A 70744-nucleotide genomic window follows, 5' to 3' on the forward strand; every position below is an offset into this window, starting at 1 on the left:
GAGTTTAGGTGAAGCCTACAGCTGATGGACCCAGATAAAACGTTTCACGTATCGGCAGTGAACCTGGTGTCCTGACGGCTGGAACCGTGTTCTGCTGTTGCAGCTACCACCTCCACTCACTAGATGTCGCTGTGGTGTTCACGTTCCACCTTTAAACCAGGGTTAACCAGTGAGGTTAGTTATGCTGTTAAACACAGATTACGAGTCCACTCGTGTCAACGTCAGACCCGTGCTGCGTGTGGCAGACGGCTCCAGACCATCCAGTCGGCCTGAGGAATCCAGTCGCCATGGCAACAAACATAAACACAAACAAACAGGACTAACAGTGGGAAAGAGCTGCTAGGCCCAGCAGAGAGGCTGCATCGTTACATTCCTGCAGAGGGAGAGTCAGCAGCAGCAGCAGAAACTCACCTTTAGCTTCTTGTTCAGCTTGCAGCAGTATCGGTACAACATGGCCAGGTTCAGAGGGCCAAAGTCAGTGTAGAAGCTGTGAAGACACAGAGGACAAGACAGTTTAAGAGTCTCCGAGCTCCTCGGGCCAACAACAGCTGGAGGGGAACAGGGAACGAGATGAAGAGCTGCTGAGAGGGAACGTTTCTGCTCAAACTCCACAATAGTTCCTCATGACCAATGCTTTCACACCATTCACAACACAATTAATCAGAGTCAAAACGAGACTCGTTAGCCACATGCGAGTCGGGTCTCTGGAGCCCTGCCTTACTACTCGTCTGGAAAAAAGGGGAAGAGGAGTTAAACTAAACTTTTCCCAGTTTGTTTTTCCAGGATGAGGAAGGTGAATTTACTGATGTTTTGCTGCATTTAGAGATTCAACATAAAATGATGATCCTAAGAGGATTACGTCTGAAATGTCCACCTGAGCAAGATCCATGAAACAGCTTAAATAGCAAAGAGAAACTGGTTCTAACTGGATCCATCCGGCTCAGACGGGACGCATGCTGTGGTTAGGGCTGGGTGATATGGCCTAAAATTAATATCCTAAATGAACGATAACTACAGGTATGAGCAGAAACAAAGGTTGTCCACTAGATGGGGCTGTCACGTGTATTACGCTGAGTCACATTTTTACGAGACTCGAGATGGTGCAGCTTCCTAAAGGGACATGAATGTTGCTAACCTACACACATTTTTTAATTTTATCATCAAATTTACCGACGTGGGAAAAATTATCCCGATAAGTGTCCAAAATTGGATAACGATATACTTTCGCTTTATTTCCCAGCCCTAGCTGGGGTGGATGTTGTCTGGAACATTGGTTGCCATATAACTTGAAATGCTCTACACATATCTATAGCAACCAATAATTAAAGGTTTTGTACAAAAAAAATAAAAATCTACACCCCTCCGACACGTATATTTGGTGGTGCGCACACGGGGGGGGGGGGCTCAGGGAGCCAAGTGGCGATTAACAATCAGCCGCCGGCTGACTATAAAGGACGACGCCACAAGGAGTTGGGTGAGCTCCGCCTCTGTGCCGGAGCGTCGCAGCTACGCTGTTCTGTGTGTGAACCCCGACTGGAAGCTGGTGTACTGCTACAGTATAATCCTGGAAAAATCTCATCCAATCACCGCGAGCGTCCCTTGGATCCTGATCCACCCATCATACTGCCCTCTGACTGCCCCTTCCCCTCTGCACATAACCCTCTATCTGCACGGAGTTCCCAGTGAAGCCGGAGCTGGTAGTGATGAGCTACAGTGTAGCCACAGCTGCTCTGGAGCGCACTGAGAGTCTGTCGGAACCACGGAGGCTCTCCGGCTGTTACGTAGGAGCGTTAAGCCTAATTTACACTTGTCAGTCAGCTTGAGTCGTGCACACGCACTGACAGATGTTTTCCCTGCATACCTTTCCTTTACCTGGGGAGTGCTGCAAGGCAATTCCCCACCAGGACAAGAGTATATCCACTACTACGGTCATGTATCCAGTCCAAAACAGTGTATTTACTACTGTTTTTTATATTGTTTTAAAGGGGAACTCTGCAGTTTTGGCTTGCGTTTAGCACCCCCTAGTGTCCACTTGTAGAACCAAAAAGAGGCCTGGAATTGAGTAGCCCTGGTCTACAATATGCAGGAGTCGTGCTGGAACCAGACTGCAGTGCCACGTATGTCAGCAGAGCAGCCCACCAGTCTGAAGTTGCAAGTGGAATATGCTGGCCACAGGGCACGATAGGGGCTGAGTGGCCTTTCATTAACCTGTAAAAGGTCATTTTAGCACATTCTGGCTCGAGAAAATTATTTAAAATATGAAAAAGTTGCAAAGTGTGGCTTCCATGTATTTCAGAAACTTTAAAACATGGATGAATTTGTCCCTCGTTCTTATCCACCTCTTCACATGATCGGCACCTCTAAACCCATATTTCTCGTCTTTCCTGTACACAAATAAAAAGCACTTGCTCCATAGCTTTTTTTCAGTCACTGGTGGATAAACATTCATATTTTCCAGTCCAGCACTGGCGCCACATCCTCCATTAACTGCCAATTTTAATCTCTCAATTCCAGTGGGTTACTCTGCGATCAGACACTTCAGCAGACACGGCCCATCCCTGTGCCGTTAGTCTGTTAAGAATCTTACTGACTGAATTTCACCTGGTTTTACAGGATTGCTTGAGTTTACAAATTACAAATGGCTGTGACAGATATGAAGGCACAAAGTTGTAGCGGGATGGATGGCAGACGGGCACGTCTCCCAGATCGGGAAGCACACATATACCAGCATTTTCCATGTTCATGCAACTGTGGTGGAGATGGTTGCAGATCTGCTACTAGAGTGCACTGGCCAGAGTTTTGTGGGAGAGGACGTTCTCCCCAAGGTAGACGACCTGATGGACGCGACGACGAAGAAGAATGGCTTACTCATTCACGGGGGTGCTGTGGAGCATCACCGGATGACTGTACACCGTCAGAAAAGCAGGAACCCCCCAGGGACCGCGCCACAGTGAGGGACCACAGTGGAGGAGGGGTGGGAGAGTTTTATCTCCCTCTCAGCGATCACCTTCCCTATCCCAAGCTGGACGGAACCAGGGAAACTACCGATAACTGGTGTTGGGACCCAGACACCAGTTTCGTCCTCTGAGGGTCACAGTGGACGCTCATCAGTTGTGGCTGATGTCGCTTCTATGGACTGCAGATGGATGGGTGAGTCCAAACGTACATCCTATGTAAAAGGACTGATTGAGGGTGTAGATGTTGCTGTACTACTTGACTCTGGTTAAAATGTTTCATCGATTTCGGAGAACTTTAACATATCAATCCCTGCCCTACGCAAACATGTACTTGGTACCGACCACACGTTTGCTCATGCTGTGAATGGACAACTCTTGGACACACTTGGAACAATGACCATTTCAATTGGTCTCGGTGAGGTCTACGGAGAACACACTTTACATATTGTCAGAGGGGCTGCACAAAAAGTTCTTTTGAGTTTGGATTTCATGCTTGAATATCAGGCTGTTCCAGATGTAGCCCAGGGGTTTGTTTGCCTCAGAGGAACAGACATTCCCTTGTTACATGCTACTGGATTCATCCCAAAATGCTGTAATATCACCATGCCTGCAGATGTTATTGTTCCACCATACCGTGAAATGGTTTTTCTCGTGCAGGTAGAGTTCCCCCGGACCACGGGTCCACACCTTGACCCGTACATTGGGTACCTTGAGCCAGAGGCTTGTGACAGTATGGAGATTGTGATTGCACGTACAGTGGCACCAGTAAAAGATAGGCTCACTGTTGCACAGCTGCCTAATCCTACTGATCATGAGGTATGCATGCACACTGGTTCACATTTTGGGTTCTTTACCAGGTTGACAAATGTGATGTTTGTGAGCCTACTCATCATGGTGTGGACTCTGGTCACCAGCAAATAACCTTACCGAACCTGTCTGACTGCCCCTTGTCTGACACACAAAGAGAACAGCGTCATGATGTGTTGTGTAAACATCAGGAGGTCTTCCGTCCTTGACGGGGTTTTTCCAATGGGGTGGAATGATCAAACACTAGATTAATACCATAAATACCATATCGAACACAACATGCCACCCAGCTCCTGGTGCAATCTACTGTCACCTCCCGCCTCGATTACTGCAATGCCCTTCTAACTGGTCTTCCAGGCTGTACTGTGAGACCTCTTCAAATGGTCCAGAACACAGCGGTGCGTCTGGTCTTCAATCAGCCTAAAAGAGCACACGTCACCCCTCTGTTCATTGGGCTCTACTGGCTACCGCTAGCAGCACGCATCAAATTCAAATAGCTAACACTAGCATACAAAGTCCGAGATGGTACGGCTCCCATCTACCTGAATCCTCTTGCAAAGGCTTACGTCTCGGCCCGGCCGCTCCGGTCATCACAGGATGGTCGGCTAGCAGTGCCTACACCACGCTCAGGACAATCCAGACTCTTCTCATGCATCGTTCCACAAATGTGGAATGACCTTCCAAGCACTACAAGAACAGGGGCTTCCTTTTCAATTTTTAGGAAACTCCTGAAGACCCTGCTCTTCAGAGAGCATCTTCTAAACTAGCACCCTCCCTGCACCCGCCCCCCCTCTCTACTGTCCACTCCTTGTTCCCTCCTCTCCATGACTGATGTCAGGTTGTTGTTGTTGTTGTTGTTGTTAGCCTCAAGGGCAACATGCCGATTATCACTTGTAAGTCGCTTTGGACAAAAGCGTCTGCTAAATACATAAACATAAACAAACATAATACTGGCGATCAGCCCCCAGGTAAGCAATGAGCATACCGTACCTCCCCAGACAAGCATAAGGACATCGATAGACAGGTGCAGCAGTTTTTGGGTGATGGCGTAATTGAGGAAAGTTGTAGTCTATGGCACTCTCCTGTAGTTCTGGTTAGGAAAAAGGATAACACCTGGAATTTCTGTGTCGACTACAGGGGTCTAAATACTGTTAAGGATTCCCATCCCCTCCCACGGGTGGACGGCACTTTGGATGCACTTGCTGGGGCCACATGGTTTAGCACCTGAGATTTTTCAGATGGCTACTGGCAAGTGGAGGTAGTTGAGGAAGACCATGAGAAGACAGCCTTCACTGACGGATATAGGCTATACCAGTTTGGGTCAATGCCATTGAGCCTTACCAACGCTCCAGCGACCTTCCAAAGAGTTACGGAGCTGGCGCTTAAAGGTCTCCCCTGGCAGATTAGCATGGTGTACCTTGACGACATTTTGATTTACAGTAAGTCCTGTGGGGAGCATGTGAAAGCGCTGGAGGGGGCGCTTTCGAGGATCAGAGCTGCAGGTTTGCTACAACTGAAACTGCGCTGATCCTGCTGCTGTGTATTTCACTCGACAACTTTCTTCTACAATCTGCTCTTTAACTGTATTATTTCCTGTTATTTCAGCTGTTAACGTTATTTTCTCTCTAAGTGTTTTTCTCCCCAGAAGAAGCTACAACGATGTTCTGCTGAGCTGTGGTGGCCTCATGGAGGGGGCCATCGACTAGCACACTGCTGCTAACCACTTAAACATTCTCCCTCTCCTGATAATAACTTTTTACTCTTTGACATTGAACGTGCTACTACTAGTTTACGCGTGTAGTTATAGATCCACTAGGATAAATACAATAAAGTTTGTCTCTCACCAAATAGAATATTTACTAAGAAATCACAATGTAACCATAGCAACACTACTTGGTATATATGTTGTGTGTGTGGATGTGTGTTTGTGTGTGGGTGGGCTGGTGTTTGTGTGTGTGTGTGTGTGTGTGTGTTCTGTCGTCTCCATCCCCAGTGAGTCGTGGAGGATGGCTGCTTATACTGAGCCAGGATTCTCTGGAGGTTTCTTCCTGTTAAAAGGGAGTTTTCCTCTCCACTGTCGCAAAATGCTTGCTTATTATGAAGATTGATGTAAAGTCACTGACACTAGTCAGTGAATTGATGCAATTTGCTGGGTTCCTTATATAGGAAACATTATTTCTGATTGGCTTAATGAACTGACCTGAATTGGAATATTTTATTATGTGTAGTGCCTTGAGATGACTCTTGTCGTGATTTGGTGCTTTATAAATAAACTTGAATTGAATATAAGCCTGGGGATCTAGTGTGATTAAATGACCTGACAAAGAGCTGGCTCCTCACTGGAAAGACCCATACATTGTGCCGCAGGGGCTGGACAGGGACGACTAGGTTGGGGTTACCGATGTGATTAGCAGCCCATTTGGAGAGGAGGCCCCCATTCAGACCGTACACTATGACAGACTACGGCGCTAGTCTTCCAGTAACTCCCACTGATTGGGCCAGCTCGGACTCCACCTGTGTGTTTACCTCCAGATCTTGTTCGGTCACCAGCTGTCTCCGACTCAGTGACCCCGTCCCCTCACCAGCGCTTGATGTTAGCACTAGTCCTCGCTCGGGTTTTTAAAAATTATTTTAACACCCCCCCCCGTCTCTCTTCCCCCCCCCCCCCCTATCTCTCACACACACACACACACACACACACTTACTTTTCGTAGACAAACTCGTCGTCGGTGCAGAAGTAGTGTGTGTTGGCTGTGCTTTTGGGTTTGCTGCGTAGCGTGGCGAAGTACAGACGGTCTGCAGGAGAAAAACACACCCAATACTGAAAACTGAGCCCAGATCAGTTGTAACTTTAAATCCTAACCCATCAGTACTGGTTACTGGTTTTAGTGGCATTGTACAATCCAACAGGTATTGTGGTTTCTCTGCTCCATCACACGTGATTCAGTGGTTGAGTCACCTGTGCAGCAGGTCATTAGGCTCTGCAGAAGCCTGTTAGTCACCTGCTGATTGGAATGAGGCGTGTTGAAGCAGGGCTAAGACTAAAACCTGCTGGATACCGGCCCTCCAGGCCCGGAATAAGGCACCCCTGTTTAAGAAGCTGATTAAATCAACTCCACTGCGATAAAACCAGATGTGTGTGTTGGTGGGGGTGCTGTCAGGTGTGACGAATGTCCAGCACCATGCTGAACAACATCCTCAACAGTTTGTTTCTACCAACAATCAACCAACAAGTAAAGAGCATAAATAAAACCGCAGAAGACCAGGTTCTGGGTCCTACCATGGTGGTGCAGATGCTGTGTAGGTTGGCTCAGAACCAGCTGACACAGTTCTACACTGTCCGCCCTGTGAATTATTTCCTTCAGCCATTTTAATTTTACTATATTTATTAAATATGATCCAATGTTTAAAAGTTCTTGTAAATAGGTAGCCTAAGTCTCCCTTTCTGGTGGGCCCATAGGTCCATTCCATCCATCCATTTTCCTCCGCTTATCCGGGGTCGAGTTGTTGGGGCATCAGCCTGAGCGGGGAGAGCCAGACTTCCCTCTCCCCACCCACTCGGGCCAGCTTCCCGGGAGAATTCCAAGGCATTCCCTGATCAGCTGTGAGACATAGTCCCTCCAGCATGCCAGGGTCTTCCTTTAGGCCTTCCCCCAGTTAGACGTGCCCGGAAAACCTCACCAGGGAGACGTCCAGGAGACATCCTGACCAGATACCCGAGCCACCTCAACTGGCTCATCTTGATGTGGAGGAGCAGCGGGTCTACTCCGAGCCCCTCCCGGATGACCGAGCTTCTCACCCTATCTTTAAGGGAGAGCGCAGCCACTCTTCGGAGAAAACTCCTTTCAGCCGCTTGTATCCGAGATCTCATTCTGTCGCTACCCAAAGCTCGTGACCATAGGTGAGGTTAGGAACGTATATCGACCGGTAAATCGAGAGCTTTGCCTTCTGACCACGACAGACCGGTACAACGCCCGCATCACTGCAGATGCAGCACCAATCCGCCTATCGATCTCACGCTCCATCTTTCCCTCACTCATGAACAAGACCCCGAGATACTTAAACTCCTCCGCTTGGGGCAGGACCTCATCCCTGACCTGGAGAAGGCGTTGTGCCCTTTTCAGACTCAAGACCACAGTCTAGGATTTAGAGGAGCTGATTCTCATCCCAGCTGCTTCACACTCGGCTGTGAACGGCTCCAGTGAGAGCCAAAGATCATGTTCTGATGAAGCCAACAGGACCACATCATCTGCAAAAATTAGAGACTCAATCCTTAGGCCATCAAAACAGATCTCCTCAATACCTTGGCTGTGCCTACAAATCCTGTCCATACAAGTTATGAACAGAATCTGTGACAAAGGGCAGCCTTGACTTACTGCCGGCAATGTGGACCAAAGGGACCTAACAGGCCGTATCTAAAGCCTCTTTCCCACCAGCAATGGCTCCACACCGCCCGGATAGCCTCAGTCAGCCCCAGCCTGGCTGATTCCAAACATCATTGCTTGGGGATGCAAGGAATGCAGTCAGAGACGTTCTCAGCTCCTAGGTAATCAGCATGATAATGAATTATGCTCTAAGCCCAGGTGGGATGATTCAACCCACCAATATGAGGCTTCCCTAATGGAAGGCGTGATTTTAAGCCAGCCCACCTGTCAGCAGTGGTCGTGTTGGCCCTGGTCAGCCTGAAGCAGACCAGCTTAGGAAGAGGGCTGCAAAACAGTCCGGTTGTACCCTGAAAAAGGCAGGTTATGCTAATGTGAACACTCTCTGTGCTATTCAGACCATGCAGAGCTCCATACTCCCGAAGTACCCCGCAAAGAGACCTCAGAGGGAAGCGAACTCCTTCTCCAAATCCACTAAAGGCACAGAGTGGTTGGACACACTCCCACACACCCTCCAGAACCCCCTAAGGGTATAGAGCTGGTCAAGTGTTCTACGGCCAGGACAAAAACCACGTTATTCCTCCTGGTTGTGAGGTTCGACAATCCGCCGGACCCTCCGCTCCAGAACCCCGCAATAGACTTTACCAGGGAGGCTCAGGAATGTCATCCCGCTGTAGTTAAAACACATTCTGCTGTCTCCCTTTTTAAATAGGGGGACCACCACCCCAGGCTGTCAATGCAGTGGTTGGTGTCCACCAGCGGGGTTGAGGGTTGCTGCCACGACAGGCACCAATGACCCTGCAGGCGCAGTGCCTTGAAACTGGAAGTGTGGCCCACTTGGACTCGATGACCCCCACCTCTGTCGCAGGTGGTTATTGAAACGTCTTCTGGCAGGAGAAAAGAGCTATTTTCTAATTCACTTTGCCTTAGACCCTGGATCACACGTCTTATTTCAATTTAAATAAAAAGTAATGATGGGTGATTCGACCACGCCTGTCACGTACTTTGAGATTTATCAGCTTGTAAAAGTTCGTAATTAGCACGACTACAAACCAGGCGTTGATAACGTCACATATGATGTCACCACAGAATCTCCTCCCCCTAGCGTAGCTGCTACTTACCATATGACCAGATTTATGGTGGTTATTTCCTCCTGAAAAAGTTCATTGAACTTACAGCCATTTTTCCTCGGCATTTCTCCGTGTCTGGTTCAATGACGTCAATCAGGTGAAGCGCATTTGTAGTCCTGGACATGTTTTCACACAAAAGCTAAAATAACGTTTGTCCCTGTTTGAAAATAAACACTCACTTGGCATCATAATGTGTCTTTAAATTCACAGACATCACATGTGAAATCCATGACACATAACAAATGGGATTAGAAAATTAGGTTTTATAACCCCACTGACTGGAGTTCATTTTTTAGTTCTTCCGGGGACCCGTGGTTTGGAAGTAGATGTGTAACAGACAGAACCGGGACCCAAACAGAACCAGGGTAACAGCAATGGGTTTGGGTGGCGCGGTTCCTCCATCCAAGTTGTCTAAGGTCTGTTTATCACCATTCCTCAGTGGTTTCTCCTCCTGTTCCCTCCATAAGTGGGTTATAAACACCGTGGATCTACTCCTGCTAACTTACGTCCACTAACTCCAGCTGTTTCTGTAGTTTCTGATTCCTCCACCTCACCAAGCATGGCTCTATTAAACACCCACTCTGTTAACAATAAGTTCTTCCTGCTCAATGATCTAATTCTCTCTAAAACCTGGACTTTGTTTCTGACTGAAGTTTAGCAACAAAAAAATTTCTGATTACCACTCATTACTAACATCTCTCATTGCAACCACCGCTCCATCTGCAGAACAATTATTTGACAAAAAAATAATTAAGTACACTTGATTAACAGACTAATAGGTTTTTATGAATTGTATTTCTACTAGTAGCAAATAGCTGTGGATATCTTTATAACTAGTAAGAACATCATCTGAACTAGGATTATGATATTGTCTCTATGTTTAATAGGAATAACAAGCAAGTGTGGTTGTTGATTAAAATGTTAAAATGGCTTGCCACAGCGGGTCAGGTCTGCTTTCACAGCCAAACAGGCTCCGTGCTTCTGCTCTCAACCGAACTACATCAGTTCCTGTAGTGAACCCTGCTCCCTAGTTTAACACCAACGTGGAAAAGTTGAGCGCTTGTGGAAAAACCCGTCTCCACATCCATCTGCTGCATCCAAAGGACCTTCTGACCTTCTGTAACTCTGCAGAGACGTGAGGGTTGTCTATTTCTCCAACCTGGTGTCCCAGTCTGGGAGGCTGCCAGAGATTTTGGGCCCCATGAAAACATATCAGGTTGAGCCCCCTGGGGGCTCGTCCATAGCTGGAGCTGGGGTTCCACCCTCCCAGATTCGAAGGGAGAAAAAAATATAATATATATACTTCATATTAGTGTTTCAGTTTTGCTTACTTATGTAGGTCTACATGCATTCTTACTTATTTGCATATCATTTTCACCAGCTGTCTCTCAGTAAACAGTGATTTTCCTTCAACAGAATTAGCAATATCACTGCTGGAAAACGCAGGAAATGCGCATGCTGAAAGGTGTTAATCTCCTTTTCCTTATTACTCCCTTAAAATGTGTTTATTCATTCTAAAATTTTATTTGATTATGAAATTCAAATTTGGATATCTAATGAATTTTCCATGTTGTGTCAAAGCTTTACATAACTTCATTTTCAGCTGTCTTTCCTCTTGAAATCAAGTATTTCTGTATGACGGACAAAAATTAAGGATTCACTGCTCACAAGGCGACTTCTTTATCAAGTCTCCACGGCTTCATCACAGACACAAAATGAATAAGCACACAGTTCAAACCGGAGTCAGTTAGGGTTACATCCAATCTTAAAGTTGGACAACTTTGCATGAATGCGTTAAAACGCACCTTGGCTTTGCTCTGGGACTCCCAGAGGTGCTGTTTAACACCATCAGCAGTGTTGTTTCTCCTGCCTCTCCTACAGCCTACATCCACCCTGATGCGGACCGAAAACTTTCTGTCTGTCATATATATATATATATATATATATATATATATATATATATATATATATATATATATAATGTTTTAGCTCGAGAGGCGCTATAGAAAACTTTGCTTCTTCTTCTAAGTGTCTTTCATTAAAACAACTCAAATGCATAGAAACTGGACTTTTCCAGACCAGCCAAACCTGTCCATACAGCTGGGATTGGTGAAGACCGACTAAAAACCAGTCCTCCCATCACCACGACCAGCTGAAGCATGAACGACTGCTTAAATCTGAGGTTTCACCTCAAGTTTCCGTCAGAAAACTAAACAAACCCCGTAATTCTACAAACGTTTGGAAGAAATAAAACAACACTGCATTCTCTCCAAAACGTCTGTTAACTCGCTTCTTTATTTTAAGAGGATTATTTATTACTGGCTAAGACCATCATTATTCTTGGTTGTCACGCTCATTTCTAAAAACTTAAGAGAGCCATCTCCATTTTGGATGTGTTGAGTGGATTTCCGGTTACCTTTGATGAACTCTGCGCTTCCCTTCATGTCCGTGTCCTCTGCCATCCTAAACAGGGCAGACAGGACCGGGGAATGCTTCACACCCTCCACCGCGCCGGGGACGTCTAATTCCTGCGTCGCCAAGCCTCCTACGCGAAGCTCCAAACTTTTTTAAACTGCTAGCAGCTCGCTAGCCGTAGGCAGCCGCCCGGCCAGAGACGGTCTCTGAAAATGTTTTAAAACTTTCTCCTCAGCTTCCTATCGGTCTCTGCCGTTTCCCGTCACTCATAACGTACTGGGTCCCACCGTTCCCGGTGTTTGCGTTCCCCTAAACACTCCCGGCCGGACATATTAGTTTGTTAACACAGCGAAAGCTTTTCGACGCTCAGAGTGTCTGAAACTCCGACTGACCACCAAATCCCTCCTTAAGACACGTTGCTGTAGCAACGGGAGCCGCTCTCATGGCAACCGCAGCCAATCACCAGAGACCAGTCCGTGCTGCCTTCAGGGTCTACTGGGAAACAGGAAAACAACTATCCCTAACTACGCAACATTGCTAGTTTGAAACTTTATGACGGTTTTGTTTATACAACATTTACTAATTAATTATCTAAACAATGACGATATTTACTGATTAGGATTATTTTCATCTGCTTTATGGAAAGTTAGGAATCCCGGCCTCCTGCAGTGATCAAAAATAACTATTAAATAGTTATGTTTCTGTTTATTCATTTAAAAAGACAACTTTCAGCCTGTTATTGGAGCAGTTAAAATATATTTTGTTCTAATTTTGCCATCTTTATTTAAAACCGTTTCTCTAATATTTTCTTTTACTTTTAGAAAAGCTTCAGGTTTAGGCTCAAACATCTTAAGGTTTTCATTTGGCGATTTTCTCAAAAAAAATCTAATATTTCTCACATCAAACATTTGCTCTTTCATCACTTCTATACACTTCTTATGTGAGCTACGTTTACAAATCAAAAACTCCGCTTTATTGTAAAGTCATGTAAATGTTAAAATACTGGCAGTTGTTTATGTGAAACATTAAAATACTTCTGATTTTTTCATTATTGTGACTTTTTGAGCAAATTCTGACTTTTGCATCAAAACACTGAAACCTTTGTTTAGTTTTTTTTACTGGAGAAGGTGGACTAACTTTAAATAGGGAGAATCTGAGATCCTGGTGCGTATAAACCAACAGTTGTTTGTTTGTAGCATTGATCTTTGTATTTCTGAAACCTTTTTTGTTAACATGACAAAATAAAGAGAAGAAAACCCCTACTGGAGGGTTGAATTAGATCTGATCCGTCATCTTTATCCGGCTCAACTCATACATGAGGTACCAGATCGTTTTCAGACAGAAACCCGGGGAGCACAACTTCACACTGAACCAGACATTCAGAAGCTGGCTGAAGAATCTCCAGTCAGACCAGGTTGGTTCTCATGTTGGGACGTACAAAGATGCTGATGCTGATAGCAGCTTTAATAATCTGTCCTGATTGGACGGTTTTAGGACCCAGACTCAGGATCAGGCTGATGTTGGAAACTCCGCCTGATGATGTCAAACTCACCTGCGATCAGTGAAATCCACACCCTGTTTGGAGCTGGTCCTGAACCAGGTGCCGATCCAGGTCCTGGTCCTGGCTGGGGGATCCGAGGGTCGTCCTGGAGCGTCCTCCAGGCCCCGGTGTCCGTCATGCTGCAGGACGAAAAACAAACTGCGAGGACTCTGAGCTGCGGAGGTGTCGGGTGACCCGGATCAGGTTCCTGCCGGTCCCAGAGGGGACAGAAGTGCGAGTTTCCAGTGTCTTCAGGTTTCAACACACATTCAGGTCTGAGCTGGACGTCCAGCTGTACACACTGCACATCAGCTCACCTGTGGCAGGTGAGTGAAAGAGGTTAGGACAGTGAACATGACACCATGGCCGTGACGCCACGGAAACAGCGTTGGGGTCACAGGGAGTCCTGGTTCGGATCCATCAGGTGGCGTCTCGAACAGAAAAACAGCTGATCGCAACCCGCTGGAGCCCGATGGCGTTTTGAATTTTCACCCAGAACCCGACACCAAAACAAAAACCCTCCTTCAGAGAAACAGCCATCGCTACCCGAGAGGACAAAATCAGAGATGGTGCCGCTCACGCCAGTTCAGACTAAACACAAACTTAGTTCGGACAAAAACAGAAGGATCTTGGTGTGGAGGCGCTTTCATCCCTTCAGTTCTGCCCTCGCTCCATCCGAGCCTCTTCAGCAGCTCACACCTTCACATCCAGATGAAAACACAAGTAAAATACCTAAATCTAAACATCTGGAGCTGAACTGAATGAACACAGCCGCAAGTCCACATGGAAAATCTCTGAGATGTTCCTTTAAACCCATAAAAACAGAAACATGGGAATGTTGAGAAGCGTTTTATTTACTCATTACAGTAATTTAAGGAAAAAACCCTGAGAGACAGCAGCTAAGAGGGGCGACCGGGTTGGGAGCAGCTACAAGTCCAGCAGCGCGCGCGTGTGTGTGTGTGTGTGTGTGTGTGTGTGTGTGTGTGTGTGTGTGTGTGTGTGTGTGTGTGTGTGTGTGTGTGTGTGTGTGTGTGGGGCTACAGGTTGGGGTTAACTGCTCCTGATCCTTGACATTCAATGATGAAGGTGACATTGCTGCTCAGCTCATCTTCACACTTGGTTATGGTGAACTTGGCCTGCAAACACAAGATACGAGTCAACAGGACTGGCCGGCCTGGAGAGGGTCCAGGATGAATCAGCAGTGAGGGAGACGGTGGCCGATGGGTTGCCGGTTCGAACCCAGGCTCCGTCAGTCGTTTCCTTGAGAAAGACACTTGACTTGTGCCATTTAACACCCTGTTATGATTAACCCTCTGGGGTCCAGGGTGTAATCTGCCATTTTTGACTAATTTAGAGTTTTCCTTTGTATTTCCAAAATAAAAGCCATAACCACTGCCTTATGTGGCATCAATCTTTTCAGCACAACCTGGACTTTATGAATCTATACTTATTTTTTATATTTGGACATAAAGGGGTTGCATATTAGACCTTAAATCACTCAAAAACATTAAATCCGAACTGGAAAAAAGTTGTTTATTTTACTGTGAAACCAACAAACATTTATGACGAATGTTTTTTATAATTCAGAATGGTAATTTAGACTGTACATTTATAAAAAATATGATTAAATATAGCAAATAACAATAATAACAAATAATAATAACAAATTTAAAAAATAAATTATTAGCCCTCTGGGGTCCGTTTTTGACTCATTTTGGTTTTTCTTTTGTATTTTCTAATAAAAACAATAAATTTTGCCTTATGGGGTATCATTAATTTCAGGACAACCTGGACTATCTGAATTTATACTTATTTTATTAATTTGGCAATAATGTACATGCATTTTGGAGTGGGGAGTGGCTCTGACAGCTGCGCGGCGCCGCCCACTCCTCTTGTTGGATCTCCGAGGAGCTGCATCTCTGCCTTCATCCTCCACCTCATCATGACCCAACTCTTCTATGAGGAAGGATGGATCCGCCACATCGTCATCAACATCCTCGCTATTTGCCTCAGACTCCGGCTGCGAGTCTCCGTCCACTTCCTCTGCTTCCAGTTCAAAAAACAGCCGTACTATCTGAACTGCAGAGACAACATATCTGTCCGGATCGCTCCAAAATATGACGTTTACCGTCAACACCTGTCTAATTGCTTGTTGTTACTCCGTTCGCGCCACTCCTTTCCCCGCCAAGCGGCTCCTTTTAGCGCACATCTCGTTACTCATGCGGCCTTCCCCTCTCTCTCAGCTACATAATGATGCTTTTTATCAGCTGAATACGTGAGACTTCCACCAACAGCAAAAGGATCTCATGGTTTTATGTTCACAAGCACATTCCCGCTCACGGATGACTAAACTGCTGTTTTGACAAGTTGTCAGATTGTCTAAAAACAGGTCGTTTTTTAGTTTGGTATAACTCCGCTTTTACGTTGCCTTTAACACAATTTAAAAACTGGGGTGTAGTTTATAATCTCCTTTTTAAAGCCAAATTGGAACCGAAACTCAGGGAGGCGGAGTCTTGCTGCTACAGCGTCCCAAATCAGACCTGTTCATGCAGGCTTAACATGAAAATAGTCTCCTACACCCATCTCCTGCATTAGCTGCTGATAGGAAACAGACGGTGAAACTCTATGATCAGAAAATCCTGACTGATCTACATCACCCTGTCACTAACATTCATGGACTCACCCATCTTTACTCAGGGAAAGGCTGTTGTTGGTTTAGCGTCCAGGAAACAGGAGAGAACGTCTCTGCTAGTAGAAGCTAACGTTAGCATTAGCTACTCCACCACACCAGCAGAACTCCTCCAGGATTGTGTTATTGGTGGAGGTAAAACATCAACGATGCAGAGCAAACAGTCAGTGGTAGTTGTGTTGCTGTTAGCCAATCAGAGGAGAGATGTCCACATATCAGGAAGTAAGACTCCCGATCCTGCCGTCTGCTACTCTCCTCTGCTCTGGCTCACTTCTGGTTCCTGAAACAGGAGCGCCAGAGCCTTTCCCCCCACAGAAATTGACCGATTCATTTGAACGAGACACCACTGCAGATGGTAAACTTGCTCTTTAAAAAGTTTTCCCTCCATTTATCCAAGGTTGGTGTTGAGGAACCACATCCAGGAGGGAGAACCCAGACCTCCTTCACATCAGACACTCTCCAACTCCTTCTGGGAATCTCAAAGTGATTCCATGGCAGAGGATCTGTAATCCCTCTAAGAAGGTCTGGGTCTCCTCCCACTTCTTGGAAAACTAGAGAGAGGAAACCAGGAGGCATCTCGACTGACTCCTTCAGAGGAGCAGCAGCAGCTCTGCTCTGAGCTCCTCCCCATCTGTATGAAACATTTAATATTTCCTCCTGCTTTAAAGTGCAAACATAAAAATAAATCTGTTATTGCTTGAGGTTTACGACCTCTGGGCCTGACTCTTTTGCTCATCAGAATCTAAAATTCGTGTATGGTTGTTGATGCTGTTGTCATGGCCGTGACCTCTGACCTGTGTCAGCTGCTCTGCGATGTGAATGGCCGTCCGCGTGTGTAGTGTCACGGTGCCGGTCCGAATCCGAGACGTTCCCTTCGCCAGCGCCATGAAGATAATGAGCTGAGGAGGAAGGGTTTGGAGAGGTCACAGCGAGGTCATCAGGCGGGTCACTGACAGCCAGGTGTGTCGGAGTCTCACCTGATCCTGCAGGAACTCGTCCACGCAGCCGTTGTGTCGGATGTTTCTCAGCAACATCTCAGCAGCTTCAATGCCGATTTTATCAGCATACACACCTGAAACAGGCAGGTGAGTGTTTACGGGGGCGTGGCCTAAAGCAGGACTACCTGGTGATTTTGTGTTGTTGAGTCTCAGAATTTGTCGTAGCGCTGCCACCTGCTGGTCGGCGGACCTCCTCACCTTTCTTCCCCAGAGCCGAACCAGCAAACAGACAACCTGTCGATGACTCAGCGATGACTCTGAAACACAGACAAGAGAACCAATCAACAAGCTTCTCCTGAAACAGCTGCTGAATTTAGTGATGTTAGCGAATGGGCGGGGCATACATGATGCCGTTCCCGTTCCCGTAGGCCTTCTCCTTCTCCTGTAGTGGCTGGATGTTGATGTAAAGCTCTTTGATTTCCTTCCTGATGGTTCGAACAGCAGCAGCAGACATGTCTTTTGCCAACTAAAAACAACACCAAGACCCAGTTAAGTAAAAAAAACAGGTGCCAACAGAACATCTACGGGGAAACGATCAGCAGCAGGAGACACAAGACCTACAGAACAATCCTCCAAAGAGGAAAACGTCTAAACGTTCACCAAGTTTCTTTATTTCAGGTCCATCAACGATTTATTTTGGACATTAAACGTTTTCGGTGTCTGAGCCGAACAACAACTATTCATGTTTTAACTGGTTCCTCCTCTCATCTCACATGACCACATCTTGGGAGACACAAGGAGAGGAAATGCGGATTTAATTATGGGATAGGCGCAGGAACAGTCCGACTTCCTGTCAACTTTAGAAAGAGTTTGAACTTTACTTTGAAGGGCAGGACGCCGGCCACGAACGCGCGGCCGTAAATCTTTGCGATGGTTCCTCTCTCTGTCATGGTGACAGGCTGCAGCTCTTTTACCGGATTCACCGTCACCGCCACCTCCCCGCCTCCTTTAGGGTAGTAGCCCCTACGTAACACACACACACACACACACACACACACACACACACTAATAACAATGGATAGGATTTATATAGCACCTTCATGGTACTCAAAGCACTTTCTATTATTCACGCACTCACATTGCCATTGCTGGTAAGCTACTATGTAGCCACAGCCACCCTGAGGTGGTCTGACAGACGCGAAGCTGCCATTTGCACCCTCAACCCCTCTGACCACCACTAACACTGGAAAGTTGGGTGAAGTGTCTTGCCCAAGGACACAACAGCAGAATACCCCTGGCAGGAGCTGAGATCAGTCCCACAATCCTCCAGTTGCCAGGTAACCTGCTTCACCTCCTGAGCATGCACACACTAACAGGTGTTCCTGAACACACCTCATTCTGATGTTGCAGTCAAAGTGGACTCCAAACTTCTCCACGATGGGTTTGAAGACCTGCCGAAGAAAACCTTTGGGTTTATTTGATGTTTGAAACTGAGAACATAAGATTAAAGGTGCATGATGTAGGAATGACATTCTGTGGTCAAATGTAGGTACTGCACACAATTTTCGAAACAGCGTTCTTACACTTTCCCCACTGACAAATTCAAACATGTTTCAAGGTACATTTTCAAACTTTTCAACTTGTCTTTGGCAAAGACAAAACTGTACATAAGGACTCAAGAGGTAGGCTTCATCACGGGATCAGAAATTCGACCTGACCACGTCATTTTTAAATACTGAAATCAAGTGAAAAAGATCAAATATAAACCTTATGAAGCAACTAGCATAACATTTTAAGAGTTTCAAAGGAAATGAGAAAGGCTTTGTTTTAATTCTAACCTGTCTGCTTTAAGTTCTAGTCTGTCACCTTAAACCAAACACCCTGCTCTATCAGTTCCCGCAGCAACTCGGACAAGAACACACAACCAGCCGACACTAAAACACAAAGAGAAAATGCCTACGGACAGTAAAAACATAGCCAAGATAGCAGTTGTAGTGATGAAGATTGACTACATTTTTATTAAAATGACCAATAAGATGTGATGATTCCATACAAATTTGAAATATCAATCTGATCCTTGAATGTTTAATCAGAAGATTCTAGTTACTTCACTTATTCAGGGACCATAAACACACTTCGTATTAATTCAGACAGAGTCAAGTATATAGTTTTTTACCGTAAATCCTCTAATACAGGCCTGTATTTGACTCAAGCTCATCAAGCTCCAGGCCTTTATTGGAAGGAGGGCCAGAATTAGAGGCAGGCCTCTATTTCTATTTGAGTTCGGTTGGTTCGCTGGAGTTTTTGACAATTAAAATTGCGCCCACATTTTCAAAGTTAAACACATTTCTTTTAACAACGGTAGTTTCTGCTTCAGCCCTCTCCCCCCTCCCCCTGCTTCAGCCCTCTCCCCCCTCCCCCTGCGCAGCGGCCGCAAACTCACTGGTGCGCCTGCAGCCTCTCGGAGTTCCTGCTGCTCTAAACATTAAAATAATTATTTCATTTTCTGTTCCTCACTTCTGATTACCTTCAGTGGTGTCTGTTTGTTGTAACCAGCAGGTACAAAACTAACTTGTTTTTATTTGACTATTTTTCTGTCCTGTCTGTTTATTATCTTCCTGCATCTCCTCTCAATCCTAAAGAGAAACTGCTACCTGGGTTCATATATATTCACCTCATGAGTTACCTTTGAACTGCAGCTCTAAAAGATCTACCGACCGCAGAAACAGCGGAGTGCTCGCCGGCCGCATCAGTGATCGGTGCGTCACCGAGGACAAAACAGGTGATGCGCCCCGCTCCACAGCAGCGAAAAGCATCAGGCACAAATAAAAGAATAAAAGACAGAAAACATAAAAAGGAAATGAGCCGACATGAACGATCGCGTGTTAAATTAGTTTTTGAGGTGGCGACACCTGATTTGATAATGTTACTGTGGCCGTGCTCAGGACGCAGATGTCTGGAGCGCGTCAACAATCAGAGCTTTGCATGTGCAAGCTGGTTAAGGTTAGGATGGGGGTGAGGGGAAGGTTAAATTGCAAGAGGGTAAAGGTCACAGTTTGGTTAAATGTCCGTTTTATGGCGGGTGTCAGTACCGACGCTCTGGCACAGCGCGTTGCCTCCCGACGCGCAGGAGCTTGTCACCTGCTGACAGCAGGCTGCTGTGTTTTCCGATGACTGCACAACGTCTTGTTCCAGCAGGACACGCTGCATGATGAGCGCACCTCCAAAAGCATATGTCGTCGCTTAATAATTCCAATGATTTTATGTGCGTCTGTTTTTACTGGTGTGTTTTTACCGGTGTACAGCGCTTCGTTGGTCCTTTTGGACACCTCAAAGTGCTTTTTAAGTAAAGTTGATTTGACTAAGAAGGCCGAACCAAAACCAAGCTGAAAAGATAAAAACACCTCTTTAGTGTCAGGTCACGACCCAGCTCATCTTCCTCAAAGAGGAAGGATCGTTTTCAAACTCGCGCTTTGGCCTCAGTCTCCAGGTCTGCTTCTCCCATCTTCCAGCAAACAGCTGATCTGTCTGCTGGACATTCATCTTTCATACATAAAACCCCACTAAATTACAGAGAAGCAACCATCTCACAGATCGCTCCAATATCCAAACTTTTGGCATGAATTCAGTGTCAGAGTTCACTCCGCAGCTCCGTGACATGTCAACACACCTGCTGTCACGGAGAGGAGCTTCCTCTGTCCCACAAAACTCTACTGAACACATCCTTATCGACTGAATGTGTGAGATTTCTACCAACAGCAAAGGAACATTTAAACAATGTTATTCTACTCCAAATTATTACAAAAATGTTTCAATTAAATTTTTACAATATTTTGTAACAATCCAAATTATCACCGTCTTATACTGAAATATCGATTCAGACTGGAGGTGGAGTAACAATTCAGGAGCGAATAAGAAGAAGGAGGTTTACAAACCAAAAGGCCCCTTTTAGCTGCTGGCTGGATGATATTGGTCTCTTGCACGCAACCATCATAAACGTTTTATAGTGAAAGCAGGTCTGCTCCATAGCGAAGTGAGAGGACACGGCCGGTCCAGCGGCTGGTCTCCATCAGGAGGAGTCTGCTGCTCACACAGCGGTGTTACAGAAAGGAGCTGACCCTCTCAGAGCAGCAGCACCTGTGTTTACTAAAGGCAAAATGGTCGCTCACTAGTATTCTTCTAATCCACCCTTAGCATTGTTGGCTTAACGTTAGCGTCTCATCTGTTTCGCCCGACACTAGACTAAAACAAAAAGACGCCGTGGATTCTTAGGGGTACAAGAAATAGCTTCTGGGTTGCTCCTGTTGCTGGTTTGGGATCTTTACACATTGCCGTTTTGCCATCTGGTGTCAGATACAAATGCAGGTGCAGCAGGTAACTGGCTCTGACTCAGCAACCCAACGGGCTCACGGACTGTAAACAATAAAGCTTGGTTTATGCTTGACGCATTCGCTTTCCGCGCGGTGATGCAGCTCGCGGATGGAACGCGCTTCACAACTCGCAGCGTTTATGGTTCGTGCGGCTCGTCTCTGCGGTGAGCCAATATTCTCCCAAACTGTAGGGGGCAGCATGGAGCTCTACGGCATGCACCCATCACTACACCATAGTAGAAGTAGAAATTACTGTTTACAACATGGCATTCCAGCATTTTTAACAGCGTCCTCGTCTTTTCCGACAGTGCGAGCTATTTCTCTCCAAGAATTATTAACAACATGTTGATCACGATGATCTCTGAGAGCTGAATCATACAAATGTCTGTATTTACCAACCTCTGCCATACTAGTTCTTGTCAGTCCGCCAAGTTTTTCCACGTCCGTCCATCCGCGTGGTTAGAAATTTTCCGAGGTGCGCGTTGCGGAAATTCTGGGCCGTGCGGAAGCGCGGTGGAGGGGCGTGGTTGTTAAAATGACGCAACTTTTCCGCCCGGAGCCGTGCGGACCTCGCGGACGCGGCAAGCATAAACCAACCTTTACTACGTCCCTCTTTGACCGTTTCGAAAGAAAAATACCGAACATCCCCCGGTGGGCTGAGTTGTAACCGTTCCAGTAAAACCTTCCGTCCAACATGATAGAAACAGACTCTTTTGTGATTATTTCGCTGTTTTATCAATTGTTGTACCTTTAAAAATGAAGTTTTTACTGGACAGAATCAGTCAGATATTTGTCTTTTAATTTGTTTTTGTTATTTTTGGATGGTTATGACGATGTGTTTTTCTGTCAGTGACAGCTAGGGTCTTCGTGGACTCGAACCCCTTCTTTCCACCGAACGTGAAAGCAGCACGAAACAGCTGAGAAACGTACCGCGCAGAAACTAGCCGCCGCTACAGTGGACAGAGTCCTGTCCACCGGCAGCTAAGTAAGGTTTTGGACACGTCTCACAAGCAAAGGGACGCCATCATTACATTTCAAGTTTAGTTACTACGCAACCGACCCAGCTGTGTGGAATGCTTTCGCTCCCGTTTAGCATCAAAATCGCCCATGGTTCCCATGGTTGGGAATGAGCTCGCAGGTAAAACGCTGCTTTTATGTTACACCCCGCTTTCACGTCCAGAGGAAAGAAGGGGTAAGAGTGCAGTCAGTCTGTCTGTCAGGTGAAAACCAATCAGGACATGCCTGGTCCTAGAACCAGGTGTAGTGATCCTACAGCTCCTGCTGAGTGTTCTAGAGGACCTTGAGGGTGTAGTCGATCTGAGGGGCCATCTCTGCGTTGGTTCCTCCCTTCAGACAGAGCTGTGACACACCATCAGCGAACAGAGCACAGGGCAGAGCCACCTGCAGCAGCAGACACACACTCCTGACACACAAACGGGTGGGGGTGGGGGGTACAAACAATCAGTGACGGAAAGTCCCAGAATAGAACACCAACAGCAGCTGCTAGCCTCACCCCGCGGTCGTCGTGTCAGCCGTGTGGTTTCCTGACCGGATCTTTCCTGGAGTCAGGCTGATGTCGGTGGAGCCGATGCTGGCGCCCTGCAGACCACCTGAACACAGATCTGAGACCAGCTGGAGGCCGGTCAGGTGTTGAGGTCTGAACACACAAAAAAAGGAAAAGAGGTATCAAAAAGGTGCTCTGTTGGACTGGAGGCAGGGCCCTAGCAGGTAGCTGGCAGCCCAACAGATTACAGCGCAAATGTCGATGAAGGTGCAACTGTGAAATGTAATGTCTCAGAAAAGCCAGCAGAGGGCACTGTGGGATATGAACTGGGACTTAAGGAGACTAAACTAGGGTGTTTCTTAGTGCCACAGAACCTCACCTTGATGTCTTGGTCCCACCCCGGTTGCCTAGGAGATAGTCATCAGGAGCCGCCAAGACGTGTTCCAATGTCCATGTTCTACCGAGGCGTGTGTTCAACGTTTGTTAGCAGTTTAGCTAGCTGAGCGAGGATACAGGGGAGGTGTCTTGTAGCCCAGCCTTGGTCAAACATTTCCCAGAATACACCGCAGCATTTTCAAAAGGCTTTCGCTGTGGTCACGTGATAAGCTCTCATATTCCATCCATCCATTGTCTGAACCCGCTTGTCCACGTAGGGTCGCGGGGGGGCTGGTGCCTATTCTCAGCGGTCAACGGGCAATCAGGCGGGGTACACTCTGGACAAAGTGCCGGTCCATCGCAGGACAACACAGAGACACACAGGACAAACAATCATGCAAAGACACACTCACACCTAAGGACAATTTAGACAGACCAATCAACCCAACGGTCGTGTTTTTGGACTGTGGGAGGAAGCCGGAGAACCCGGAGAGAACCCACGCATGCACAGGGAGAACATGCTAACTCCATGCAGAAAGATCCCAGGCCAGGAAGTGAACCCAGGACCTTCCTGTTGCAAGGTAACAGCTCTAACTAAGCTCTCATAATTTAGCAGCAAAATGAAGCCAAGAAGAAGTGGCTAAAACTGCAGTTCCACCCTCATCCACTAGGGGCTGGCAGCAAAAGTGAGCAAATCCTCATTGACTCCCATGTTAAAAACTCCAGTTTGACAGCAGAAATAAACATGTTTACAGCCTGGCTCAAAACCCATTCTAGGTTTAAAAGATCTAGTTTACATTCATGACAACTCTGAGGGGGGTGGATTTTGTTGCAACTCTTCTGTTTAAGAGGAATTAAATGCTTAAAATTCTGAATAATTAATGAGCATCAGAGAAAGACCTCAGCCTTACGTTAACCGATGTTCGGCCATATCGGCTCTCTGAATTGTAGTTTTGTCTGTGTGTTCATGTTTGGATGTTAATCACAGAATTATTTGGACAAAGGGAGCAAGCTGTAGTTATTGACTGCACTAAGAGATCATCCAGACAGTTTCTGCTTCTGTAAGCTCCACAGAACCCAACTCAGCACAAAAATGGTGTTGCTGGGCATTCTGCTTGGTTTTATGGCTTTATGTCAAGCTTTAAAGTTAAAGTCCCATTAGTCATCTTCACACACTGGTGAAATTCATCTCCGCATTTGACCCATCCCCGTGGAGGGTGCGGTGAACCAGGATATGGCTGCAGACAGAGAAGCAGCAGGCAGAAAACTCAGGAGCAACCAGTGACTCAGCGCGATGCTGGCCCGACTCTGCTTTGCCAGGATTTCGAATATCATGACAAAGTAGATTTTTTTCAGTAAATCCATTCAAAAAGTGAAACCTGTATATCAGATTTATTCATTCCACACAGGCTGATATATTTTAAATGTTTATTTCTGAGCTGTAAAGCAGCTGGGATGAGAATCAGCTCCTCTAAATCTGAGACCATGGTCTTGAGTCAGAAAAGGGTAGAATGCCTTCTCCGGGTCAGGGATGAGGTCTTGCCTCAAGTGGAGGAGTTTAAGTATCTCGGGGTCTTGTTCACGAGTGAGGGAGAGCTGGAGAGTGAGATAGATGGGCGGATTGGTGCTGTGTCTGCAGTGATGAGGGTGTTGTGCCGGTCTGTCATGGTGAAGAGAGAGCTGAGTCGGAAATGGACAAACTAAAAATGTATATATGTTTAATTCACCCAAGACTGGAGGAATGACATCTTTAGTGGATTCTGGGCCTCTCATCTCATCCTCCACACTCTGGGACCTTGATTTCCAAAGGAAATACAAATTTTACTTAAATCAGAGAACAAAACTTTGGACCAGTCATCAGCAGTCCAGTCCCTTTTGTCTTTAGCCCAGGTGAGACGCTTCTACGCCATCTCTTGTTCAAGAGTGGCTTGACACAAAGAATGCAACAGCTGAAACCAGGTCCTGCACATGTCTGTGCGTGCTTCTTCTTGAAGCACTGACTCTAGCTGCAGTCCACTCTTTGTGAATCTCCCCCACATTTTTTATGGGTTTTGTTTCAACCCTCTCCAGTTATCCTTACTGCTCGTACACTTTTTCCCCCTAGTGCATCTTGTCCTTCCCTTCACCTCACTATTAATGTGCTTGGACACAGAGCTCTGTGAACAGCCAGCTTCTTTAGCAATGACCTGTTGTGTCTTGCCCTCCTTGTGCAAGGTGTCACTGGTGGTCTTTTGGACAACTGCCAAGTCAGCAGCCATCCCCATGATTATGTACTCTACAGAACTAGACTGCAAGACCATTTAAAGGTTATTTTCAGGTGTTTTGAGTTAATTAGCTGACTACAGTGTAGCACCAGGGGTCTTCAATATTGGGCCTTTTCACAATATTCTGAGATGCTGAATTTGGGATTTTCATTAGTTGTCAGTGCAATCATCAACATTAAAGAAACATTAGAAATATATCAGTCTGTGTGTGATTATTACATCTAAAGCACAAGTTTCACTTATTGAAATAACTGAAAAAAAAATCACCTTTGTCATGATATTCTTATTTTAGGACCAGCACCTGTGAGAGACCCTTACTGCGCTGGTTCTGATATCCCAGTTCATTACCCATTAGCTCCATTGACATCCTTAATTCAGAACTACTTTAACTGGAGTTAGGTTGCTGTCCGGTTTTCTCCTTCAATCCAATAAAAGTTTATTTTCTCCATCTTCCAGTTGAAAGCAATATGTTTAAACCCATACGAGGAAGCAGTCGTATAATATTTGCCAATACAACCGTGTAGATAAAGAATGTTTCGATCATTAACGCGGAATCAAACTTTAATGAATAGGCTAACATTAGCCTGTTAGCATGAGAGCCGCTATCTCACCTGAGTCCCGGTGAGCTCCTGCCCGCGCGGATTTTGGCGATCTTGATAGCGGTACCGGTGATGCAGCTCAACGCAGCGGAGACTCTCAGAATCTGTCCACCCTGTAGATAACCGGTACCAGGACGAAACAGACCGGCGCGGTCACAACCGGTTAGCCCTCTGTTAGCATATTACTGTAGCAACTTTTCTCTCGTTTCACGAAAGAATAAAATCTAAGTACTCACTCCCTCCATCACGCTGCCGTCTATCTCCACCGCCGCAGAGTCCATCTTCACTCTCAAACCTCAGCGTCAACTTTAAGTCGGACAAACTCAGCCCTGCTCAGCCGCAGCCTGCGGTACTTCTAACTCAAGCTAAACAGATTTACTGAGTCAGGCTACTTCCGCTGGATTTCAAAATAAAGCCACGTCCGTAGAAGAAGAAACAGTTCTTCAGATTCTATCGTTCATGTCTCAGTAAACTTTCTACCAATTTCAATCAAATATATGTATCATTTCTGAATAATTTTTAAATTTCTTGCCAAGACACAGAAAACCTACAAGATAAACGGATGTGTGACACAGAACAGGTAACTTAACACAGAGTCATGAGTACTTTGGAGAGACAGCTGCCGCTGCCACAAATTGCGCTCGGTCCTGCTGGTACTTTGTTGTCAGTCAACGCAAGAGAAACTTCAGCGTAGTAAATAAAAAATAAAACCTAAGTCTCCTCCCTTTCCGGCCGGCTCATGGGTCCCCGGAAAAACGAAAAGTGCGTTTAGGGTATCAACATCTTAGATATCATATATAATATTAGCTAGATGACCAACTGGAAGAGTAGTTCGAGTGGGACGGACTAGAATGGTCACGTGTCTGCCGGAAAGCCGTCCTCATTGGGCGGCGAGAGTTTAGGTGCACCGGTTGACTTAACGAGAAGACCAAACAGCGGCCTGGGAGAGCGGGGTTTATATAGTTAAATAGTGCCAGCTTTCAACGAGACGGTGAACTTATGATGGATGAACTTAGCTCGAGAGGTCGGACCTGATTTGAAGTGACACATCTTTTGGTGAACGCAATTCTCCCCGCTGAAGACTGATCCGTCTAAACTCGTCTTTAGCCGGGTTTTACACCGGCGGACTGGCAGGAAGGAGACCCCTGATTTTCCCCGCGAACTGCTTCTCTGTTCTGAACGGTGACTGTCGAAGAAGAATCGGAGTTACCGGAGAGTCTGGGTCCGAAGCCAAACAAGACAAACGGCGATCTTTCACTCTCCGAACAGGCGAATATTAATAGTTAGCAGGTTGGAGTTTGGAGCCAGCGGCAGGAGAACAGGATGAAATATTTCACCAGAACCAGAGTCAGACGGTCGTATGAGTGGCGAGGAGGGCCCGTGGGCTGCAACAGGAAGCTCAAAACTCAGGAGTATGGGTGAGAATAACTCCGTAATCTTCTCCTACAAATGCCTCTTCTGTGTTTATCTGACTGCACAGATAAGAAATCTGGAGGATTACAGTTCCAAACGAATAACACGGATAAGGCAGCCGTTATCCCGGACTAGACTTAGAAGATCCCTAGTTACAGTAGTCAGACGGTATCAAGTCCTAAATTCCCACTCCTAAGGAAAAATACATGAAATCCCAACTGGCTCCAAAAGCCAAAGTGGAAACAGGAGAAACATTGTTCCTTTATTTTGACTTTAAATCAAATTCAATTAAATTCAAGTTTATTTATGAAGTGCCTAATCAGGACCAGAGTCGTCTCATGGACCTTCACACAGTAAACACTCCAGTAAAGGTCAGTTCATTAAGCCAATCAGTTAAAAGTTACCTATATAAGGAACCCAGCAGGTCGCATCGAGTCACTGACTAGTGTCAAAGTCTTTACAGCAATCCTCATACTAAGCAAGCATGCAGCGACTGTGGAGAGGAAAACTCCCTTTTAACAGGAAGAAACCTCCAGAGGATCCTGGCTCAGTATAAGCAGCCATCCTCCACGACTCACTGGGGATGGAGAAGACAGAGCAGACACACACACACACACACACACACACACACACACACACACACACACACACACACACAAACACACACACACACACACACACACACACACAAGCAAAATATACTTGTTTTCAATTACGTTTATTGGGCCCACTTACATTTTCTTAGGCCCACCCACAAATGAGTTTCTGGCTACGCTAATGGTGACTTTTGACAGACTTCTCTGAGCTCCGCAGCCATTACACTTTTCACCTCACGCACCCCCTAGCGGCAGCTCACGCACCTCCAGGGTTGTGCGCACCACATTTTGGGAATCCCTGGTCTAAATTTTGCCTAAAATGTGTTATTTTGTAATTATGTTGTTTATTTGTTTACATTTTCCCCTTTAGTCTTTAAAATACCAATATTTACCCATAACTTCTTATTTTTTGCCTGTTTGATGTCATCATTTAAAAATATTACATCAGATGATACTCAGTACTCAAGTAGCCTTCTAATCAGATACTTTTTTACCCTTACTTGAGTAATAAACCCTATATCAGGAGAATATTGTCCTCGGTTTGTGTCCTTCCAGTGAGCTTTGCAGATGTGGGAAAATGTCATCAGGCAGTAATCGTTGTTAAATTCATAATTATTCTCGGAGAGAGACCAACTCTTATCTGCCCCTGGGAGCCCCGTAATGCATAGCGTCATTTCAACATGGCGGTGTCCGCGACACGGTTTATATGCAGGTAGCGGCGCTGCGGCTGCTTTATATAGCGACTCGTTGCATTCTCCCTCAACCCAAATCCTCGGATCACGCATTTTAGCTAAAACGCTAACGTTAGCTTGCCTTGCGTTGACTGTAGAGTTGTGGGTGATGGTCACGCAGATGTGTCATGAGATTTGAAGCGTTGCTGCCTTTCACAGACACTTTTTCTGCTCGTGCTGCAAACAGGATAGCCGTCTTCTATCAGCTGTCCCTCGGCATTCTTCAGATATCTAAAAGATGCCCGTACTTCCCACTTTGTCTTCTTTGAGGGATAATAAATGTCCTGAGCGCTGCCGTCTCCTCCTTTGGCCATTATTTCAGCTTTAGCTTCAAGAAAGTTTTGGTTGTAAACAACAAAGCGCGCATGTGCCGCCGGCAACTTCAGCAGATGATACGGTGGCTGGTAAGGGTCACCGCGCCTACACCGCAGCCACGGTAATCCACCGAGATAATAATAGTTTTAAAAAACAAGACGGTTATTATTATTGTCGACTTTTTTACCGGGGTTTACCGCTACACCGGTTACCGTGACAACCCTACTCATGACCAACAAAGTCGATCATCTTTTACTGTTGATGATCTAAATCCTAAATAATGCAGGTGCATTTATGTTTATTGAGACATTCTGGTGCAGATCAGGTCAAACCCACGCATGGACCAGCAGATAAACCAGTAGCAGGTCTTACTGGGAGTCACCTGATATCTGGAAATGAGCCTCACATCAGAACTTCACCTGAAATAGTTCAGTAGAAGCTTGGAAAGGTTCTGAATCCCTGTCGAAGTCTAGACGTTAAAACAATCTACGTGCTAAATCATCACCATGCTTTTATTGTGAAATCTCCAGTTTGTGTATTTCTTCCTGTTTAAGCAGTGTTTTGTTTTTTTGTCATTTTAGCCGGTTGGAGATTAAGGTGGAGGGCCTCCCGAGATCCACCTTCATCACGACAGGTCAGCACATTCTCATCGAGGGAGAGGATGAAGATAATCCCTACGTGGCCAAAGTAGTGCGGCTGTTTGGAGACGGTGAGTTTGGTCTGAAACACACTGGTTAGTGTTCGTGAGGGGTTCTCCCACTGAAGCTAACCTTCAGACTCCCAGGTTCTGATGGGCTCATGGTTTTCTAGGTTCTGGTTGGGTTTGCAGTGAAGAGATTCTCTGCTGGAGAAAAGGGTTCTACCATTAGTCAGGGGTCCGATGATATTAGTTTTTCTATTGCCGACACCGATTTGAGGCGGTCGTGGTCAGTCGATGGCTGATGAGTGCTGCTGATTTTTTTTGGGCTGATGTCTCGATGTTTGGCACCTCATCTGAATGTCTAATTATCACTAATAACTGTGGATGCACAAGGTTTCCATTCATCCACCCAGTGGTTGCTGCAGCGTGTACATGCACACATGCACATATGTGCATGTACATATACATATGTACACATGTATATGTACATGCACACATGCACATATGTACATGTACATATACATATGTACACATGTATATGTACACATGTACACATATACATATGTACATGCACATATGTACATGTACATATACATATGTACATGTACATATGTATATGTACATGTACATATACATGTGTACATGTGTACATATACATGTGTACATGTGTACATAATATGTATATGTACATGTACATATGTACATGTACATATGTATATGTGTACATGTGTACATATGTATATGTACACATGTACACATATACATATGTATATGTACATGTACATATGTACATGTACATATACATATGTACACATGTATATGTACACATGTACACATATACATATGTACATGTACATATGTATATGTGTACATATACATGTGTACATGTGTACATATACATATGTACATGTACATATGTACATGTACATATACATATTATGTACACATGTACACATGTATATGTACACATGTACACATGTATATGTACACATATACATATGTACATGTACATATGTATATGTGTACACACACACACATCATACATATGATGTGTGTGTGTGTGTGTGTGTGTGTGTGTGCGCGCGTGTGTGTGTGTGTGCTCTGTCTCCTCCATCCCCAGTGAGTCGTGGAGGATGGCTGCTTATACTGAGCCAGGATCCTCTGGAGGTTTCTTCCTGTTAAAAGGGAGTTTTCCTCTCCACTGTCGCTGTATGCTTGCTTAGTATGAGGATTGCTGTAAAGACTCTGACACTAGTCAGTGACTTGATGCGACCTGCTGGGTTCCTTATATAGGAAACTTTTTACTGATTGGCTTAATGACCTGACCTGTACTGGAGTGTTTACTGTGAGAAGCTCCTTGAGACGACTCTTGTCCTGATCTGGTTTGGAGTCAGGTCAGTTTGTTCCGTCCCAGCTGACCGAGCTGACACCTGCTGTCGTTGCAGAGAGCGGGCAGCAGAAGAAGGCCGTGGTTCAGTGGTTCTTTCGGGTTTCTGAAGTGCCTCTGAGCAAGATGAAGCTGCTGGGAAGAGAGCCCCACCCCAAGGAGATCTTCTTCTACCACGGACGCAGCAGCGAAGACGATGTGGACGTGGAGTCCATCCTCCGACCGGTCCAGGTGAGTTGGCATGGAAACGAACACCTACAGCATAAAATCCAGATTAAAAATATCTGGAGGTTTTAAATGATCCCAGTTTTTAACCTTCACCGTGTACAGATACGTTCCTTTTCTAATCAGGTTAGATATCCAAGTAAGTAAGTGAAACACTCCCCTGAACCGTTGTAAACATTTTTTACACAAACATAACTTATTCAGGCTTTGAGACTCATATTTGTGAGAAAAATACTTTTTTTGCCAAACCAAGTGAGGTCAGCTGAGGGAGTCCTGTTAGCTTACACTTGACACAGAGGAACCTTTACATGTTTATAATTCTACTCATGATGGACCAGAACCATAAAGTTATGAGTTTGCTGCTCGCCCCAGAGAGCAGAGACCAACTAGAGGGAGAAAGCATCGGCCAAAGCAGAGAGATTAAGGAGGAGCAGTAGCGGGGGGGCAGCAGGCGAGTTAACCATGTTAGCTTAAACTCATGTGCTAGCATCACAATATTGTACAGATTACTATCGTGTACCAGGCAATTAAGATGCTATCTGTAAGTTAATATGATATTAATACTATTGAGCGTCGGTCAGCGGTCTCATACTCGTTAATATCTGTTCACCTAACCTAGTGTTGTGCTTTAGAGAGAGGGAGAGCTTCCGGTTCTGGAGCTCATGCGGGCTTCTGTGAGCTGGATCCGACCCAGACACCAGCGAGCCAGTCCAGCTGGGATTTTTAAAAGCTGCTCATGGTCCTTCCCTGGAGGTCTGTGGCAGTTCTGATCTGGTTCCGACCCAGAAACCAGCTCGACTGGCCCTCTGAGCCACGCATCCCTTCTGGTGGTCGGTTCTGACCTGGTTCTGACGGTGATCTGAGCTCCAGAAATTCACATTTAACTTTTAAACCCCTCCACATGTCTCTGGTGCCCAGCGCGGACCTCCCTGACCCGGTACCGACCGATGTGGGCTACAGAAGTCCGTGCTGCAGAAACGCCCTCAGGCACGGAGATAGAGGCGCTGTTCCTCTGATCAGGAAACCCGTGGACTCGATGTCCAGACAGGCTGGAGTCGGTACAGCCTTCACACACTCTAGTTTACCAACATGAACACAACCCAGCACTAGTAAACACACACTGACTGGATCACATGACCTCTCTACCCTAAACTAGCCGCTCTCCACACTGAGCTGAGGCAGCCGAGCTTCTGACTCCTAACACGCTGCTGTTATGTGTTTTATAACCAAATATCCACAATAAGCTTGTCTAATAGTATTTTTGGACAGCATTTTATATGAATTAGAAAAAAATGTAACCTACAATTTGCTCTTTAACTATGGCAGCTCCAATAGGCAGCGCCAGTCCATGAGGCGTCAGTGGTTCTCCTGTTGCTTCTAGATAAGCTAAGCTAACGAGTGGAAACGTACATTTGAAGATGAACTCCTGCTGGGTTCTCTGGTTCTGACCCAGGTTGCTTCTCCTTTTGGTTCTGATCAAAGGGCAAATCCCAGCTGCCAACCTGCAGCCAGCAGTAGTCCTCCTTCACAAAACAGGAAGTGTGTCACCGACGAGGATTCTCCGTTTCTAAGTAGTTCAGATTTCCATCAGCGTGGTGGTTTCGACACTACAAGCCTTTTACATTTGCTCAATATAGAGCTCTGCTTCAGCACACCTGGTTTACACCGGCTCCTCAGGAGGACGTCAAGTGCTGCAGATGCCTGTTAATCACTCGTTCATTTAAGTCAGGTGCATGGCAGCAGGGAAACCGTGGTGTTTACATGGGCAACATGGAAAACATGCAGGACAGTGGTCCCTGAGGACCGGGGTTGGAACATGATAATCTTATTGTTCTAACAGTTTCATGTCCTTATAATAAAAAATCACTTTGAAGCTCGACCGGAAAAGGGTGGCTTGCCAACTCCGGGTCGGGGGAGAGGTCCTACCTCAAGTGGAGGAGTTTAAGTATCTCGGGGTCTTGTTCACGAGTGAGGGTAGGAGGGATCGGGAGATCGACAGGCGGATTGGTTCGGCGTCTGCAGTGATGCGGACACTGAGCCGATCTGTCGTGGGGAAGAGGGAGCTGAGCCAGAAAGCCAGGCTCTCGATTTACCGGTCGATCTACGTCCCAATCCTCACCTATGGTCATGAGCTTTGGGTAATGACCGAAAGAACGAGATCGCAGATACAAGCGGCCGAAATGAGTTTCCTCCGTAGGGCGGCCGGGCTCAGCCTTAGAGATAGAGTGAGGAGCTCGGACATTCGGGAGGGACTCGGAGTAGAACCGCTGCTCCTCCGGATCAAAAGGAGCCAGTTGAGGTGGTTTGGGCATCTGGTCAGGATGCCTCCTGGACGCCTCCCTGGGGAGGTGTTTCGGGCATGTCCTGCCGGCAGGAGGCCACCGGGTCGACCCAGGACACGTTGGAGAGGTTACATCTCCAATCTGGTCCGGGAACGCCTTGGGGTCCTGCCGGAGGAGCTGGTGGAGGTGGCCGGGGAGAGGACGGTCTGGAGCTCCCTAGTTGGGATGCTGCCCCCGCGACCCGGACCCGGACAAGCGGAGGAAGACGACGACGACTTTGACGCAACACATCATGCTCCAACAACAGACTACATATTATGTTGATTAGATAATAAAAGGTATGGTTAATGGCTTGTTGTTGTATAGCGCCTTCTTGGGGTTCTACAACCCCCCAAAGCACTTTACAACATAATCAGTCATTCACTCGTTCACACGCTGGTGGGGATGAGCTATGATGTAGCCACAGCTGCCAACTAGGACTTATAAGCTAGCCCTGCCTCAAGCTCAGTACAGGATGAAAGGCTTTTAAGTCTACCCTGCGGGCTCCTGGAGCCCAGATCAGCATCAGACCCAGCTCAGAACCGCCCGCCTTGAGCTCCAGACGGGCGTCTCACGCTCTCGATGTCTAAAGCGCTAAGCTGAGCAGGTATTAACGAGCATGAAACAGCTGACAGACGCTCATTATAATTAGTTATTGTCAAGTATTTACATTAACTGACCGATACTATTTTAAATGTCTGGTACATGATAATCTGTACAATACTGTGATGTTAGCGCAGGAGTTTAAGCTAGCTAGCATCGTTCACTCACCGAGACGCCTGCTCCTCCACAGAAACCTCTGACACCACAGCTGGCATCGTTTCTGCGTCTGGTGTGCCTCTACTCTCCGGGGCGAGCAGCAGGCTCATACGGTTCTGGTCCATCAGCAGTAGAATTAGAACCACGGGTTGTTCCTGGCTCACACTGAGGCAGAGGTGGTACCTTCCTGACCGTGCACCAGCGCATGCACACTCTGTGCATTCAACTGTCTCACCTTTTTAAAGGCTAAATATTATAAAAGGCTCAATAACATGCATCAGATTAGTGTTTAGTTCCCTTTTCCATCTGATATTTATAGTTAATATATTTAAATATTTGACCTTCAGTAACATTTTAGGTTTGTATTAATAACACTCATCTTAGTCACAATAACACATAAATACATCCAGTAAAATATAATGCATTTCAATAACATGCATTTGTGTTGGAAATGCTAATAACATGTAATCTCTGCTGCTAACAATGTAACGGTGGCATGTCTATATGTACGGGTTAGGGTTGGGGGGGGGTTCTGTTTTGCCTTGGCCCCCAGAATGCCTTGAGACGGCCCTGGCTGTGTGAGTGAGTGTATCAGACGTATAAATATTACACGTGTATAACTTGTTGTTTTATACAGGTAGAAACGTGTAGTGGAGATAAATCTACCCACATTTAGTTTCCTGTCCTGTCTGTCTCTCATCATCCTGCATCTCCTCTAAACTCTCCAGAAAATCTGCTGCCTGGATTCTTACTTTTTCACCTCATCAGTAACTTCTGAGCAGATCAAAGGGATCTCCTGACCGCAAAGCGGAGCGCGTTTCGATGCTGCGTCAGTGAGGTGGAGTCACCGCGGCACACGATGAGCGGAGCGTCAGGAACGATTAAACGACAGTAACAGAGGATACAAACACATATGAACGATCATGTGTTAATAATAATGTTTTGTTGCATCACCTTGAGAATGTATCGTGCGCCGGACGCAGCGGGCGCACCAACGATCAGCGCTCTGCGTCCACTCCGCTCAACAGAACGCCGCTACGCTGAGAGTCCATAAATATTGTAATATAGGCAGAAACTGGATCTTTCCCTGAAATATACCTAGCCCTCATAACTCGATCCCTGCTCCTGGATGAAAAACCAGACATTTTGATCCATGTAGGAACCCCCCCGGACGCCCCGGACAGAGAGTGGAAAGTGGACATGTCCTGGTGAAAGAGGACGTAAGGTCAGCCTACAACAGCACCGACCATATATGTACCAACTAGCGAGAAAAGCTATTTTTGATCTTTTTCTGCTGCGGTTTTTGTGCTTTTCAGTGCACCACTGCTGATACAGCGCCCTGTTGTGGCATAACGCTGCAACTGCAGTTAAAATAACATCCATATAGCTGGAGGCAGAGTGAATTCAGGCTGGGGCGGCGCTACATTAGCTGGAGACGTCCGCCACGCTAATCTAGACGCAGGAAAGTCCCTGTATAAACATTTAAAGTTTCCTGTGTGTCAGAACCGGCATTAGAATCCATGTTTTCCTCTGGATCAAGCTAACAGGACTCCCTCTGGCTACGTCACTTCCGGTTTGGCAGGAAAAAAAAATATATATATATATTTTTTATATATAAAATATATATATATATTTATATATATATATTTTATATATATATAAATATATATATATATTTATATATATATATATTTTATATATATTTATATATATATTTTTATATATTTTTTATATAAATATATATATATATATATATATATATATATATATATATATATATATATATATTCACAAAAATGATTCCCAAAGTCTAAGTAATTCATGTGAAAATTGTTATTTCTTGTTAAGTTTCTATAAACGTTGGTTTAAGGCATTCTCTAACCTGCAGTATGCTCTTTAAAAGTGTTCCCACCTTGAAGGGTGAGGGTAGCAGAAGGAGCTCTGCTAGGATTTGGGAACATTTGTGGAGCGACAGACTAGAAAGTTTTCTTTGTTCCGGGAAAAAACCCAGGGAATTCCTTCACATGCTGCGGACATAGCATGACCAAATATGGTTAATTGAGGGCGTTCCTGCATGTAAATGACTGAGAACGCACACGAGCACCTGGGTACGCACAGGTGGGATTTATCATCAGACGACTGCGGAGGAATACGTGCACGAGTGGCCACCGCGTGGTTCATAAATCGGGATTTTGACCATTTGTACATACACACACTCTGAATTTCATTCATAGGAAGGAATATTGGAATATTTCTACGAACGTTTGATGAATGAGGGCCCTGGACCTGAGAACTAGGGCAGGGAGCGGGAAAACCTCCATAGAGCGATCCATCTGAGGCGCACTGTCCCTGGGATAACGTCTCCTGATCACCCAGCAAATTCCTTTGGTTTTGATGTTCCTCTACACACACACACACACACACACACACACAAACACGCACGCACGCACGCACGCACACACACAGCTTTTACTGTTACCTGATGTTAAGGCGGTAGTAAATAATAATAATTCAGCTAAATAATAACGAATAGGTTTGTAGTCACAGGAGTGTGCATTGTGCTGACTGCAGTTCCTCTAACGACCACATGGCGCGCTCTCTGTACTTTTAAGTGTTTCTTGTTAATCTGAGGAGATTTTGACCTGATTTTACTGACATAAAATGATCCTGTAATCTAACAGATTATCTTCGTGTGGTTAAAGGTGCTTGTGAGGTTCTTCACCTCTGAGATCTTTGGCTTTAAACTTTGACCTCTGAGGCTCCTCCCCTTTTCTATCCACAGGTGCAACACCTGGAAGCTGCGGCTCCGTTCCCTGACTCCGATGATGACACTCTCTACGTGAAGCTCTCCTGGGACTTGAAGACCTTCAGGGTGTTGGATCCAGCTCTGATGGCGTCTCCTCGCCATGCTAATTCCTCCCTCCCCCCCTCACCCCCATGCTCACCGCCAGCCGCCACCCCCGTCTCCCGAGCCCCGCCCACCCCGGATCCCGCTGTCATGAGTAGAGACACGTCAAGGAGCGTGAGGTCCAGGCGAGCCCCAGCCAGCACTGGTGGAACTGCCGCCTTGGAGGCGGAGCCTCTTCAGCTAGAGGCCAAACTGTCTGCTTCCAAATGTCTCAGTGCCACGAGGAGGACAGCGGCGGCGAGGACACCGGGCGTCCGCAAGAGGCTGCAGCTCCTCGGTGAGTCGGTTAGAAAAGAGACTCAAACAGGAAGTGAAACAGCTGAAACGTCTTCGTCTCTGCAGGTCCAGAGAAGTCCACCCTGGTCAGAGAGGACGTCCTGAACCCGCTGTTGGACGAAGAGCTGGAGCTGGAGGGGACGCCGGCTAAGCACCTGCCCTCCTCTCCCCCCCTCTCCCTCACCTCCCTCAGAAGGAACGACAGAACCGTCGCCCCTCTGGACGCCATTGGTCTGACACCGTCCTCTGTCCCCATCATCAAAATGTCCCTCATGAACACCAGGTCAGAGTTCACACACACCCTTGTCAACACTAGAGGAGCACCGGCTCTACTCTGAGCCCCTCCCTTTTGAGCCGGGCGTACATGTGTGATTTTTGACTCATTTTGAGCCAAACATCAGTTTACTCTCCTTCCTCATCCAACCCCCATAGCGAGCCCAAGTCTCCTTCCCTCCCGGTCGGCTCATGGGTCCCGGAAGAACTAAAACATGAGTCAACGGGACTAAAAACGCTATTTCCTAACCCGCTCTGCCGTACGCCCTGGATCACACGTGTAGTACTTATGTTTACATGAAAACTAATGATGGGTGTTTCGACCACGCCAGCCACGTACTTTGAGATTTACCAGCTTGTAAAAGTTCATAATTAGCATGACTACACAGCAGAAATCAGCACGGTGCATATGTGACGTCACCACATAAGCTCCTCCCCCCTAGCGTAGCTGCTACTCACCACATGACCAGGTTCATGGTGGTTCTTTCCTCCAGTGGGAAGTTTGCTGAACTTACAGCCCTTCTCCCTCTGTTTCCTCCGTGTCTGGTTCGATGACGTCACTTTGCTGAAGCGCGTTTGTAGTCCTGGACTCATTTTCACACAACACCTAAACTATCGTTCCCCCCGTTAGAAAATAAGCGCGTTCTTGATATCCAAATTTGTCTTTAAAATTCACGTACATCATATGTGAAGTGAAGGTCACATTTATTTCTAAAGCACACTTATTATTGCTTCCACAACCCAAAGTGCTGTACAACACCGAAGATAAAATCACAAACAAGTACAACTAAATATCATAAAACCATAAAAATTAGGACAAAAACAGCATTACATCACACGATTATAAAATCAATAAAAAACGAGAAAGAATGACGATGACAAATAAAATCATCCTACATAAAAGCCAGGTTGAATAAATGAGTTTTAAGCAAGGACTTAAAGACATCCAGACTCTGTGAGGTCCTGATCTGCAGAGGAAGGCTGTTCCAGAGTGTAGGACCGGCCAGAGGAAAAGCCCCATCTCCTCTCGTCTTTAGGCGAACCCGACCACAAACTCCCGGCAGGAGTGTAGGGTGACAATAAATCATCTATATAAGGAGGGGCCAGGCCATAAAGTGATTTATAAACAAAAAGCAACTATTTAAACTGAATCCTGTGATGCACCGGCAGCCAGTGAAGGGAAGCAAGCACTGGAGAGATGTGATCATGCTTCCTCGTAGCTGTTAAAAGGCGGGCTGCTGCACTTTCAACCAGTTGCAAGCGGTTTAAGGACGAATGTCCTAATCCATAGTACAGGGAACTGCAGTAATCTAGTCGACAGGAGACAAAGAGATGAACAACATGTTCAAAGACAGTTTCCGGCAAATAGCACTTAACCTTTGGAAGTTGCCTCAAGTGATAAAAACCGGACTGGACCAGGACCACTGCACTTATCTGTCTGTCCAATTTAAACGAACCATCCATAAAAAAACAGGTTTTTCACGTAAGGCTTTACAAAATCCAAAAGGGAACCAAGTGGGCTCACCGCACCCTTCAACAGGTCTCCACTGCCAAAAACTAGAATCTCTGTCTTCAGGTCGTTCAATTTCATAAAAGTAATCGACATCCATTGCTTCAAATCAGCTAAGCAGGCCATCCGGGATGAGTGGGAGATATATCTGAAGGTCATCAGCAAAGAAATGAAAAGTAATGTTGTGTCTGGCGAAGATGGAGGACAATGGTAAAATATACAGTGAGAAAAGTGTTGGCCCTAAAATGGAGCCTTGTGGAACACCACAAGTCACAGGTGCTGTCGGTGATGTAAAAGTTCCCGAGTTCCCAGAAAAGGGCCTGTCCTGTAGATGAGACTGAAACCAATCAAGCACCGTCCAAGTCCATGGTACAAAACAAGCAGAGAGAAAATAGTATTTTTAGCCCCGTTGACTTGCGTTCATTTCATCGTTCTTCCGGGGCCCCGTGGTCCAGAAGTAGGTGGGCGTGGCTTAGGCCCCTAAGCCCCTGTGTGTCCTCTTACAGCTACGGCAAGCCTGAAGGGCATCGGTAACAACACGACAGTCTCTGGTTTTGCAGGTTTTTGGATATGAAGGTCAGACGTGTTGCGACCACATGTTCAGTGCGAGACCAGGACACGCGAGCTTTGCTCCGCGAGGAAGTCGTTACAGTTCTAGATGGAGCTAAACGCTACGACAAAAAAGGCCACGATGTTGTTTGATGTTGTGGTGAAACGGAAACGATTCTGACGTCCCCCTCTCCTGTCCTCCAGCAGAGCCACCGCTCCTTCTAGACGCAAAGAATCAGAACCCGTGACGGAGCCGTCCCTCGGTGTTCTGTGAGTAGCAGCTCTTCCAGATATGGGACGTGGACGGAGGGTTCTGGAGCCAAGGCCTGGTTCTGGGTCGTCAGCTGTAACGTTTGTGTCCACAGGGCCGAGGAGGAGGACGAAAACGCCCCAAAGCTGCAGGCTGGCGCCGCACCGAGGAGCTCCAGGAGGAAGTCGGTAGTGAAAGTTTTGTCTCGCATCAGGAAGCAGCTGTGAGTGACCTTTAACCTTCAGCTGGAGCTCTGCTGTGAGGCGTTACCATAGCAACAAACCAGGTGACTAAAACCATTCCTTGGTGTGGGACCGGTACCTCCTCCCTCCAGGAGCTTTCTGAACGACCAGCTGGACCCGAACTCTGATGGGGACGATGAAGACGAGTTTGTTCCATCCAGGAAGGAGCTGCAGACCACCGAGGAAGAGGAGGAGGAGGAGGAGGAGCTGGACAGTGATGAAGAGGTTGTGGTGAAGAAGAGCCGCGGCTCGGCGGCTCTCACTCCTCGACCGAAGCAGAAAACCAACTCCACGACCCGAACGCCGAAGAAGACTCCGAGGAAGGTGAGTGTCGTCATGGTAACGACAGCATTGGGAAGTGTGGCGGGAGCGTTATGACCCGGTTTGTGGCGTCTCAGCAGGCTGCTCCGAGCACGCCACGGACCCCTCGTACCGCCACGCCCATCATCCCCAGCAGGTCGCTGCCGGCCCGACGACCCGCCAACATCCTGGAGGAGGCCAGAATCAGGTCAGTACCACCAAAGGACCGGGCCCAGGGAGGCAGAACCCCTCTCTAATGTTTCTGACATCAGCTGATGGTTCGCGATCATGAACAGAATAAGACGTGACGTTGGTCTCCAGCGCCTCTGAAATCACGTGAAGTCGGAGCTGCTGCTCCTCGGTTGAAACCACGACGGCGTGTTGACGTCGACTAACGGATGAAGCTAAGAGGGCGGAGTCAGATATTTACGCTGAAGGTGAACGTGTCTTCGGTTAGCTCTGAAACGAACGTTTCACTTCACAAATTCAGATTTTTAATCTGCCGTTCTGAACTTCATCAGCTTTTCTTCTTTAACGGGATTAAAAGACCCCGCTTGTCTTCTGTCCTCTAGTGGACAATCTGAGTACTGCAGGTGGACGTTTTCATCAGTTTTAGAATTGCATAATCGTTGCTATAGCAACAGCTAACGATGCTTTTTTAGTAATATTTCATGGATCCAGGTTAAACGGTGATAAGTACAAATTTTCTCGACTAAAATGTGTTTTTATTTTAAGGGAAAAAGCCAATTGCTGAATTATTATGATTAATTATAAATATTAAAGGTAATAAGAAAATAAAGTTGTACATGTAGAAAGTGCTGGTGACCTCAAACACCACAGGCTTTTGTTGTTTGTTTACGTTGGTAAACAAAACGATGCTAAACCCTTCATGAAACCTTATTTGTTCAGTAGAAGCAACGACGTCCGCGTTAGTGTTCCCGGGAGACGTCGGGATTGACCCGGCTGCAGGTTAAACAGCAGGAAAACCCTTCTGGGCTGCCAATAAATGAGAAAATAGAAACCAGTAGAGTCACGACAGTTTATTATAAATCAGGCTAAAAGGTTTAGAAACCTGAACCTTCCTTTTATTTTGGTAAATCCTTATTTTTATAAAACAAAAACGTGGTTCTGAAATGAGCAAAAATGGGACAGAGTCGTTGTTTTGCAAGTCGAGTCAAGTCTAACGCTTCATCACAAGCTCCAAAACACGGAAACGGGACCTCTAAAGTATAATTTCACAGAACAAACCCGTGAAAATGCACGGGTGCAGACAGAACTACGGCCGTAAACTCATTTATATCTTCTCCATCTGGACCATGAACATGTTTGTACGAGTCTGTGTGCGAGTCATACTGCTTCATCCGCACTAGGGTCTCAGTGACCTGGTGACTACCTCCCGCAGTCCCCAGGTGAGGGGCGGGGCTACACCTGGACAGGTCACCAGTCATCTCCGGGACACTCGGAGATAAACATTCACACACCATTAGCGGTGGGCACATTTTAAATACTAGATGTTTAAAACTTGTCTGCATACGGAGGAAATATCTAGTCTTTTCAAGTAAACGGGGTCAAGTCAAAGTTCGAGTGTTTGGATGTTTTTTCAACTCGAGTTTAAAGTCATCAAATGAATAACTTGAGTCCAAGTCCACATTTCTGGACATCAGGCACGTGAACTTGAATGAAAAGCTGTTTTCCTTTGTTGTTTTAATACATTTGAGAATTTGTTTTATAGAATTTATTGATCCATTTTTGCCTTTTCTGTGTTTTGTAACGTGACCCGATAACGGCCCACCAGGCTCCACGTGTCCTCGGTGCCCGAGTCGCTGCCCTGCAGGGAGCAGGAGTTCCAGGACATCTACAGCTTCGTGGAGAGCAAGATCCTGGACGGCACGGGGGGGTGAGGACCAGATGAAATACCGTCGATGTGCTGTTGCGGCTAGCGCCGGTTTGGCTAACGCTAGGGCGGCTAACGCAGGTTGTTTGCCTCGGCGTGTCCAAACGCTGTCTTCACTTTCCAGAGCACCGACAGTGGCGCGGCTTCCATTAAACACTTTTCACAGGTTCAAGGTTCAGATGAGTAAAAACCAATAAAACTGAGTAAAAGCACAATAAAGAGCAAGAGATCCCCGTACCAAATGTCAGAAACTGCAGCAGGCTGGAGGCTTTTCTCGCCACCTCAGTCACCAAGGAGAGGAAGGAAGAGGCGAGCAGCTCCGAGCCGCATCGTTTCATTCCGGCTCGTGACTGGCCGAGCCGGCTGGAGGCGTGGCCGAAGCTCGGCTGCAGATCAGAGCGGCCACATTAACCGGTATAGAAAATGTCACAGGGTCCCTCTGAGCCGTAGCTGTAGCTGAGTCAAGTTCAGTGCAGAGCAGAGGTTTAACCCGCAGAGGGGGAAAGGATCGTTTTATGGTAGATTTTTTAAACGAGGTGCTCTAAAAAGCCAAAACCACGCCGCCACATGTCTACAGCGCTGTTAGCCCCTCGGTTACCGGAGGATCTTTGCTGACAGGTTTTTTTCTCTTATGCGCGAGTGCCAAAAACAAGCTGCCATCAATGCACGTCGTACACTTTTAGGAGAGTTCACGGACAAAATCCCCGATAAATGAACCACTTAGAGAAGCTCAAAATCTGTATGGAAGAGAAAATGAAAGTTGTTAAAAGCCCGTGTGAGCGCTGGGATGACGGAAGTCATCGGTCTGATTCGCAGGTGTTTTTTAACGAATCTGCTGGGGAGACCGTTATTCCTGTTCAGCAGAAAGACCCGGACCGTTGTCTGGAGGCCTGCGATTGTTCTGTTTTAGGGAAGTTGAGCTGATCTCTTCTGAAAACGAAAGCCGTGGTCGTGCTAACAGCAGCAGTTAGCTCCAGCGCGCAGAGCCACAGCGTTGTGGGTCACCTGTGGGCGATGAGTCCTCACAGCGACTGCAGAGCCGGGTTAGGCGTCATTAATCTGTGGACTGGGACTAACCATGGACTAAATGAGCCTTACAAAGTGCTGCTACTACAGGAGTTCAAACTTTCTTCAGGGAGTCCGCGGGCTTCCTGTCATCGCTTTCTAATTTTGCGGTCATTTATGGAGGAAATTCCAATAAAACGTTTCATCAAGCCTCCCACGGGCTGAGCTACCAACCACACAGCAAGACCCGTCCATCTGCTCGGCTGAATCCTCCAAACAGCCCGTTTATAGGCAGAGTTGGTGGTTTCCTGCCACACACTCCCATGATGCAACGCTGACGTCACTAAAGATCCTCCTACAGAGCTGATCAGCAAAAACGTACTTTTAGGGTGACTCGCTCTTCGGAGGAGAGGAAATGTGACATTTAAAGGTGTCCCGTAATAAAACCCAGCAGACGCTCGTCGGCCTGTTGTCCGTTTATTTCCCAGACAGGTGACCAGCTCTGTGATCGTTTAGTCTGACTTTTTACAAAAACTGTCAGAAATGTATTTGTTTATATTTCCGGTGGATAAAAGCTTTTTGATCCACACAACATAAAAACTGAAAGATATCAAATATCTGAAAAGTAAACAAACAAAATAAAAACAGTAATAATAATAATAAATTTGATTTAAAAGCGCCTTTCAGGACACCCAAGGTCACCTGACAGGAAAATACAATTAGTAAAATACATTAAAACGACAATAAAACACAATGAAGAAAAGAACATAGAAAAATAAACAATTCAAATAAAATCAGAGGTCATAGGCAGATTTGAACAGGTTTCTGATGTCTGGGGGGAGTGAGTTCCAGAGATGGGGAGCAGAGCTTTCAGCTGCTCTGCTCCCCGTGGTAGTGAGACGGGCAGAAGGAACAGCAAGATGGAGGGAGGAAGACAATCTGAGGAAACGGGAGGGGGTGGTGAAACTTATAAGGCCTGAAATAAATGGAGGAGAGAGGTTGTGGATGGCTTTGAAGGTGTGGAGGAGAATCTTGAAGATGGGCCTGAATATAACGGGGAGCCAGTGAAGCTGCTGGAGAACCGGGGTGATGTGGTGAAAGTAAGGTGTTCTGGTGATGATACGGGCTGCTGAGATCTGGACCAGTTGAAGCTTATGAAGGAGTTTGTAGGGGAGACCAAAAAGAAGTGAACTGCAGTAATCGAGACGGGAGGTGGCGAGACTGTGGACAAGAATGGCGGCAGTGTGAGGGGTAAGGGAGGGGCGGAGACGGCTTATGGATCGAAGTTGGAAGTAGGCAGACCGAGTTATGTTATTGGTGTGAGCTGTCGAGGATGACGTCCAGACTTAACCTGAGGGGAGGGGGCGCTGACAATAAAGCAAAGCTGTCAGACTTGGAGATGGTGGATTTGGTACCAACAAGAAGAAGTTTTGATTTATTGCCGTTGAGTTTGAGGAAATTAGAGGTGAACCAAGATTTGATTTCTGAGAGGCAGAGGGTAAGGGAGGAGGGTGGGAGAGTGGAGTTATGTTTACTGGAAACGTAGAGCTGGGTGTCATCCGCGAAGCCGTGAAACTGGATACTAAATTTGCAGAAGATATTGCCAAGAGGGAGGAGATAGATTCTGAAGAGGAAGGGCCCCAGGACAGAGCCCTGGGGCACACCTGACTTGACTGGGGAGGGTTTTGAGGAGAAGGATTTTAACTGGATAAACTAAGGTAAAAAAAAACGTATTACGGTTAGCTGAAAGTAAACCCTCTCCAAACAAAAGTAACTAAGCCACACTGGCAGCTACAGACACGTTCCTACACGGGGACCGTGTCTCTTCCGGTGGATAGTCCCCATCCCGTCGGGCTTTAAGCACATCTTCCCACCTCCTCCTTGAACGTGGGTACAACAGAAGGAACGTGTTCGTTAACTCTGGCCATGCACTGACCGCCAGAATGCACCAAGTACCTTTTTAGATACAACCGGGAAAACAAACCCACAGGTCCTTGTTGGGTAATTTTATCAATCCAGGATTACCTCAGAGAAAGCTCAGAGCACCGGGGGTTATAGTCATCCATTTATTAACACCAATACCAATAATCAATTATCAACAATCAATTTAGACTTTGCAAAGTGGAGAGGAAATGAATGCACACCACAAAACGGGTCTCGGTTCACTCTCCTCAGACAGAGTCCTCCGAAAGTATTTATGAAGCACACACACACAAAAGACTGACACACACACACATTTCGAGACTCTCGGGCAGGAAGCTGTAAAAGACACACCAGGTGCATCAACACAGCCGTCTGGACTTTCTCAAGGGAGTTTTACTGATAAGAGGTCGGTACCAAGGCGAGGTCCATCCTCCCTGTAAGACCTACAAGAGCCTGTTCTTAAAACACCAGATGTTAAACAGTCAGGGCATTAATGAAGTTAATATCAGTTTTTACCCATCAGTCCTGTTGTAAACAACATCAAGAGGATGGAGACGTAATGTGTCCCGTCCGGCTGTGAAGAAAGCGGAGTCGTCGTCCGAAGACGAGCCTCGAGTTTCCTTCTCTCTGCTGCGGTTCCTAGCTGGGATGCCGCTCCGGACACCAAAACTTCATTAGGAATATTTTCAGACACGCAGACAGAAGTGTAAGAGGGGGAGGGGCGTTCACAAAAATAAACAATAAATAAATAAATACATCTGCATAATCTCAGACGGGAAATAAAAGGTGTTATCTATGTAAACCTCACTTTACATCAGAACAATCCATAAAGAGCTTTAGTTGATAAGTGGCCTCATTAGTGATCGATTGGTTGTGAGTTTTAGCTGATAGACCAGACTCCGAGGTGTTCGACTTCATCAACACTATTTACTCTCAGGAGGAGTCTTTAAAGATCCGCTGGAAGCTGAAGCAGACGTGTCTCTGGAAAGGTACCGAGTAGGTCCGGCCAGGTGTCAGTCAGATCAAAGGCAGTCATAAAAATCATCATCAGCACGAGCAGAGGCATCACCAGGGGGCGCTCTGGCGCCGCATCAGCCCGCTGCTAACCGTCTCGCCTCTGCTCCAGGTGCATGTACATCTCAGGGGTTCCGGGAACGGGTAAGACGGCCACGGTGCACGAGGTGATGCGCTGCCTGCAGAACGCGGCTGACATGGACGCGATCCCTCCGTTCTGCTTCGTGGAGGTAAACGGGATGAAGATGACGGATCCTCATCAGGCGTACGTTCAGGTCTTGCAGGTGAGGTTGCAGCTCGCTCGCCGCTGTGCGGCCGTTAGGGGTGGGAGCTACTTTCATGTCGGGGAGGCTGCTCCTGGTGCATTATGGGTACTGTAGCACGTCGAGATTCCTGTTTTATTCTGCTGCCTCCACCCGGTTCTGACTGGGTCCGATCCAGGATCATGGAGACGTTCATTCATTGATCAGGAAGGATCGGGTCAGAACCAGAGCCTGGATCAGAGCCACTAAGCCAACATCTAGAAGCCTCTTGTCTGTGCAGAAGCTGACGGGTCAGAGAGCCACAGCCAATCACGCTGCAGCGCTGCTGGAGAAACGCTTCAGCAGCGCGGCGCCGAGGAAGGAGACGACCGTTCTGCTGGTGGACGAGGTAAGACCTCACCTGGAAGTCCTCGCCAGCGTCCAGGAGAGACGTTGATAACCAAACGTCTCTCCTGGAGCTTCCAGAGACCTGCCTGGGTGGGACAGCTGTAGCTCAGGAGGAAGAGTAATCGTAAGGTTGCAGGTTTGATCCCGGCTCTGACCATAGATGCTGTTGAGCAAGGCACTCAGCCCCCCTCGCCTGCTGGTGGTGGTCGGAGGGACCGGTGGCGCCTGTGCTCGGCAGCCTCGCTTCTGTCAGCGCCCCAGGGCAGCTGCAGCTACATCGTAGCTCATCACCACCAAGGTGTGAGTGGGTGAATGACTGACTGTGTTGTAAAGCGCCTTGGGGGGTTGTGGAACCCTAAGAAGGTGCTGTACAGGTACATGCCATTCACCTCTGATTAGATAAAATAAAAACCTTAATTTACACTCGCTGGCCACTTCATTAGGTACAGAACAGAGCTGCAGGAGCTATGGATGTTTGGTGTTTCGTACCGAATCGATGTTAAAAGCAGCATACTGATTTTTTTTAGAATTGACTCTCAAACATGTAGTCCTGCCTGTGAACTTCATCTCTCCACGTGCCCCGCCCCCATGGAGGGCAGCGGTGAGCTGCAGCGCCGGCTGCGCTCGGGAACCGTTTGGTGGTTTAACCCCCCAGTCCAACCCTCTAAAGCCGAGTCAACCAGGGAGGCGATGGTATGACCCCGCTCTCCCAGTCCCAGGGCGGACACCCTCCCACTAGGCCACTGGTGTGCGTCGTGTAGACTCCTAGCTGTGTTTCCATCCTCCATCCTAGAGAACGTAATCGTTCTAACGCCACAACAGTTCCACACGAGCTTTTCTTGTGTCCCCGTGTTACACAGCTGGCTTTACCTCGTGATGGGGCGGTAACCGTCTGAAAATTAGGATAAATAAGAAAATAAAACCATGAAACGAATAAAAACCCTTATTTTCCTGAGGTAAGTGGAGCTTTTGCTGTTGTCTCTAGGAACGGAGCGCAGTAATGTTCCCACTTTGAGACGGATAAAGTTGTAAGTTCAACACTCGTTAAATAATAAAAATAATCCACTCCTTCGAAGTTCCCTTGACTAGAACGTTCCTTAAATCCATGAATGTGTTCAAGACTCCTGTATGAAGCCGCTCTCATCCCTCCTGCACGTCTGCTCTCCTGCAGCTGGACCTTCTGTGGACGAGGAAGCAGAACGTGATGTACAACCTGTTCGACTGGCCGACGCGCCGCCACGCCCGCCTGGTGGTTCTGACCATCGCCAACACCATGGACCTGCCTGAGAGAATCATGATCAACAGGGTGGCCAGCAGGCTGGTGAGACAGTGACTGAGTCGCATCATTCCTCTGGGCTCTGTTAGTAATGTCTGTTTGAGATCTGAACAAAGAAAATAACCGATAAATAAAACCAGTTTGTGTCGACGACCGAATCAGGAGCCCAGGCCCGTTCCAGCGATAGCACGGTGTAGACGGCGCCGAGCTGTGGTTCTGGTGTTCTAGGCTCTGACCCGTGTGGTTCTGGTGGTGTTCTAGGCTCTGACCCGTGTGGTTCTGGTGTTCTAGGGCCTGACCCGTGTGGTTCTGGTGGTGTTCTAGGGTCTGACCCGTGTGGTTCTGGTGTTCTAGGCTCTGACCCGTGTGGTTCTGGTGGTGTTCTACGGTCTGACCTGTGTGGTTCTGGTGTTCTAGGCTCTGACCCATGTGGTTCTGGTGTTCTAGGGTCTGACCCGTGTGGTTCTGGTGGTGTTCTAGGGTCTGACCCGTGTGGTTCTGGTGTTCTAGGGTCTGACCCGTGTGGTTCTGGTGTTCTAGGCTCTGACCCATATGGTTCTGGTGGTGTTCTAGGCTATCACCCGTATGGTTCTGGTGTTCTAGGTTCTGACCCGTGTGGTTCTGGTGGTGTTCTAGGTTCTGACCCGTGTGGTTCTGGTGTTCTAGGGCCTGACCCGTGTGGTTCTGGTGTTCTAGGCTCTGACCCGTGTGGTTCTGGTGTTCTAGGCTCTGACCCGTGTGGTTCTGGTGGTGTTCTAGGGTCTGACCTGTGTGGTTCTGGTGTTCTAGGCTCTGACCCGTGTGGTTCTGGTGGTGTTCTAGGCTCTGACCCGTGTGGTTCTGGTGTTCTAGGGTCTGACCCGTGTGGTTCTGGTGTTCTAGGCTCTGACCCATATGGTTCTGGTGGTGTTCTAGGCTATCACCCGTATGGTTCTGGTGTTCTAGGTTCTGACCCGTGTGGTTCTGGTGGTGTTCTAGGTTCTGACCCGTGTGGTTCTGGTGTTCTAGGGCCTGACCCGTGTGGTTCTGGTGTTCTAGGCTCTGACCCGTGTGGTTCTGGTGTTCTAGGCTCTGACCCGTGTGGTTCTGGTGGTGTTCTAGGGTCTGACCTGTGTGGTTCTGGTGTTCTAGGCTCTGACCCGTGTGGTTCTGGTGGTGTTCTAGGCTCTGACCCGTGTGGTTCTGGTGTTCTAGGGCCTGACCCGTGTGGTTCTGGTGGTGTTCTAGGGTCTGACCCGTGTGGTTCTGGTGTTCTAGGGTCTGACCCGTGTGGTTCTGGTGTTCTAGGCTCTGACCCATATGGTTCTGGTGGTGTTCTAGGCTCTGACCCGTATGGTTCTGGTGTTCTAGGTTCTGACCCGTGTGGTTCTGGTGGTGTTCTAGGCTCTGACCCGTGTGGTTCTGGTGTTCTAGGCTCTGACCCGTGTGGTTCTGGTGGTGTTCTGGTGTTCTAGGCTCTGACCCGTGTGGTTCTGTTGTTCTAGGCTCTGACCCGTGTGGTTCTGGTGGTGTTCTAGGCTCTGACCTGTGTGGTTCTGGTGGTGTTCTAGGGTCTGACCCGTGTGGTTCTGGTGGTGTTCTAGGGTCTGACCCGTGTGGTTCTGGTGGTGTTCTAGGGTCTGACCCGTGTGGTTCTGGTGGTGTTCTAGGGTCTGACCCGTGTGGTTCTGGTGGTGTTCTAGGGTCTGACCCGTGTGGTTCTGGTGTTCTAGGGTCTGACCCGTGTGGTTCTGGTGTTCTAGGGTCTGACCCGTGTGGTTCTGGTGATGTTCTAGGCTCTGACCTGTGTGGTTCTGGTGTTCTAGGCTCTGACCTGTGTGGTTCTGGTGTTCTAGGGTCTGACCCGTGTGGTTCTGGTGTTCTAGGCTCTGACCCGTGTGGTTCTGGTGTTCTAGGCTCTGACCCGTGTGGTTCTGGTGTTCTAGGCTCTGACCCGTGTGGTTCTGGTGTTCTAGGCTCTGACCCGTGTGGTTCTGGTGTTCTAGGCTCTGACCCGTGTGGTTCTGGTGTTCTAGGCTCTGACCTGTGTGGTTCTGGTGTTCTAGGCTCTGACCCGTGTGGTTCTGGTGTTCTAGGCTCTGACCCGTGTGGTTCTGGTGTTCTAGGGTCTGACCCGTGTGGTTCTGTTGTTCTAGGCTCTGACCCGTGTGGTTCTGGTGGTGTTCTAGGCTCTGACCTGTGTGGTTCTGGTGGTGTTCTAGGGTCTGACCCGTGTGGTTCTGGTGGTGTTCTAGGTTCTGACCCGTGTGGTTCTGGTGGTGTTCTAGGGTCTGACCCGTGTGGTTCTGGTGGTGTTCTAGGGTCTGACCCGTGTGGTTCTGGTGTTCTAGGCTCTGACCCGTGTGGTTCTGGTGTTCTAGGCTCTGACCCGTGTGGTTCTGGTGTTCTAGGCTCTGACCCGTGTGGTTCTGGTGTTCTAGGCTCTGACCCGTGTGGTTCTGGTGTTCTAGGCTCTGACCTGTGTGGTTCTGGTGTTCTAGGCTCTGACCTGTGTGGTTCTGGTGTTCTAGGCTCTGACCCGTGTGGTTCTGGTGTTCTAGGCTCTGACCCGTGTGGTTCTGGTGTTCTAGGCTCTGACCCGTGTGGTTCTGTTGTTCTAGGCTCTGACCCGTGTGGTTCTGGTGGTGTTCTAGGCTCTGACCCGTGTGGTTCTGGTGGTGTTCTAGGGTCTGACCCGTGTGGTTCTGGTGGTGTTCTAGGTTCTGACCCGTGTGGTTCTGGTGGTGTTCTAGGGTCTGACCCGTGTGGTTCTGGTGGTGTTCTAGGGTCTGACCCGTGTGGTTCTGGTGTTCTAGGCTCTGACCCGTGTGGTTCTGGTGTTCTAGGGTCTGACCCGTGTGGTTCTGGTGTTCTAGGCTCTGACCCGTGTGGTTCTGGTGTTCTAGGCTCTGACCCGTGTGGTTCTGGTGTTCTAGGCTCTGACCCGTGTGGTTCTGGTGTTCTAGGCTCTGACCCGTGTGGTTCTGGTGTTCTAGGGTCTGACCCGTGTGGTTCTGGTGTTCTAGGCTCTGACCCGTGTGGTTCTGGTGTTCTAGGGTCTGACCCGTGTGGTTCTGGTGTTCTAGGCTCTGACCTGTGTGGTTCTGGTGTTCTAGGCTCTGACCCGTGTGGTTCTGGTGTTCTAGGCTCTGACCTGTGTGGTTCTGGTGTTCTAGGCTCTGACCTGTGTGGTTCTGGTGTTCTAGGCTCTGACCCGTGTGGTTCTGGTGTTCTAGGGTCTGACCCGGATGTCCTTCCAGCCGTACTCCTTCAAGCAGCTGCAGCAGATCATCACATCTCGGCTGAACAAGGTGAAGGCCTTCGAGGAGGACGCTCTGCAGCTGGTGTCCAGGAAGGTAAGCTCCGCCCCCTCATCTTCCCTGAGCTCACCTGCATCTCGCTCAGCGTCCCTCTCCTCCTGCAGGTGGCGGCTCTGTCGGGCGACGCGCGGCGATGTTTGGACATCTGTCGGCGAGCGACGGAGATCTGTGAGCACTCGGCCGCCGACCCCTCTGCTTCAGGATTGGTGGGGATGGGTCACGTGATGGAGGCGCTGGAGGAGATGTTCTCTTCCTCTTACATCACTGCCATCAGGTGAGCTTCTCCGCTCGTGATTGGTTGATGAGATCTAGAGCAGAGTAACGGAGCGGTGTGTGGTTTCAGGTGTGCGTCGACGCAGGAGCAGCTCTTCCTCAGAGCAGTCATCGCAGAGTTCCGGAGGCAGGGATTGGAGGAGGCCACCTTCCAGCAGGTGAGACAGCGAGCACCTCTAGTGTGTGCTAGCCTGTTTGGACATCTGGGCTTCCGTAGCAGCTCTGCTGCAGATGAGATCAGAACCAGAATCCCGTTCTGTCTGAAGTCCGTGAAGTTTCAGGGTTTTCCCAGCATTTATAAATCCCTCCCCGCTCCCACGGTCCGGCCCGCCAGGCCCGCCAGGATTCTGGTGGGAACCCGAGTTTGTAGAAAAACATTAAAAGTTGTTTTCAACAGAATCAAGTTCAGCTCTTCTGGACGTGGAGGTGAAATATTTATTATTGTTCATGTTTGAATCATTAAGTTCTAATGATTATTTCTGATTTTAATGAGTAACACTGACTGTTTCACGCAGGCTGAACATGAAAATAGTCTCCTACACCTATCTCCTGCTTTAGCTTCTGATAGATAATAGTCTCCTACACCTATCTCCTGCATCCGCTTCTGATAGATAATAGTCTCCTACACCTATCTCCTGCATCAGCTTCTGATAGATAATAGTCTCCTACACCTATCTCCTGCATCCGCTTCTGATAGATAATAGTCTCCTACACCTATCTCCTGCATCAGCTTCTGATAGATAATAGTCTCCTACACCTATCTCCTGCAGTAGCTTCTGATAGATAATAGTCTCCTACACCTATCTCCTGCATCAGCTTCTGATAGATAATAGTCTCCTACACCTATCTCCTGCATCAGCTTCTGATAGATAATAGTCTCCTACACCTATCTCCTGCATCAGCTTCTGATAGATAATAGTCTCCTACACCTATCTCCTGCTGTAGCTTCTGATAGATAATAGTCTCCTACACCTATCTCCTGCATCAGCTTCTGATAGATAATAGTCTCCTACACCTATCTCCTGCATCAGCTTCTGATAGATAATAGTCTCCTACACCTATCTCCTGCAGTAGCTTCTGATAGATAATAGTCTCCTACACCTATCTCCTGCATCAGCTTCTGATAGATAATAGTCTCCTACACCTATCTCCTGCAGTAGCTTCTGATAGATAATAGTCTCCTACACCTATCTCCTGCAGTAGCTTCTGATAGATAATAGTCTCCTACACCTATCTCCTGCAGTAGCTTCTGATAGATAATAGTCTCCTACACCTATCTCCCGCATCAGCTTCTGATAGATAATAGTCTCCTACACCTATCTCCTGCATCAGCTTCTGATAGATAATAGTCTCCTACACCTATCTCCTGCATCAGCTTCTGATAGATAATAGTCTCCTACACCTATCTCCTGCAGTAGCTTCTGATAGATAATAGTCTCCTACACCTATCTCCTGCATCAGCTTCTGATAGATAATAGTCTCCTACACCTATCTCCTGCTTTAGCTTCTTATAGATAATAGTCTCCTACACCTATCTCCTGCAGTAGCTTCTGATAGATAATAGTCTCCTACACCTATCTCCTGCATCAGCTTCTGATAGATAATAGTCTCCTACACCTATCTCCTGCATCAGCTTCTGATAGATAATAGTCTCCTACACCTATCTCCTGCATCAGCTTCTGACAGATAATAGTCTCCTACACCTATCTCCTGCATCAGCTTCTGACAGAAAATAGACCGTGAAACTCTAGGATTAGAACATCGTGACAGATCTACGTCACTAACATTCATGGACTCACGACGGGGAAGGCTGTTGTTGGACACTGCAGACCCCTAACCCAGAACTCCTCCAGGCTTGTATTTGTGGAGGTAAAACATCGATGTAGCACCCTCAAGGATGGACGTAGGCACGATGTAGGTTATAAAACTGGGTTTATTCTTGTCTTGACAACCCGTGAGAACTTCTCACATAAGCAAACTACAGAAAAGTACTAGAATATTAGAATATTTTCTTTCACATGACATCAGTAAAGCTGCTAAATTACACAAACCTCGTGAGCCGACATCCATAAATAATCATTTACAGTCTTAGTGTCCTGTTTTCTTCTCGTTGCATTTTCTTTCTCTTACAAGTTTAACTAGTTAACGAGCAGCTGGACCAGGTGAGATCCGTGTGAGTGCGGCAGAGAAAAAGGGTCCGGTGGAACCAAAAACCAGAACAATTGTTCCCTCTGCAATTCACCACTAGATGGGGTAAAAGAGCCAAATAATAAACACCTCAATAAGACTAGAAGTGAAAGACGGTTACAATCAACGTTGCAGAGCAGACAGTCAGTGGTAGAGTCATGCTGCTGTTAGCCAATCAGAGACGAGATGTCCACATACCAGGAACTAAGACTCCAGATCCTGCCGTCTGAAGCTCAGCTGACCCCTGGCTGACCTCTATTTCCTGAAACGGGAGTTTCTGAGCTTTTTTTCCCACAGAGCTCGACTCAAGGCATCCATTTGTAGTAGAGACTGCTGTGGATGTTGGATAAAACCCTGAACGTGGTGTTTAAGGTGCTGGAAGAAGTAAAAACTCCTGGAAAGGACTCGAGTGTCATGATGCAGTTCTGTCAACACCTGGGTCAGCAGTTCCTGATTTTCCCTGTGTTTTGTCTGCCAGGTGTTTGTGCAGCACCAGGCCCTGTGCCGGGTGGAGGGTCTGCAGCCCGTCAGCGTGTCTGAGGGTCTGGGGGTGTGTCAGCGTCTGGGAGCCTGCAGGCTGCTGCTGCTGGAGTCCAGCCTCCTGGGAGTCCTGCAGAGGGTCCGCCTCAACGTGAGCCAGGACGACGTCCTCTACGCCCTGAAGGCCGACTGAGACGAGGGGGGACTCCTCACTCCACCTTTTTACTCCAGATGTCTTCATCTGTCTGGTTTTAAGAAACTGTTGTGTGTTTGTGTGAAATGTGAGATTTTAGAGCTTGTTTTTATGTTTCAGGGTTCAATTAAGCAATAAAACGCCTTTAATATAAAATCACCTTCTGTCTCCGTGGTGACCGACGAACGTTTGGGTTTCATCAGCACCAGACTCGACTCTCAGCTCCAGCAGCAGCAGATCTCTGAGTTGGTTCTGTTATTTAAAACGGTTCCTTCTGACAGCAGAGGAGTGGTGAGGCTGTCCGATTCACTGGACTTTTATTGTGATAGAGTCGATCAGGAAGTCGGCTGCTCATGAACTGGCTTCCACAACTAGGAACTTGTAGAATATTCCGGAGAAAACCATGAGGAATCCCGATGAAACCACTTACCTAGATAAAAACTTTTTTCTTTAATCAGAAAAAAAAAAGCAGATAAAAATCTTTTGTAACTTCCAGAACCACCTCGACCTCCGTGTGGAGGAGCAGCAGCACAGGCTCTACTCCTGGCCCCTCCCTGATTGGAGGTGACTCATTTCAGCCACTTGTATCCATCCTCTAGTTTTTGGGTCACTACCAGGTCAGCCACAGCTCACGACCATCTGTGAGGGTGGGGCCAGAGACCACTCTCTAAACCCAAAGCAGGGGTGCTCAAATGTCGATGGTCGGGGGGGGGGGGGCACTTAACAGAACGGGCAGATCTAAACACCAATCAAGGTTTAAGAACACTTGAAAATCCCTCTTTGGCATGTTTTGATTTCACACGTTTCCAGTTAGAGCTTCAGTTCGCAACGGGAGGAATGGGAATAAAACATTTTTCAAACATGATCTCAGTAATGAGTGACTCCGTTATTGTAGATCACTTTAAAAACTCATAGCGGCGTGCTTGATGCAAGCGTTGCCGTGAGCCGATGAAGATGGCCGCACCACTTTATAGACTTCCCTTCATCCCCTAAGGTTCTCAGCTGGATTTAAATGGGGAACAGGCAGGATGGTCCAGAGTCGTTGTCATCTGGAAGAAGAACCACGTTTTGACAACCTTTGAGTTTTTTATAACGGAGTTCTCGAGACATGAAAGTAAATTTCACTATAGTCGACTATCCGACGACGCTGTTGCATCTTTACTGTCCTCAGCATCTCAGAGGAACATATCCGAAGATCTACACTCACCTAAAGGATTATTAGGAACACCTGTTCAACTTCTCCTTAATGCAATTATCTAATCAGCCAATCACAGGGCAGCTGCTTCAGTACATTTAGGGGTGTGGTTCTGGTCGAGACCATCTCCTGAACTCCAACCTGAAGGTCCGAATGGGAAAGAAAGGTGATGTAAGCTATTGTGAGCGTGGCGTGGTTGTTGGTGCCAGACGGGCCGGTCTGAGTATTTCACAACCTGCTCAGTTACTGGGATTTTCACCCACAACCATTTCTAGGTTTACAAAGAATGGTGAGAAAAGGGAAAAACATCCAGTGTGCAGCAGTCCTGTGGGCCAAAATGCCTTGTTGATGCTAGAGGTCAGAGGAGAACGGGCCGACTGATTCAAGCTGATAGAAGAGCCTAACCCTAACCCTCGTTACAACCGAGGAACGCAGCAAAGCGTTTGTGAAGCCACGACCTTGAGGCGGATGGGCTACAGCAGCAGAAGACCCCACCAGGTAGGTACCACTCATCTCCACTACAAACAGGAGAAAGAGGCTACAGTTTGCACCAGCTCACCAAAACTGGACAGTTGAAGACTGGAAACATGTTGCCTGGTCTGATGAGTCTCCATTTCTGTTGAGACATCCAGATGATTGAGTCAGAATTTGGCATAAACAGAATGAGAACATGGATCCATCATGCCTTGTTACCACTGTGCAGGCTGGTGGTGGAGGTGTCATGGTGTGGGGGATGTTTTCTTGTTGCACTTTAGGCCCCTTAGTGCCACCTGGGCATGGTTTAAATGCCACGGGCTACCTGAGCAATCCTCACAGACCTGGACCTCCTGGCTATGGACCTCTGCCCGCTGGACCTTGGTGCCTTCCTGATATCTGACCCCCGTACCATCCTGGGCTGGTCTTAGGACCCCCCCATGGTGAGGGATCGCTAATCAACTTTGTTTTTGTTCCAGTGCTGCTCGCCAGGGAATTCTCATCAGCCCAGCAGACTGTTCCTGTGTCCTGCATCTGGGCAGAACAAGTCCTCACCAACAAAAACTACTGCTTCATTCTGGTGTTGGCTCAGTACTTGGGTCCCATTTACTCCTGGTTGTGGCAGACATGAGATACAAATAGACTGTTTGTTTGTTTACCTCTTGGCTGTTATGAGAAACCCACTATTGTCCTTTTTGTTCGTGTATTTAGACGTTTTTCTGGTATTTTACTCATAATCGTTGCTTTTCTTAGAAGAACTCCATGTTGGTTTTCCGTGAATTAATGCGGCCGCACCGCCGCTTAGGTGTGAACCAGCGTAACATTTATTTACGTAGAACAAGGGCGGTGACACCTCTGACATGTGCACCTGCGTGGAAATGATGTGGAACAGCTGGAAGTGAGGCATGGTGACGCAGCGTCTCATCAGCGGTTTTCCGGAGCAGGAACTCTTTTGGAGCGTCATCATGAAAGTAAGTAAGACCGGTTATTGCTCTTTGTTCACTCTGTGGGAAGGTTGATCAGATGTGTGCTCGTTACAGCGGCCCTTAAGCGCGTGAGCTACGATCTAAAAATAACCCGCAAAATCCACACAGTAGTTTTCACGTGTTTAGCGTACGCAGCTACTTCTGGGTCACACACGGAAACACGCCAGACTGTTTCTCAACGTTTGTTTCCAGCAAGGGAGTAAGAACGAGTTTAATATTGGGGGGGGGGGGGGGGGGGGGGGGGGGGGACACACATTTTGGAAATCTAACAAATCTGTTGTAGGTCAATATATACCGTAGGTCAACCTCACTGAAAAAAATACATTTAATGATTATTTCTGATTCTAACGTGTCACTGAGTGTTTCATGCAGGCTGAACATGAACATAGTCTCCTACCGCTATCTCCTGCATTAGCTTCTGATGGAAAATCTGATAGACGGTGAAACTCTAGGATTAGAAAAGTCTGACAGATGTGACTCAGGGCGTAAGGCAAAGCCCAGAAAGACAAGAAAATAACTTTTTTAGCCCAGTTCACTAACATTCTGGGTTTTTTTTTTGATCAGAGACCCATGAGCCAGCCAGAAAGGGAGGAGACTTAGGCTCCCCATTAGCCACATCCAGGTGATCACCGGCCAACGTGGATGTTTTAATGATAAAAAAGCTGTTTATGTGTCAGTACTGTTTTATTTTTATTTAATAGTATGAATGTAGGACATATTATCTTATACTGTATGAGTAGAGATGTGTAAACAGATTTAATACAAGACTAAAGCTGTGAATATTCAGTCTGAATTGATCCGACTCTCATCAGAATATTTTAAACTACATCAGCCAACAATGCTGACCAACAATCAGAACAATCTGTTTGTTTCTGACAGAATGAAAAAAGAAATAATTCACTTACAACAACAGCTGGAACTACATTAATATTCAGACGGACAAAAGAAAAAACAGTGGCCAAAATTGCAGTCTAAATGCACCAGAAAGCAGAGTTTAACACTTATTTTTCTGATATTTCTACGGAAGCGTGTACAGACTGTAATTTATTCTTAAACCATACTGCCCAGCCCTGCTTGTAATGGGATTACATTTATTTAACTGTGTTCACTTATTATTACATTCAAATCTTCCTCTCATCAGCAACCTAAAACCACCTCATTCTTCACTGTAGCACCTACCTGCACCTCAGCAGGTCTGGCGCTGCCTGTCTCACTCTCAGCAGGTCTGGCACTGCCTGTCTCACTCTCAGCAGGTCTGGCGCTGCCTGTCTCACTCTCAGCAGGTCTGGCGCTGCCTGTCTCACTCTCAGCAAGTCTGGCGCTGCCTGTCTCACTCTCAGCAGGTCTGGTGCTGCCTGTCTCACTCTCAGCAGGTCTGGCGCTCCCTGTCTCACTCTCAGCAGGTCTGGCGCTGCCTGTCTCACTCTCAGCAGGTCTGGCGCTGCCTGTCTCACTCTCAGCAGGTCTGGCGCTCCCTGTCTCACTCTCAGCAGGTCTGGCGCTGCCTGTCTCACTCTCAGCAGGTCTGGCGCTGCCTGTCTCACTCTCAGCAGGTCTGGCGCTGCCTGTCTCACTCTCAGCAGGTCTGGCGCTCCCTGTCTCACTCTCAGCAGGTCTGGCGCTCCCTGTCTCACTCTCAGCAGGTCTGGCTCTCCCTGTCTCACTCTCAGCAGGTCTGGCTCTCCCTGTCTCACCCTCAACTGGTTCCTGCTGAACTTCATCTGATCTCTAATATAAAAACAGTGGACAGGAATAAGGAGTAAAAATACAGTTGGACGACTAGTGCAACATTAAAATCATGGCTGTTATAGTATTATTTAGTCGTGGTCCTCTCATCATCAACCATCTAAAATCTCACTCCACTGTAGCACAGAGGCGTGTCCAGGGAGCGGCCTGGGGTAGCACATGCCACTCTTAAAATCTGATTGGCCACCCCCAGGTGCCACCCCACTAAGTTCCAGTTTAAATTGACTTTACATTGTCGACAAAAGGCTTGGGTTGTAAACTCCAAAATAGTGTGTGGTTGCATGCACCTTTCACCTTGTTTTCTAGCCCAGGCATGTAGTATTAATATTATTTAATATTTTTTCATATTCACATACATAGTATTTAGAGTCCCACTCAACTCCAGTTGGTGGCAGTAATGAACAAGAAGTGAATTGCTAACCACCACAAAAGTAGAAGATGAAGAGGAAAAAGAAAAATGGTGATTGTGCAATGTGAAACTCAAAAATTCACTAGAAAGTAAATAAATAAATAAATAAATAAATAAACAAAGATTTGTGTAAATAAATAAGCATAAACATTGGTGCCACCCATGAATAAACAAGTGTCCTACATGGGCCACCCCATTTTGAAAGTCCTGGACACGGCTCTGCTGTAGCACCTACCTGCACCTCAGCAGGTCTGATGCTCCCTGTCTCACCCTCAGCAGGTCTGGCGCTGCCTGTCTCACCCTCAGCAGGTCTGGTGCTCTCTGTCTCACCCTCAGCAGGTCTGGTGCTCTGTCTCACCCTCAGCAGGTCTGGTGCTCTCTGTCTCACCCTCAGCAGGTCTGGTGCTCTGTCTCACCCTCAGCAGGTCTGGTGCTCTGTCTCACCCTCAGCAGGTCTGGCGCTGCCTGTCTCACCCTCAGCAGGTCTGGTGCTCTCTGTCTCACCCTCAGCAGGTCTGGTGCTCTGTCTCACCCTCAGCAGGTCTGGTGCTCTGTCTCACCCTCAGCAGGTCTGGTGCTCTCTGTCTCACCCTCAGCAGGTCTGGTGCTCTCTGTCTCACCCTCAGCAGGTCTGGTGCTCTGTCTCACCCTCAGCAGGTCTGGTGCTCTGTCTCACCCTCAGCAGGTCTGGTGCTCTGTCTCACCCTCAGCAGGTCTGGTGCTCTGTCTCACCCTCAGCAGGTCTGGTGCTCCCTGTCTCACCCTCAGCAGGTCTGGCGCTGCCTGTCTCACCCTCAGCAGGTCTGGCGCTGCCTGTCTCACCCTCAGCAGGTCTGGCGCTGCCTGTCTCACCCTCAGCAGGTCTGGCGCTGCCTGTCTCACCCTCAGCAGGTCTGGCGCTGCCTGTCTCACCTTCATCATTTCCTGCTGAACTTCCTCTGGTCTCTTATATGAAAAAAGTGACATGAATAAGGTTTAAAAATGAAATGTGATGAGAATGTCACAAACAAGCAACAATCACACTTACAAACTCCATTTTTATGTGGAGATTCTACTTTTTTATTTATTTCGTGTCAAATGGTTTTTGTCTGTTACTGTAAAATTCGCCATTTTTTGTTGACTAGTAGTGTTGTTTAACGCTAACTAGCAAGATGTTTACTTTAGTCAGCCATTTTAGCGTTTGACCAGAAATACAATTATACTCTTGGACTAAATTATTACCAACTCACAATTCCTTTCTTTCTTTTTTTGCCCATGAGAAGAACTCGCTGAGCTGCTGCCAGGGGCGGATTTAGGACTGAAGAAGATCCGGGGCTTAACACACACGCGCGCACACACACACGCGCACACACACGCATGCGCGCACACACGTGATACGCACTAGTCAACATCATATATATTTGTCTTGTACCACATAATGTTTAATCTGAAGCTACATATTCAGCATATTCAGGGCAGAGTATTGTTCCTGTTAGTGTTTAGTGTGAGATGATAGTGAATATTCCCTTTCTTTCTCCAACAACTTTACCTGATAGTAAGCTAACTTTAGGCAAACCAGCAGCACAACAAATATTTTCAAATAAGACTCACAAACCTGAGTCAACACCAGTCTCATCAGAGCTGGGGTTCTGTCGTTGTACTTTTGGTCTAAAAAAACGTCCTTATATCCATCTTCACTCATGCGTTTCAGACAGACTGCAGAAGCCAGCTGCTGAAGGGCTTCTCTTCAGTCTCAGGTAAACTGTATACTGACTAAGTAGCCTAGTGGAAGAGTGTCTGCCCTGACATCGGGAGATCAGGGGTTCGACTCTTGGTCGGGTCATACCAAAAATTTTGAGAAAAATGGGACCCAATGCCTCCCTGCTTGACACTCAGCATTGGATTGGGGTTGGATTGGGGGGTTAAACCACCAAATAGTTCCCGAGCGCGGCGTGTCTGCAACTCAGGGGATGGGTCAAAATCGGAGAATAAATTTCACCACACACCTGTGTGTGTGACGACTAAATGGGACTTTACAAACTACTGCCAGCTGCGCCCTCTCTGTGTGACTTTGGTACTGCATGTTACTTCCGCGATTTAGATCCGGGGCTTATCATGAAAGATCCGGGGCTTCAGCCCAAGTAGCCGGGCCTAACGCCGCCCCTGGCTGCTGCCATCTGTCTCTGACACCGACACCTGTGTCTGCCCCGGCTCCGACTCCTGCTACTCTCAGCCAGCCTGTCTGACTACCTGAGGGGAGGGGCTGTGTCGGAGAGAAGTCCGCGGTGTCTTTCAAAATAAAAGCTCGCGAGTCAAATATTTCAAAATCAATCTTTTTCTTCTCCATGTTATTAGGGGGGACAAATGCGCGTTTGTCCAATATTGGAGGGGACACGTCCCACCCGGTTCCTACGCCCTTGGTTTCCAGCATCTAAGCAGGTTTGCGTCTCCTCCTCCTGTGCAGGAGCGCAGATTACTGATGCGATCCGCGAGCTCGCACCTGGTTGGTTACTTATGAACTTACATTTACTATTATATTAGCTCTTGTTATTTCATATTTTGTCTTGTATTAACCTTTCTTCCAGCGTTTCCTAGGTGGGGGCCCTCTGCCTCGGGGGCGGTGGTCAACGGTTGCTGCCGTGGTACCCTCTGGGTAGTGCTTGGATGGAGGTGGGGCCATTCCCTCCCTCCCCTTTGCACCTGGTGTTGATGCCTGGCTGCTTCGGTTGGTCTGCTGCTGCTGGGGCAGATGGCTCCTGTGATGGCGTTTCCTTGTGCTACCATATCTGGGTCACCTGAACTCTTTCAGCGTGTTTTGTAGTACAGTTGGACGATTAGAGATGAGTTACTAGTTTTGTTGCTACCGACAGTCCTCAGTGTTCTTTACTTTGTGTTCTACGTCTGTTCTGTTCAACACTTTAACCATTTTAACTGAGTATGCATCCTCAGCGTTACCCTAGATTTCGTAGAAGAGCTGGGTTGTAACATGAAGCATGAAGCAAATCTAAATGAGGTTTATCTTCTAAAAACTTTATTTTGAAATCTCTTAATAACTCAGAAAAACTAAACATGAATCAGAGTCTTTATTTCTGATCGTTCTTCCTACAGAAACAACTGGAAAAAAAAATGTATTTACACAATTCCAAACTTTAACCAAACGTTCCGGGTTGGGTTTGGATCTCTGACGGTAAAAAGGGAAAATCTGTGCTACAGGAGACTCAGTCTTTTTCTCTTCGGCTCTTCTTGTGACTCTTTTTTGAACTCCTGTAAGAAAACAAGATTTGATTATGAAGACAAAACACCTGCAGATAAAAACTTTAGCTAACAGCAACAAGCTTCATCCTGGATCGGCCGCGCCCCGCTCAGGTGCGACTCACCTCTCTGGAGACTTGGAGTGGCTGCGGTGTCGGTGGCTCCGGTGGTGACCTGGATCGCAACAATCACACGGTGAACACAAGTTCAGGGGGGCTTCAGGACTTTCCTCATGCAAACCTAAACAGCTGTTCTACTTCCGTCTGAATCAAACCCGTCTGAGCGGAACCAGTTTTAAGCCAGGCGGACACTGTGCGACTTTTTCACTCGCAGCGTTCAGCTTCAGCTCAAACTGTACGACTTCCTCGCAGAGCAGATCTCACGAGTCATGTGCTCACACTGTACGACCCAGTTCTCGCATGCGACCTGACTGCTCACACTGTACGTCTGGTAGCAACACGTCGGCCCTAAAAATGTGCTAAAAATAGCAGTTTTTACTCAACACGTCAGACTTTTTTGTCTTGCCTGTTGTCCTTCGGGAGCGCTGCAGGAGGACACACAGGGATTTATGGGGGTTGGATGAGGAAAACGAAATAAAGAAAGTAAATCTGTGTTTTGTGATCAGTTTAATTTGACATGAACACGACAAACACGCTTTCTTGACAATCTTTGTGAGTAAAAAAACGTGTAGAAACAAAAACGAACAGCGTGTGTTATTAGGGAAATAGCGGGCGAGCGGCGTTGATGCAGGATTGCGCATGCGCCGTGAGCGGTTCTGATACTTTTTGGGTCGCAGCTGCTCGCAGCGCCACTTCAACAGTGCGATACCCTCACGAGGGACGAGCGAAATATTAAACACGCCAGAAGTCCGTGCGAGCTCACGACTGCTGATCGGCGGCTGGTCATGTGGTGTCAATCGCCTCTCGTAACCCCCTGTACACTACACGACCGCTCGGCGCAAAACTCGCCCCGAAGTCGTGGATTCTCGCACGACTGGAAAATCGGCTCAAAAAAGTGAAAAAGTCGCACAGTGTACGCCCGGCTTTAGGGGAAGATGGACCGATGTAGATTTTCTGGGCCAATACCGGTTTCTGACCCGCTCAGCTGATTATGTCGAAGAAGAAAAGTGAAACAGAGAAAAGATGATCCCGGAAGCAAAAACATTCCGATGGAAGAGCTTGGAGCAGGAAGGACGAGTTCCGATCGGATCCTTTCAGGAAAGTGTTCAGATGAAAAGGAAACGCTAGTCGTCCTTTAAGTTTCACTCTTATTTAGGAAGGGCACTGATTTAAAACCCCCTTTATATTATTAATACATGTAAAAGCAGCAGCGAGCTGCATAACACAACCCAACATTGTTAGTCGGTTCTCTTTGTTCATTCGTGCATCTGGCTCTGTGAACTGGAACTGCTGGTGGCAAACTGGGAGTTAATGGAGACCGCTGATTTGCTTTGTTGGCGCCCGAAGGCAACAGCTGAAGTGGAAGTAGTGAATCACGGAGCCGTCCTTCACAGCACGTCACACACACACACACACACACACACACACACACACACACACACACACACACACACACACACACACAGTTTAAAATACCACCAAGCTGCAGACATGTTAGCTCTGCGTTGGCCTGCTTGCTAACAGCTGCATAAATGGCCTGTTTTTGTACAGCGCCTTGGGGGGGGTCCTACAACCCCCCAAGGCGCTGTACAACAGAATCAGTCATTCATCCATTCACACACACATTCACACACTGGTGGGGATGAGCTACGATGTAGCCACAGCTGCCCTGGGGCGCTCTGACAGAGGCGAGGCTGCTGAGCACTGGCGCCACCGGTCCCTCCGACCACCACCAGCAGGCAAGGTGTGTTAAGTGTCTTGCTCAAGGGCACAACAGCAGAATTCTCTGGTGGGAGCCGGGATTGAACCTTCCGATTACTGGCCAACCTGCTCTACTGCTGTCCCGTCAGACATGTAGGTGTCTGAATCCCTGCCTGCTGTAAACTGTGGCGTTACGTGTTGTTTTTGTACAACAAACAAATAAACGGATGTAGATAAACGTGTTGACACTAAAACTAAGACATCATTATTCCATTTGAAAATCTCCATTTAAAACGTCATTTGTTGTTTTAAAAGTTAAACGCGTTTTTTTCCTCCACATCTCGATGCTTTTAAATCAGATCGGCGCCTCCCTCGATAAAATCCGACAATAGTAGATATTTAAAATGGCCTCGTTCTTTATTTGGAACAGCAGTTTAAGCTAGCTCCATAAAAACATATACAGGTCCAACCCCCTCCTGACCCTAACCTGACCTGTTCTGGGGCACCCTGCCCATCTGCCCAGGTACTGATGGATGAATGAATGCATTCATTCATAGATGGGTGGATGTGGAGGTTAGAAACTAGAGTCAGGACTCAGCACGACTCCACCAGCAGCTCGTAGGAAAAGCGAGCGGTGATTTTAACCGGACGCCAGCGGCGGTCGGGATCTACCCACCGGGGGATTTGGAGCGGTGCCGCCTGTTTCTGGAGCGACTGCGGTGCCGGTGGGGGCTCTTGCTGCGATGGCGGTCTCTGCGAGGCGACGGACTGTTGAACGACACATCAGAGTCAAACACAAACAGGCTACAACCACAATGGCTGCTGGATCAGAGCCGTACCTTCGTCTCTTTGGAGATCTGCTCCTCCTGAAAAGCCAAAGCATCACGTTTAGTTCTCTAGCACGGCAGAGTCGGTGGGTTTCTGACACAAGATTCATAAATGTGGTAAAAAAAAAAAGAGCAGCAGAACCGTCTGGGCGAGCGGCTGCGTCTGTAGCGGGGTGACGGGGAGCGACGTGGCCGGTCGTTGTCACGGTAACCACGTCTGTGAGGCTCTGGGCTCGGCTGCCTCTCCATCTGCAGACGAAGGGAAAACGATCACAAAGCCGATCAGTCGCGTTTAAACGGGCCGAGAATCCCGTTTTACAACTGATTATTGTAACGAAGAACCAATCTGGACCTTCAACGCTCATTTCCAAACGGTAAATGGGGAGCCTGTATTTGTACAGCGCCTTCTTAGGGTTATACAGCCCCCCAAGGCACTTTACAAAACAATCAGTCATCCACCCATTCACACACTGCTGGGGATGAGCTATGATGCAGCCACAGCTGCCCTGGGGCGCTCTGAGAGACGAGGCCGGCGCCCTCGGTCCCTCCAGCCGCCACCAGCAGGCAAGGACCCAACAGCAGCCTTCTCTGGTCTGAGCTGGGATTGAACCTGCAACCTTCTGCAGCTTGTATCTTCCAGGATTCCAGAAAGGGAGAGGCACACCAGACTCATCTAAACTGTTTTCTACTACATGACCAGCAGGGGGCTTCGCTCATCACCTTCTCTTCCTCCTCGTCCTCATCCTCGCTGCTCTCCACTTCGTCCAGGTCCTCCTCCAGAGCGCTGATCCGTGGGTCCAACATCTCGGCCTCCTCCAGAACCTGTCTCTTCTGTAAACAAACAAACAAACAAACAAACAAACATCAAGTTACTGGACAAGAGCTTCTTTAAGAGCAAGTCAACTTTTTGCAGATTAACTAAACAAACGAGAGTCTAATCACAGACACGTGCAGTACTTTAGTGCACCTTAGTTAAAATGTACACTTCCTGCCTAAAGCTGTCCGCGTTGCGCCCTCTTCAGGTAAAACTCTGCACTGCATTTAAATCTGCCGTCGTTACTGGCTAAGATATATGACATCAGCTGGTACCATATGATGTCACAGTGCCGTTGTGAGCGTGCGTGTGTTATTGGCTCCGCCCTCTCGGTCTGCCAGGCAACAGCATTTGTTCCCGCCCCTCAATTGGAGGGTTGCAGGTTCAAATCCCGTTCGCTCGTGTCCTTGGGCAAGACACTTAACCCTCCTTACCTGCTGGTGGTGGTCAGAGGGACCGGTGGCGCCCGTGCAGCTGTGGCTACATCGTAGCTCATCACCACCAGCGTGTGTGTGAATGGATGAATGACTCTCTGTAAAGCGCTTTGGAGCCCTCTGACTCAGAAAGGTGCTACACAAGTGTGGGTCATTCATCCCAAACTGGTTTCATCCGACCAACACGAAGACAGAAACAGCTGATCCAGTCCGTATTCGGAGGGATGATTTTCCTCCTGAGAGCCAAGAACATTCCTGATGAGTCAAGCAGAGGAAGATCTGCTGGGAACTCATGCATCGTGTTCCAGGAAAACCAAGTTTTACTCTGATGTGTTTCATCGTGAGAACAGGTTGTGTCTCTGCTGGTACCCGAGGCTCATCCCTTGAGTTAGGAGCTAAAACATCCACGTTTCTATAGAAACGACTGAAACTGGGAATCAAGAAATCAGCAGAAATGTAATAAAAAGTCTCATCGGGGTTCTGGTCTGGATCAGGGTTCTGTCCTGGTTTTGGGACCATCAGGTGAACTCACCTGTAGGCGGGGCAGGATGATGTCACACACTCTCTCTGCATGAAGAAGCTCATCGATGAACTCGTCGACATGCATCAACTCAAACTCTGGAAGAGAAGAAAAGAAAATCATGTTGAGATCATAAAGAACTCCTAGATTATAATCCAGGATGAGGAACAAGGCTGGACCTGTAGGCTGTATATGTACAGTCTATGTCAGTATACAAGGCTGTATATGTACAGTCTATGCTCCCGAGGCACCAATGCGACGGTCCTCTCTGAGACGCCCCGTGGCTCCCAAACGCCTTTGTTACTCTCCGGTCATAACAGAAAATAGCAAAAAGAAAGTACGTGAAACTGGACGATTTCGCTCCACGTCAAGGCCACTTTTCAGCATGTTTTAGTTGGCTTCCATCTTCAACACACTGAATGGGGTGTGCTGGAGCAATGAAACAACTAAAACATGCTGGATAGCAGCCCTCAAGGACTGGAGTGGAATAGACTTTCCATATGTGGTTGTTTTTGATTTTTTTTTTCACCACCAAATTTTTCTCTCAATAGAAAACAAAATCCCCCATAGAAAAGAATGCTGAGAAAAAGCAGGTAAAGGATGAAGATGCCACCAAGAACAGTGTTGTGGAACCTAGTAGAGCTGAAACAACTAATCGATTTAATCGATTATAATCGATTATTAAAATAGTTAACAACTTTTTTAGTCATCGATTAGTTGTTTAATAATCATATTTTACCGCATAAAGTCTATTTTTTACCACAATCTGACATCGGTTACAAGCTGTTAAATTTGCCGCCAGTGTGTGGCAGTAATGAGCCACTGATCTACCAGTGGAGCCGTAGAAGAAGAAATGAGCCAATGGGTGCCCTCGGTTTTCATGACGTATCACGTTACTGACGCTCATCTTGCTGTGAGAAAATGGCGGAACAAGAGGAAATACGGAAGAAAAATAGAAGCGACAAAACTGAAGAGAAACCCCGGACAAAAACCTCACGAGTATGGGAGCACATTTGAGACGAAAGCATGTGGGGGCTGATGCAGCAGAGGAAGAGCACCGCGGTCAAGTGAGCCGTCATTTGGAAGAGCCAGCCCGGTAAGTAACAGAAAATAAACAAGCTGGACTTAGTGTTTTAGCTGAGTTCGTTATGGGTTATAGGTTCAACCTACATCTGTAAGTACAGAAACACTGCTCTGTCTTTGTGCTTGGAGGTTTGTGTGTAATGTTTTCGTTTTGGCCTGACAGAATGGTTACGGAGGACTTTCTGAGTATGAACTGAAGCGCCTGGAGAACATCAAACAGAACCAAGCTTTTCTGTCTTCTATCAACCTGCTCCAGGTAGGCTTGTGGGTTTGGCTCTTTTACTCACCTCAGCCCTAAACTTTAAACTTGTGTGTGACTAAATTACCTAAAGGTGGATATTGTATTTCATCGCTTATCCAAGATCTGGTTGCAGGGGTATCGGTTCTAGCAGGAAAAGTTAGACACGCCTCTTCCCAGTGACACTATCCAGCTGCTCCCGGGAATCCAGAGCAACTGACGAGCCAGAAAGGATCTAAAATCCTGTCAGGAAATCAAACAGGAGGCAGACACTCCACACAGTGGTCCCTCGTTTACCGTGGGGCTTACGTGTATTTATTAGTTTTCCCCTGAACTAATTGACGAATGTTTTTCCTCTCAAAACATGAATGCTGATTATTTTACGGCAATAGCAGCACCATGAAGACGATTAAACAACCAGATGTGCCACTCTGTGCGCTCTGTTCGGGTTCAGCAGTCCACTCCTGTCCTGCTCGCTCGTAGGGTTGTCACGGTGTGAAAGTTTGACCTCACGGTTATTGTGACCAAAATTGTCACGGTTTTCGGTATTATCACGGTATTTTTTTAAACGCGTTACATTTTCAGACAACTAAATAAATCCTGTATATCAGGAAAATACTGTCGTCAGTTTGTGTCTAAATTTTGCCTAAAATGTGTTATTTTGTAATTATGTTGTTTATTTGTTTACATTTTTCCCTTTTAGTCTTTAAAATACCAATATTTGCCCATAACTTCTTATTTTTTGTCTGTTTGATGTCATCATTTAAAAAATATTAGACCAGATGATACTCAGTACTCAAGTAGCCTTCTAATCAGATACTTTTTTACCCTTACACGAGTAATAAACCCTATATCAGGAAAATATCATCCTCGGTTTGTGTCCTTCCAGTGAGCTTTGCAGATGTGGGAAAATGTCATCAGGCAGTAATCGTTGTTAAATTCATAATTATTCTCGGAGAGAGACCAACTCTTATCTGCCCCTGGGAGCCCCGTAATGCATAGCGTCATTTCAACATGGCGGTGTCCGCGACACGGTTTATATGCAGCTAGCGGCGCTGCGGCTGCTTTATATAGCGACTCGTTGCATTCTCCCTCAACCCAAATCCTCGGATCACGTATTTTAGCTAAAATGCTAACGTTAGCTTGCCTTGCGTTGACTGTAGGGTTGTGGGCGATGGTCACGCAGATGTGTCATGAGATTTGAAACGTTGCTGCCTTTCACAGACACTTTTTCTGCACGTGCTGCAAACAGGATAGCTGTCTTCTATAAACTGTCCCTCGGCATTCTTCAAATATCCAAAAGATGCCCGTACTTCCGACTTTGTCTTCTTTGAGGAATAATAAATGTCCTCCTGAGCGCTGCCGTCTCCTCCTTTGGCCATTATTTCAGCTTTAGATTCAAGAAAGTTTTGGTTGTAAACAACAAAGCGTGTATGTGCCGCCGGCAACTTCAGCAGATGATACGGTGGCTAAGGGTCACCACGCCTACACCGCAGCCACGGTAACCCACCGAGATAATATATGTTTTAAAAAACAAGACGGTTATTATTATTGTCAACTTTTTTACCGGGGTGTACCGCTACACCGGTTACCGTGACAATACTAGCTCGCTGCTATCACTGTAACTTTTAAAACCAAAAGAGACCCTGGATGTGGACTCGCCGAGCAAAACCTTTTCAGATTGTCACATTTAATGTTTCTCCTCCCAGCCATGGACATTTTAGACATAAATTGTCCAACTGTTACTGGCATACTGTTCAAACAGCAGCCAGCTTGACTGTTATTGGTGCTTTTCTTGTCTAATCCCGCTGTCCCAATATCTGATTATTTCCGTTTGTCTTTTCCATTTTCTGATTGGATTTTCATTAATGTCTATTTGTTGTTGCCTTATGTTTACCATCGGGTGGGGGAACCACGTCACGGAGGGACTACTGTACTCTAACTTTTTTCAGTGTGGAGGAGCTGCAGCTCTCCCTGGATAATGGAGCTTCTCGCCTTTTCTCTAAAGCAGTGGTTCCCAAACTTATTTAGCCGCGCACCCCCTTCTATGTTCCGACCATGTTGACGCACCCCCCAGCCCCACATCAGGGCATGGCTATATATATATA

The 70744-nt window shown here is 47.2% G+C and overlaps 4 protein-coding genes across 9 annotated transcripts in view; 1 reads left to right on the forward strand and 3 right to left on the reverse strand.

Moving 5' to 3' along the window:
- The window catches only part of cdc14ab (cell division cycle 14Ab), a 56844-nt gene extending 44930 nt beyond the window's left edge, over positions 1-11914 (reverse strand). For both annotated transcript variants that reach the window (XM_054737457.2, XM_054737456.2), the window contains exons 1-3: positions 11693-11914; positions 6470-6560; positions 412-487 (exon numbers count right to left, since the gene is read on the reverse strand). In XM_054737457.2, coding sequence (XP_054593432.1) covers positions 412-487; positions 6470-6560; positions 11693-11738 — 213 coding nt within the window. In that variant the 5' untranslated portion in view covers positions 11739-11914. The remainder of the gene's footprint in view (positions 1-411; positions 488-6469; positions 6561-11692) is intronic.
- A 2150-nt stretch (positions 11915-14064) lies between these two features.
- Positions 14065-26410, reverse strand: rtca (RNA 3'-terminal phosphate cyclase). Its single transcript, XM_015975122.3, has 11 exons — positions 26207-26410; positions 25983-26083; positions 22742-22885; positions 22528-22651; positions 18251-18309; positions 17740-17881; positions 17263-17384; positions 17117-17175; positions 16898-16992; positions 16715-16819; positions 14065-14367 (listed from the first exon to the last, which is right to left on the reverse strand). The coding sequence occupies exons 1-11, from the start codon at positions 26249-26251 to the stop codon at positions 14269-14271; spliced, it is 1095 nt and encodes a 364-aa protein (XP_015830608.1). The 5' UTR covers positions 26252-26410; the 3' UTR covers positions 14065-14268.
- A 659-nt stretch (positions 26411-27069) lies between these two features.
- On the forward strand, positions 27070-55018 carry orc1 (origin recognition complex, subunit 1). 5 transcript variants are annotated; one of them, XM_054737452.2, is made up of 17 exons: positions 27070-27388; positions 29607-29734; positions 31111-31283; positions 37140-37542; positions 37608-37824; positions 40078-40143; positions 40239-40346; positions 40458-40689; positions 40764-40873; positions 42461-42562; positions 46614-46785; positions 47045-47152; positions 48323-48472; positions 51643-51762; positions 51831-52000; positions 52070-52157; positions 54665-55018. In XM_054737452.2, exons 1-17 carry the CDS (start codon positions 27294-27296, stop codon positions 54857-54859), a joined length of 2637 nt encoding a protein of 878 aa, XP_054593427.1. In that variant the 5' UTR covers positions 27070-27293; the 3' UTR covers positions 54860-55018. The 5 variants fall into 5 exon arrangements, with proteins under 5 accessions (XP_054593427.1, XP_054593428.1, XP_054593429.1 ...); XM_054737453.2 differs by having other exon boundaries at positions 40767-40873; XM_054737454.2 differs by having other exon boundaries at positions 40081-40143.
- Positions 55019-62716: 7698 nt separating this feature from the next.
- On the reverse strand, positions 62717-67468 carry prpf38a (pre-mRNA processing factor 38A). Its single transcript, XM_070554368.1, has 7 exons — positions 67328-67468; positions 66268-66378; positions 65690-65796; positions 65560-65586; positions 65397-65488; positions 63026-63074; positions 62717-62912 (listed from the first exon to the last, which is right to left on the reverse strand). The coding sequence occupies exons 1-7, from the start codon at positions 67436-67438 to the stop codon at positions 62867-62869; spliced, it is 543 nt and encodes a 180-aa protein (XP_070410469.1). The 5' UTR covers positions 67439-67468; the 3' UTR covers positions 62717-62866.
- Between the last annotated feature and the right edge of the window lie 3276 nt (positions 67469-70744).

This window comes from Nothobranchius furzeri, chromosome 8 (assembly GCF_043380555.1).
Source record: "Nothobranchius furzeri strain GRZ-AD chromosome 8, NfurGRZ-RIMD1, whole genome shotgun sequence".
NCBI lineage: Eukaryota > Metazoa > Chordata > Actinopteri > Cyprinodontiformes > Nothobranchiidae > Nothobranchius > Nothobranchius furzeri.

Coding starts and splice junctions, on each gene's coding strand:
- rtca (XM_015975122.3), bottom strand. CDS start 26,251: ATGGACTCTGCGGCGGTGGAGATAGACGGCAGCGTGATGGAGGGA. Junction 22,652..22,741: donor GCTGACACGACGACCGCGGG/GTGAGGCTAGCA, acceptor TTTGTGTGTCAG/GAGTGTGTGTCTGCTGCTGC. Junction 17,385..17,739: donor CCGGCGTCCTGCCCTTCAAA/GTAAAGTTCAAA, acceptor TGTTGTTTTTAG/TTGGCAAAAGACATGTCTGC.
- orc1 (XM_054737452.2), top strand. CDS start 27,294: ATGAAATATTTCACCAGAACCAGAGTCAGACGGTCGTATGAGTGGCGA. Junction 47,153..48,322: donor CCGTTCTGCTGGTGGACGAG/GTAAGACCTCAC, acceptor GCTCTCCTGCAG/CTGGACCTTCTGTGGACGAG. Junction 52,158..54,664: donor AGGAGGCCACCTTCCAGCAG/GTGAGACAGCGA, acceptor TTTGTCTGCCAG/GTGTTTGTGCAGCACCAGGC.
- prpf38a (XM_070554368.1), bottom strand. CDS start 67,438: ATGATTTTCTTTTCTTCTCTTCCAGAGTTTGAGTTGATGCATGTCGAC. Junction 65,489..65,559: donor AGATCTCCAAAGAGACGAAG/GTACGGCTCTGA, acceptor GTCGTTCAACAG/TCCGTCGCCTCGCAGAGACC. Junction 62,913..63,025: donor CACTCCAAGTCTCCAGAGAG/GTGAGTCGCACC, acceptor GTTTTCTTACAG/GAGTTCAAAAAAGAGTCACA.